This window comes from Arvicanthis niloticus, unplaced genomic scaffold (assembly GCF_011762505.2).
Source record: "Arvicanthis niloticus isolate mArvNil1 unplaced genomic scaffold, mArvNil1.pat.X pat_scaffold_556_arrow_ctg1, whole genome shotgun sequence".
In the NCBI taxonomy this organism is placed as follows: domain Eukaryota; kingdom Metazoa; phylum Chordata; class Mammalia; order Rodentia; family Muridae; genus Arvicanthis; species Arvicanthis niloticus.
The window spans coordinates 1-68,519 of NW_023046183.1; the positions used below are offsets into that span (position 1 = coordinate 1).

At 41.4% G+C, this 68,519-nt stretch overlaps 2 pseudogenes; one reads left to right on the forward strand and one right to left on the reverse strand.

Moving 5' to 3' along the window:
• Positions 1–17,203: 17,203 nt before the first annotated feature.
• Positions 17,204–22,751, reverse strand: LOC143433806 (disks large homolog 5-like; annotated as a pseudogene).
• A 12,966-nt stretch (positions 22,752–35,717) lies between these two features.
• On the forward strand, positions 35,718–44,481 carry LOC117702192 (uncharacterized; annotated as a pseudogene).
• The last annotated feature ends 24,038 nt before the right edge of the window (positions 44,482–68,519 follow it).

Sequence of the window (68,519 nt, forward strand, 5' to 3'; positions counted from 1 at the left end):
TCTTTATAATAAAGTTGATACACCAGAATTTTAAAATAACTTAGCTCCTACAACTAGTCTGTAACCTAAACTTGCTCTCAAATCCTTTTATCACATTTATTTACTTAGTGTAGGCATGTGGATGAATGACACTGTACTCATGTGGAGGTCTGATGATCACTCTGTGTGTTCGTCACAAGAAGCAAGGGTTGAGAGGACCTCCAAAAACCTGTAAGCTCCACTCCAGGACTTCTCCTCACCAGAAATTCTGCAGATTCCACTCAGACTCCAAAACTATAAGCCCAGTATGGGCAGTGGCTTGGTGCGCTTTTTGCCTCTGGCCCCTGCCCAGTTTAGTTGTTTACCCTTGTGGGAGCACCAGATGCCTGCGCCATCTTGTAATGGCGAATGTTGTCACCGCTCGCCGCGACTCCTAACAGAAATATGTTAGTATGGCTAAAGAATTAAAATTAAGGAGCTAGTTGTGGGTACTGCTTAGCTCCAACAAGGTCTCCAACCCTGACACAATCTGATTTTGTTTTTAATCACAGAGAGTAGTTAAATGCTTTACCATAACTGAAAAACCACCCTAGCTGTAATAACATATCTCTTCCTCCCCAATCTCCCCTTCTTTCATCTCTCCCCCTCCTTCTTTCCCCTTTTTTCCTTTCTTTCTGTTCTTTTTTCTGGGGATGTGTGCCCAAGACTTCATGCAGAACTACTGATCCAGAACATGCAGGCACTAAGGAGTCTGATCAGAATCTGCTTTCTCTCATTGTGATGACGTCCTGGCAATAGTCATGTTTGTCCTTCATCTACTTTGGGTAGCATCTGTTCATTTCCATGTATTTCTGCTTGCTCAGGGCCTTCACATTCCTAAGAGAAGATCGATCGCTTACACACAGCAACACAGACCTCTTCTCAGCAGCTTTTCTGAGTTCTCATAGCACCTTAGCTCCCTATTTCGTGTTTTATTTTAAACACAAAACTACCTAAGTGCTAATATGCATATTTTTTAAGGGTTTGCTCAGGTGCAATTGAAATGCTAAGTTCTGAACCCCAAGACCTGGTTGCTCCAAATAAAAGGATCTTCATGTACACCAGCCTTTGTTGTGTAAACCTTGCTCCCCAATTTAAAACTATTGGTTAAATGAAACTGGCAAAAGCCCAATTACGGGGGGAAAAAGAGTGAGGTAAAGTGTGAGTTTCCAGGCTGTGGGGGTGGGGTGTGGGTCACAGGTAGGGACCACAAGGAGAAGAGAGGATTGAGATAGGAGGAGATAGTATAAAGATACAGATAGAAAAAAGGCAGGGAGGAAGAGGAGGAGAAGGCGAAGGAGACAAAGAAACAGGAGGTCTCCTTTATCCTGATGGACCAGCAGCAGGTGTCAGACTGTGATGCCTCTCCAGGATGCCAGACTGCTGCAGCATCAAGAACCAAAAATTTCAACATCAAGTATTTGGGGAATACAGTGGGGTAGTAGCCAGATCTTGAGGGTCAGTATTTACCATTTGAATACATAGCAGTACCGGATCAACCCCCTATATATTCCTTCAGTATATTAATAAGTACTTACTAAGAACACTGTGTTACAAGAAAACCTACAGAATCAACTAATGTGGGTTCATAGAAGTTCACAGAGACTGAACTGACAACCAGGGAGCCAGCATGGATCTGACCTAGGCAATTCTGCATGTTATGGGTTGTGTTTACTTTGGTCTTCTTGTGGTAATCCTAAAAGCAGGAGAGGAGGATGTCTCTATCTCTTTCTTTTGCCTCTTAAAGAACATTTTGACTCCTACTGTGTTGCGTAGTTCCAGCCTTGATATGAGGGGAGTTGCCTAATCTTGGTGCAACTTGATGTATGATGTTTGTTTGATATGCTGAGAGGCTTCCCTTTTTCTAAAGGGAAATGAAGGAGGAGTAGGTGCGCCAGAAGCAGAGATAAAGGGAGGATCAGGAAGGAGAGGAAACAAGGGCAGCTCTGGACAGGATGTAATAATATATGAGAGAACAAATAGTAAAAGAACACTGTGTTACATGCAGTGTTGTGGTAAAACCCGTATATTCAACCTCGTTACTTAGTGTCCTGCAAAGACATTGTACTTGGAAGACAAATATCTGTAATCAAAGTGCAAGAAAACAGAAAACAGGAAATGGGGAGCTATGTTTAATTTCACTCCAAGTTTGAACTTTCTATCAGCTTCATTTTGCTGCTTTGAAAGCGTTTGAAATGTGGGTATATATTCAGCATACTGATGTAAATCCTTCTATATCCCTTAGAGATAGTAGCCAATGACTGTTTGTATGAAAGTGTCTATAAACATATGGAGAAATGACTGCATGACTCAGAGCTATGGTTAAACACATGACAGACTTTTGTTAAAGAGAAGAGGAAATGGAGACAAATCTGCTTCTCCATCTTCTCTTCCCTTACCTTGATGCAAAGCCCAACTGAGGCTGTGCACTGAGGAAGAACTGGGCAAAGGGCAGAGGGAGTTGTCACCATGGTCTTCCAGTAATCAAGAATGGTTTGAGAAAGAGAAAGGAGGTAGTTGGGGCAACAGTGGACTAACAGACTCAAGGATGAGAACACAATGAGAGAGGCATTCAAGATGGAAGGAAAAGTGAACAAGCAAGGCAGGTAGTGAAGAAAGGTAAGGTAAAGCCTTGTACGGCACAAGGATGTGTAAGAATGTAATTTCAGATCTCAGCTTGAACTTAAAATTAAAAAATTCTTAAGTTTGAGTCAAATATTAGCTGCCCCAGAGGCACATCCCAGGAAGAGCACATTCCAAAGACTCAAACAAACATTCCAGGAAAAAAAGACCCAAGATAGAGTTTATGGGCCCATAACACAGTAAACTGGATAAACAGAAGCTACTTAAACTGACCTTTTTTGTTGTAAAAAGATAAGGTGAAATTTTGAGTTACTTAGAAACCAGGCCTGGGAACAGAAACCATGCCTGGGAATGACTGTTGGAGTTTTGCCTTTATGATTATTGTTTAAGAATAATTGTATATACAGAGCAGTAGTGATAAAAACTGCTTGGTATTGGTACAGAGACAGAAAGGACGATCAATGAAACAGAATTGAGGACCCAGAAATGAACCCGCATACCTATGGTCACTTGATATTTGACAAGGGAGCTAAATTCATCCAGTGGAAAAAGGACAGCATTTTCAACAAGTGGTGCTGGCTCAACTGGAGGTCAACATGTAGAAGAATGCAAATTAATCCATTCTTATCTCCTTGCACAAAGCTCAACTCCAAGTGGATAAAGGACCTTCACATAAAGCCAGGTACACTGAAAATATTAGAAGAGAAGTTGGGGAAGACCCTCGAATACCTAGGCACAGGGGAAAAGTTCCTGAACAGAACACCATTGGCTTATGCTCTAAGATCAAGAATCGACAAATGGGACCTCATCAAATTGCAAAGCTTCTGTAAGGCAAAGGACACTGTCAACAAGACAAAATGGCAACCAACAGATTGGGAAAAGATCATTACCAATCCTACATCTGATAGGGGGCTAATATCTAATATTTACAAAGAACTCAAGAAATTAGATGCCAAACAACAAAATAACCCCATTAAAAAATGGGGTTACAGAGCTAAACAAAGAATTCTCAACTGAGGAAACTCGAATGGCCGAGAAGCACCTTAAGAAATGCTCAACATCCTTAGTCATCAGGGAAATGCAAATCAAAACAACACTGAGATACCACCTCACACCAGTCAGAATGGCTAAGATCAAAAACTCAGGTGATAGTAGATGCTGGCGAGGATGTGAAGAAAGAGGAACACTCCTGCATTGTTGGTGGGGTTGCAAGCTGGTACAACCACTTTGGAAGTCAGTCTGGGGGTTCCTCAGAAATTGGACATAGCACTACCTGAGGACCCAGCTATACCACTTCTGGGTATATACCCAGAAATGCCTCAACAAATAACAAAGACATATGCTCCACTATGTTCATAGCAGCCCTATTTATAATAGCCAGAAGCTGGAAAGAACCCAGATGCCCTTCAACAGAGGAATGGATACAAAAAAATGTGGTACATTTACACAATGGAATATTACTCAGCTATTAAAAATAATGAATTCGAGAAATTCTTAGGTAAATGGATGGATCTAGAAAATATCATCCTGAGTGAGGTAACCCAATCACAAAAGAACACACATGGTATTTACTCACTGATAAGCGGAGATTAGCCCAAAAGTTTGAAACAAAAAAGATTCAACTACCAGATGACACAAAGCTCATGAAGAAGAAAGAACAAGTGAGGATGCCTAGGTCTTTCTTAGAAGGAGTAACTAAATAACCAAGGGAGCAAATATGGAGACAAAGTGTGGGTCAGAATCTGAAGGGGGGGGTTGTAGGGAGACCATTGTGTCTGGGTATTCATTCCATAGGCAGTCACCAAAAATAGATGCTGATAGGGATGTCAGGATGAGAAAGCTGACAGCAGCCTGATAAGGCTGTCTCCTTAGAGGTCTCTCAGAGTCGGACATACCCAGAGACAGATACCCACAGCTATCCATTAATCTGATCAAAGTTCCCAATGGAGGAGTTAGAGAGTAATTGAAGGAACTGTGAACCGTAAGGGCTGGTGGCCCTGTGAGGAGAGCAACAATACCAACCAGCCAGAGTTCCCCACGTCTAAACCACCAGCCCAGGAGCACATAGGGAGAGACACATGACTCCAGCTGTATATGTAGGGGAGGATGGCCCTGTTGGGCATAGGTGGGAGACAAGATCATTGGTACCCTGAAGGCTGAGCACTGAGGGGGGGGATCTGAGGGTGGGGAGGGAGGCTGGGGGTAGGTGGGTAAACACCTTCATAGAGGCAGGAGGAGGGGGGATGGGATAAGGGGTTCCTGGGTGGTGGGGGAAATATGGTAAGGGGATGAAATTTGAAATGTAAATATGATATCCAATAAAAGAGGGGAAAAATAGAAAAGCGGTTAGAACCAACATTCTTAATAAAATGTCAGCCCTCTTTAAAAAAAAAAAACTATCTTGATACTAAAATTTGTTTTGAGAACTGTATATTGCAGAATGATCAGCCTTGGTGTATCTACTCAACAAGCAAGCTGGGCAGACCGGCTCAAACCTCTGAGGTCCGTGAATTCCATCTGGAGGCAGCGAAGACACAGCATCAGAGGATTGTCAACTTGCTCTCCCCCACCACTCCTCTTCTAATATCTCAACGCCCATAATCAGCTTGAAGAAGCTAATGATGAGTCAGAGCCCCTATTCTCTGGGCATGGGGACTAAGTTGGTAAATGTTGGGCTGTCTCCCTAGGGAAAATTAGTGGTTTTGTCGGAATAGAGAGGATTAGCTAGGGTTTATTGCATAGCCATAATTATTAGTAGAAATCTGTATAATTAATATCAAGATGAAGATATAAATTCTTAAATGGCACCAATTTACTTTGTTTACAAATTTTAAGGTTTTCATTGGCATGAGCTTCTTAGTGATATAAGAGTGAGATGAATATTGTTACTCTCATAGGCATTGTACCAGTATAACACACTTAGGAATACAAAGCTTAGACCAAGTCCTTCTTTAACTTTTTCAACTGATTTGAGATGGTCAGCCTGTGAGTTAAGGGACTATAGCAAATTCATGACTTGGAGTTTATTATAAGGGTGTTCTCTATGTTTTATTTAGAAATAGCTGAGTGGAGTTAACAGGCAACAGTCCAGATTACCTTACATGGATAGCTGGTTTTCAAAACATCAGAAATCCTTAGAATTGACATGACAAACATTTCAGTATTAATGTTCATTTTCATTAGAGACCTGTCTGCTCCGGACAGCTTCCTATGTTAAATTCTAAGAAGAAATTGAGCATCCTTGGAGTTACTCCAGTTGTGGTGAGACAGCCACTAGGCAAGAATTGCCACTTTCCTTCTACAGTCAAATTACTGTCCAGAAAAGGACACACTTGCAGAATAGTCGACTGATTATATCTGCCTAGACAGAGTAATCAGCCCTTAATAATTCTGCAGCACTAAGGTCTGTCAGATGATCCTGGGCCAGAAGGCAGAAGAACAGATGCTCCAACGTTTTGAAGTAGAGCGAGTGTCCAGGTGTTCAAAGGTCTCTATAAATTGGCTAAGTTTTAGAAGCTATGCTTTGTGCTTCCCACAATTATAGTCAACTCAGTCATTCTGGATTTCTGACGGGGTTGAAAACTTATAGCTATTTACTTTGAGAGAAAAGATCTGAGTGTATGGTCATCAGCTGACATTCATCCTAAAGCCAAGGAAAAAGCCAGGTTCAGAACTAAGTGTTTTAGTTAGGATAGATGACAGAGGTGCTGGTTATTCAACAAAAGGATGGACTGGGTATTAGGACTATCTTGTACCTCACTGGTACAAATAGGCATAATTATGCTCTAATTGTATTTTGAGAGAAAAGTTTCCTTTTAACAGGAAGGGTGATGTGTAGGAGGAGCTAAGGTGGGAGGAGTACTGAGAGGAAGAAAAGGAGTAAGAAGAGGAGAAGAAGAAGGAGAGGAGAAGCTAGGTGATGAAGAGAGATAGAGGGGGGAGACAGGGAAGCAGATGTTCATGTATCTCCACCAGTCAAAGATAGTTGATATATCTAGGTTGGGTAGTGGGTTACACCTCTGATTGAACAATACCAAACTTATAAAGCCTATGATTAACATTTCTTAAAAAAATGTATAAATGCAAAAAGGAAAAGGGGGCATGGGATAGGGTTTTCTAAGGGGGGGGACTGGGGAAAGGGGATGGTATCTGAAGTGAAAATGAAAGATCTAATAAATAAAAATAAAATAAAATAAAAAGTGAAACAAATTCCAGAAAAAAAAAGAATAATTGTATAACTACCCTCATAAATTTTGCAAAATAGTATGTAAGCTGCCCTTAGCTTTAATTTGGGGTTCTTCTTGCCTGCATGCAAAAGAACCCTAGTATCCTGGTTGTCATATGGTCATCTTATCATTAATAAATAAACCTCATATTATTGCAATGATTCCTGTCCTTGAGTGTCTCTCGGGGAGCGTGTTCCCTGGTTTTGCATCTTTAGAGTCCAACAGATGGTTGTTGAGCAGAAGCTCAAAAGTCTATGATTTTGTTGAATATGTTTTCTGTGCCATTAAACTGGTATTCTTCACCCACTTCTATTTCTGTTATTCTAATATTTTTGATCTTTTCATTGTGTTCTGAATTTTCTGAATCTTTTGGGTTACAGGTATTTTACACTTTGTATTTTTTTGACTGACTTGTCAATATCATCTGTGGTATCTCCTATGCCTGAGATTCTTGTTTCTATCTCTTGTATTCTGTTGATGTTGTTTGCATCTTTAGCTCCTGATCTCTGTTGTAGGTTGTCCATCCACAGGGTTGCCTACATCTGTGATTTCTCTAAGGTTCTTTTGCTCTTGTGTTTTCTTGTATTTTTTATTTCTTTATATTTCAAATGTTATCCCCTTCCACAGTTTCTCCTCCATAACACACTTTTATTCCACCTCCCCATGACTTTATGCAGGTGCTGCCTCACCCACCAACCCATTCCTGCCTCAGCCCCTAGCATTTCCCTACCCTGCACATGGAGCTTCCACTGGACCAACCTCAGCTGCTCCTTTCCCAGAAAGGGTCTCTCAGAGCCTGGAAATCCTGTGGGTTACAACCAAGGGTATAGATCACAACACCCAAAGAATGATCCCATTATATAATTGCCATGAAAGGCAAGCACTTAATGAAACTACACATATGGTCACAATTTATCTTTGATGACACTTATTCTACTTCATCTTACCTTAGCTTCTGTAAGTACTTTTTATTAACTCATTAAACAGAGAAATTATCCTCTCATTAGTCATGATACATTTGTCCTACTCTGACATTTGATACTGGGTCTGAAGAACACAGTGAATTACTTTTACTACTTTTGAAAAACACAAGATTTCTGAAAGCTTTTTAAAAAATTATTATTTAGATTGCACCTCAAGGGAAAAGAACTCCAATGCCTGAAGCAATCATGCTAATTCCCCACACTACACAGCAATCTATTCTTCCCAGATAAATCCAGTTCTTCCTCTTCCTCTTCATCCCAAGGTCAAACCTATCAAAGTACCCTTAGAAAACACTATGGCCCTCTAATAGATTGATTTGATTGATTTGTGAATTGAAGCCTCAATCTCCTAAATCTGTAACCTTGTTTAGTAATAGACTGTATAGTCCTTTAAATAAGAATGGACACCATAGGCTCATATGCTTGAATGATTAGTCACTGGAGAGTGGCACTATTTGAAAAGAATTAGGAGGTGCGGCCTTCTAGAAGATGGACTTTGAGGTTTCAAAAGCTCATGCTAGGCCCAGTTCTATACCTGCCTCTATGCCTACAGCTCAAAATGTAGCTCTCTACCAGTGCTCCAATGTCTGGCAACATATTGACATACTATCAACCAAGAGGATAATGTCCTAAACTCCTGAAACTGTAAGTGAGCCCTCCATGAAATGCTTACTTTCACAAGAGTTACCTTGGATATGCATAGCACTCTAATATTATCAAGGACAGACAAATTAGAGACATAACAATGTAAGATGGGGTCTTACAAGGGTCAGATAGATCTGTGCTTAGTCACTATTTTCGTTTTTGAAACCAAATTCCTGACAAAAAGCAAGTTAGGACAAGTCTTATTTTGGTTCACTATTGGGTCATCATGGTGGGGAAGATGTGATGACAGGCATGTAAAGCTGCTTGCTCATTTCTTAGCCAATTAGGAGAAGGGGTAAATGGAATTCCAGCACACAGCTAACTTTCTAGCTTTCTCCCTGTCTCCTTCTGAATTGTGTTTTTGATTAAAATATATCTATAACATTCCCTCCTCTTCACTTCAACTACACCTGTGTGTCCTACTCACTATCAACTACACAGTCTCTTTTAAAAATTACACTTGTTGTACACACTAGAATAAATATATAAGTGTAGCCTGATAAGTCCATGTATTGTTGTCTACTTGTTGATGTTTTGTTATTCTATTAAAGATGTCTACTGTGTAATAGATAACCAGTAAGAGGACTCGTCCTGGGGCACTAATTCTATCTCTACCTGCTGTTAATCCTGCTTAATTGCACAGCTCTTTATTTAGATCTGGAACCCTGTGAGACTACTCTATCCATGTTGGCATGTCAGCAGATGTTATCATTGTCCAGGTCTCATTTCAGCAGCCATATTGTTGAGATATTATGGATGTGGCTTCCCTGTGATATCAAGAAGACAAAGTCTCACAGCAGACTTGCTAGTCCTCAGACTCTTACAACCTTTCTGCCCCCACTTCTGAGATGGCCACACAGCCTAATGTATAGGGATTGTGTTGTACATGTATCAAATGGTGCTGGGCAGCCTACAGTCAGCGGTTACCTGCATTTTGATGAGTATGGTCTTTGTCTCCTGCAATAAGAAGCTTCTTTAATAAAGGGTGAGAGCCTTACTTATCCATGGATAGAAGGATAAGTACTCAGAATACAGTTGGGATTTGTGCTGGTTTAGGAAAGCGGCAGTAGCATGTTCCCCAAGACCCATGTCCTGACTACTCACAAACAGTTGGCTAGGTTGACAGTTGTCATTTCCCTCCTGTTGAGCACTCCTTGAGTCCAATTAGACAGTTGTTGGTTACCCCCAAGATATAAGTACCACTTTTACATCTTTGGAGAGAACTTGCCATGTTGTGGTTCACTGGCTTTGTAGGTAGAAGTATTGACTGCTTCCCTGTCTTTACAGCTTGGATTTCACCCTCTGGTAGTGTGAAAACTACTCAGAGTGGAAGCTCTGGGTCAGAACTTGCTTGAATTCTTTAAGTCATATGTTAAAATCTGTAGTATGTTCAGCAATGGGGACTTACCTTCAGATCCTGGGAGGCAACCAAAGACAACATCTGCTATTCAGTTTCTGACTACCTACCCATAGTGTCCTAATCAGCCTACAACTGATCGTAATTAGTGGATCTAGAGATGAGAAGCAAGGTGGATGGAAAGAACAAAAGAGATGTCAGGCTGCATTGAGAGTGTTAAAACAGACTCTAGGGGGGGCAGCTTCAGTGAGACAGTGCACTTAAGGGGAGATCAAAGGCTATTTAAACCTTTGGAGGGTGAGTAAAAGCTTTCAGATTGAGTGTATATCATTGGCTGGGGCCAGTGTGCTGAAGATGCCTCATTAGCACAAGGAGGAATTCCAGGTGGTGCTGGACATGACCTTATAAGGTAAAGGGAAGTTTACCCTGTCTATTTAGCTATATGATCTCCTATGGTGGGCAAATGTGAGGGCATGGATCTACATGCACTGCGACAATTAGGCTTGGTCATTTTCACAATATTAATCTTACCAGTCTGTGGTTCTGTGAGATCTTTCTACCCTCTAGTGTCATCTTCAATTTCTTCAGGGTTTTAGACTTTAGATGTCTTTTATGTACTTGGTTAGGTTTACTCCAAAATATCATTTGCTTTTGTAGGCTGTTGTGAATCCAATTGTTTCCTTGATTTCTTTCTCAGGGTATATTTATCATTGTTAATTATGCTGGCTACTTTATTATCAACTTGACATTAGCTAGAAACAATTGGAAAAAGAGAGACCCTCAACTGAGAAAATGCCTCCGTAAAGGTGGCCTATATGCAACTTTATTGGACAATTTCCTGATTAATTATTGTTAGGAGTGGGTCCAGCCCACTGTGGGTGTTGCCAACTGAAGGCCTGGTTCTGAATATTATAAGAAAGTAGGTTCCATAAGGAGTAAGCCAGTGAGCAATGTTTCTCCACGGGTTCTATTTCAGTTTCTGCCTCCATGTTTCTGCCTATGTTTAGACCATAGTCTTCCTAGTGACTTCCAGGCAAATGAGTGTTGTTATAGAAGCAGAACCTAAACATAACAAGTGGATCATGAAAACCACCTGAGACAAAACATGGTTGCAAGGTGAGCATCATGACAAAGTGGTCATAACAGGTGGTCATCAACAGAGGTGTTGGTGATTTTCTTTAGAATAATCAAAGGCATTTTTGCCATTCTGAAACAGCTAGTACAGAACCATTTGAGTTAAGGTTATTGGTTGAGCATAGCCCAATCCTTGAGATATATTTAATCCTATACAGCAATGAAAATAATTTTCCTTCACTATAAAATGGTTTTCAAGACTAAGATGGAGGCAGGCTGGGTGATCAATATTATCTCTAAACGGCTATTTGTTGTCTAGGAGAGATTCGAAAATGTGTGAATTCCAATAGGAGTGGGAGAGAGGATCTTAAAAGAGTTGCAGGAGAGGAAACCATAATCTGAATGTATTGTATTAAAAACATTTTCAATAAAAAACGTAGAAAAAGAAAGAAAACTATGTCTGCATTCTACTTTCAATTTTAAGTTATAAATAAAGCTAAATTCAAAACTAAAAGATGGCAGATGAAATTTCCAGACCACATGAAAAATATCCTGGCAACATCTACCATCACTCTCCCTTGCTAGTCTTGAACTGAAATACTCACCACCACAGTCCTGTGTCCTCTGCTGCAGGCTCCATCCCCTGGGTTTGTATGGAGCTTACTCTAAACACTGTTTTGATGGTACTTCAACATGATTTATTTACCACCTTTAGGAGAGTTCTCAATTCTGCAGTTCATCTGATAAACCCAATCTGCATTGTCATGCAGGAAGTGGGACATGAGAGATCAACTCCAACCCTAACAATAAGATATCCAGAGGCATGATCAGGAAGCCACTCTAATGCCCTACATGGAGGCCTCAAAGTTTAAACACTGAGCATGCCTACCCCAGGAATGTGACCCTACAGGTCTCAAGAATCTTCTCTCTTTGGTTGGGTGTGACCCAGTGCAGATAATACACCACTCAAGGAAGGACAAAAGTCCAGGCAGTGGTTTGACAGATGGCTTATCCACTTGAGAATTTGTTTCTCAGAGAACCTAAAGAGCAATGATTAACAATCCTCTGTCACTTCAGTTCCAGGTGGAATCCACTGACCTCTTCTGGCCTGGCCTCTGGGGACTTGCAAGGATGTAGTGCAAAAACCTACAGCAGGAAAAACACCCATACATATAAAAGAAATAACTCAAAAACAGCAACAATGCCTCCAAATTTTCTTTATAAAAAACTAATTTTTATAAAAAGCATCAAATACATTGTCCAGACCAAGAGCAAAAAAGAAAAAGAAACCATCATTATCATTAGAACAACAATAAAAAAAAACAAAGGACAAAAAAAAATCCAACCTGGAAAAAAAATAACCAACATCTCCAAAAGGGTCTTGAAATTCATTATCTCTGTTGGGAATTCATAAGTGATGCTATATTTCAAGAAAACAAGAGGCATACAGCTCCATGATTACTGATTTCTTTTATACTCCTTTATTGAATATTTTTATTTCTTGGGATGTATTAGAGAAATACACTTGTGTTTCTAATTTATTCAACTTAATCATCCACATGGTAGTACATTTTTAAATAGCTAAATTTATAACAACAAAGATACAGCATGGATACATTTTTCATCATGAAGTTGAGATCCACAGACTTTGACACACTATCCATATCAAAAGCACAATTTTCTGTGTAGCTGTGACTGGCTGGGAACTAATAATGAAGCCTAAGCCACATGCTACTTGAACATGTCCATTCCTACCTGATACTTCCAGTGTTATAGGACAGTGAAACACATGTGAATACAGAAGGTCTCATGAGGAAAAAATTGGTGATTACGTTTTTATCCACGAAAATACATTAAATTTATTGAATACCAACTTTAAGTGGGGGAGTCAATATATATAGTATATAAAATTAGTAAAACAACAAATTAATAACATAACAAAAAATAAAAAACAACAAAATTTCAAAAAAAACCCAAAGAAACCATATACTCAAAGCAATCAAAATTCTAACCAAATCCAAAACATTATAATTAAACTAAGAAGCACTCTTTAGCAGCAGATTTTACAGCACAGACCTACAGCCTGTTACTGGCCTTGGACATATTGTCCAAAGTCTGCCAACGATGGTAATAATCTCTTCAACATGTGCACTCCTTGTGAAGAGTGTGTCTGAGGGAAATCTTGACCTGGTCTGCCTGTTTGAGCTTCAGGAGGATTATTTCAGACCTAGGGGAAGAAGAGACAAAGGCCTGTTGAGGACCTGCCATGTCAGCTATCCAGCAAACACCAGCTTTATTGAGCAGGACAATCCAGTATGACCTTTCAGCCTAAGATGATTCCCTGTATCCCCAAAGGAGAAGAGCCACAGAGCACCTGGGCCTGGGATTTTTCTCAGATTTAAAAAATGGCTTGAAAGTGAACAGTGAACTACACACTGTGCTGGAGTTAAAATAAAACACCACATTTCTCCAATGGTCCATATATATTATACTGAAAAATAACTGTGTAGCAATGTCTGAATCAAACACAATAAAGAGGCCTTCTGGGAACCTATCCACCACTGAAGTGAAGGGTCTTATTATATCTGGAGTACAGGAACCTGCCTGGTTCAGGTTCCTGAACCCCTGCATCTGTGACTCCCCAGAGAAACCATCTCACAGGAAATCCATGCTCACTGAAGAGATACTATAATCAGCAAGAGTGTGCTGCATGCAAATCTTCCCAAGGGAAAACCTTGAACTTTAAAACAAATATTTATGAAGGACAAAGGATACACCTGCTATATTTATAGTTGCTGTGGTATTATTTGTGGGGTGACTTAAGGGACAATAGGCTTAGGTCCAGAGAGCTCAGAAGGGAAGAAAGAGTACACAATCGACACAAACTCTGTGGATCACAAGAATGATCATGGACAGGATTTCTTTTAAACTAGATCAGAACAATATTCTGAGCTGCTCCTAGGTGACTGAGGCAGAGAATCATGTGGAAGGCCTGAGACCCAAAAATACAGTTATACAGGTATAGGAAATCTTCTTGGCTCCTGCTATCCCATCCTAGTACCTCATATCTCAGAGACAGCAAAATGATCCTGCATTGTTTGAGCCCAGCAATGGACACACACACACACACATACACACACACGCACACACTCACACTAACACATACATAAACACACACACAATCACACCCAAAGACAGACACACACATTCCTGAACACACACAAGCACATGTTCATACATACAGTTGCAGAAACATTTTGACTTTCCCTGTTCATGTTAATATAAGAGGTCATCCAGGACACTATAAAGCCATAAGAAATAAACCCTTGAATTGAAAAATCCTGTAGAGAGATCTCAGCAATTAGGAGCACTGATTTGTCTTTTGGAAGTCCTCAGTTCAATTCCCCAAAACCGCAAGGTAGCCTACAAACCATCTTAGTAAAATCAGATGCCCTCTTCTGGTGTGTCTGATGAGAGAGACAGTGTACTCACAAACATAATCTGAGTAAAGTAAAAAAAGAAAAAAAAAAAAACCTTGAATGGGACGAGAACATAGTAGGCATAGCCTATAGACAGCTCAATAAAATAAATGCTTTTCCCTAATAAACAAAGGATGGAAATATAGAGTTTTGGCCTGGTATGCAAGCCTGCTTAGGAAGTTCCTAAGGCTGTGCACAGTCGGCTTGGTTCCCAGCAAAGACACATGGGATCAGGGTGGACAAGCCAGTTCCTGCATCTTGATCACTGTTTCCCAGGGACTCTAAAGTTAGCAGCATCTTCCAATAGGCCCTCCATTTTCCACAGCCTGTGTGGCTTTGTAACCATAGCTATGAGCCTGGACAACTAGGAAATCTCTGTAACTAGGATGCAAAGTGAGACTTTTCTTCACATAAGGAGATTCTGTCTGGGATATTTTGTGGAAAATAAGTCTGACTAGTTCAAGACCAAATGGTGGTTTGTATGATCACCCTAGGCAATAGTCCATAGAAGGGCTGGACTACAGTATACTTGTTCACTCCTTGACTGAAGAACATCTGGATAGTTTCTACTTCAGGGCAGCTCTGTGAAGTACCACTACAGCCATGATTTGCAATAATTTCCTCTGTGGACACCTACTTCTTGTTCTCGAGTGGCTGGGCCAATTGGGACTACAGAAACTATACAGTTTCTGAAGAGTTGGACATGGCTTCTCACAGGGCTGCCCCATTTTATATCATCAGCCATGTCTGAAGTTCCTCTTTTCTTCCAGCCCTCCTTGAGGATGATTTTAACTCAAACCAAATCACTTTTGATTTCCCACTACCAATGACTGACAATCTGACTTTACACCACTATTTGTCTCCTTTTGTTCTATTGAGATAGGTGTAGCAGCAGGTCATCCTGCTGCTCTGTTTCATGTTTCCTTGATGCAAAGTGAACTGACACTGACACTGTGGTGAGCCCCACACTCCCATCTTAGAACAAGAGGCTGGTGTTCAGGTCCATAAGTTTCCTTTGAATAGGACATCCTTGGGGCCACCTTTGTCTCATTCTGCAGCCAGCTGTTGCTGAGCACCCCTTTGTGCCCCATATCCTGCTGTGGTTACAAGAGTTACATGTCTGCTTTGTGGTTGTTCCTCACATGGGTGGGCCTCCAAACCCCGGGCTAGGAAATTGTAATGAATGAAAGAAGGACAGGGAAGTAGAAACTGAAGTCACATGGTAAGATTTCAGAAGGGTGGGCTAGGCTAAATGTGAAATTATTGACTTTTAAGTGTTGGCAACATGGGTTCTGTTTGTTTGATAAAGGGTTGATTAACTCAACTGTGGGTTATGTGGAGCCTTTGTGTCTTGGGTAAGACCCATCCTGGCAAACAAACGCCCTCCTCCTTTCCCTGCTGATTTGAGCTGAATGACAAGAAAGCTCATAAGATGGCATAGTTGGCCAAGTTGTGTATCTGACACACGGAGCAGACAGCATTAGCTTCTTCTAAGTTAAGAAATTGTTTTCTTACAACAGCAACAAGAAAACTCAAAACAATGAAACATATAACCATGTTCTTCCTCTCTGTGAGTTATGAAAGCTTGTAGCAGTTACTTGAGACAAAGCAATTCGAGGAGCTCTGCCTGGGAGGTGACAGAAGATTCAAAGATGCTGGTCAGACAGCTTAACCAAAACAGAAAGACTGATCAAAACCACATGTAATTAACTGGCCTCTCAACAGGCACATCTATATACATATTGTCACAGACATGCATATGACTCCCCCCACCCCACACACACATACCAGAAATCATAAGTGAGCAGGAAACAGTAAGGAGACCAAAATGCAGGAGGAACCACGAGATGTAGACTGTGAATATCTGATGTTTCATGTGAGACCCAGGACTCTGTAATCCATCCCGTGGGGACTAAATAAAACTTAGTAACTTCTGCAGACTAGGTTGAGAGAGTTTGAGAAATCTTTTTCTTGAAGCCTCACATCTCTCACCCCAACCCTCAGCCTGAGAGATGTCTTTCAAACATCCCTGTTCATCCAGTCAGCTCGTGAATACAAACTACAGGAAAGAACTCTAGCAACAATGACAGAAACCAGGACTGATGGATGAGCTATCTGTCAGGCTCTGTCAGTATGAACCAAGGTCTAGGCTCAGTTAGGAGACATGTTGCAATGCAGGGTTGAGGAAGAGAAAAGACACAAGACCTCTCCCCCCACCTTTTTTTCTTAAATAATTTTTGTTAGATATTTTATTACATTTCAGACGTTATCCCCATTCCTCATCTTCCCCACCCAGAAACTCCCTATCCCATCCCCCTCCTCCTCCTTCAATGAGGATGTACCACCACTGACCCCCCCATACACCTACATGCCCTTGAATTCCCTCCTACACTGGGGCATCTAGCCTTCATGGGACCAAGGACCTCCTCTCCCACCTACGTCTGAATAGGCCATCCTCCCCTACATATGCAGCTGGAGCCATGGGTCCAAAGCAAACGAGCTACAGGCCCTGACTTCATCACTCAATGTTCTGTGCTACTGCAAAGGAGGCAGCCACATAGAACCCCTCTAGTACAATGGCATGTAGGTGTGTAATGTGTGTTCACCCCATCTGTCTTAATGAACTTCTGCTTGTAGTTGATCAGGAGGGTGTGCTTGCCAATCATCCAGTTTTTGAGAGAGCCTAACTCCACAGAAAGTCTTGTAAATGATCACAGAACAACTGGATAAGAATTAGGAGAGTGCCTGGACAAGGTGGAGGATGGTTATCTGGGCTTGACATTGTTTATGGTTAGACATGAGGGCAACCTGCTCCTAAGCATCCTCCATGCATCTTACCTGTTGGATATGCTTGGAAAATTTGTCATAGATCTTCATGCTGGCCTCCACACATAGCCTCCTTCTTTCCTTAGAACACACTTCCAGTGTAATCTGTTCCTTAAGCAGCTGCCTGTTTTCATTCCAGAGCATTTTTACTTCACTCTTCATATGAAGAGATTCTGTCAGGAGGTGACAGTTCCTGATGCTGAACCACAAAGAAGAAATGGTGATTATTCCCAGGCACCATCCATCTTCCTCCCACTTCTCCAAGTACCATCCCTTCTCATCATGGGCCCTGATCCCCAGACAGCCCCAGACTACAGACCAGAGTAGCCATGGGACCTCACATATAGGAAGGTCAAATCCAGAAGAAAGCAACATTCCAGAAGACTCAAGGTACTTCTGAAATCCCTGACACCAACAGGGACTCATGTATCTCCCAGAAGAGGACATGGGACCCATGATTGCATATATGTCTTTGGTATTAGAGAACCACCTCTAGGTAGAGACAAGGCAAAGCTTCTCTAGAAGAGAGAAGACCCAACAGATACACATCATTCTATGTGTCTCATGCAAACCAGATCTGTAAATGTGTTTTCAGTGCCCCAGAGACTCAAGGTTGATTGATGTCTCCATCAAGGTGCACACCTTTTCTATTTAGAGGATAGTGACTTGGGAAGGACAATGATTGGAGGGGCTCACAGACTCATCACACTTGATCAAAATGATTTCAAGAGATCACAATCCTAGAGCCTTTCTTTGAGGGAGGAAGCTTCCTGTTGAGAGGCAAAAGTATAGAACCAGAGTCCTCACTTTGTTTTAAAGAAAATGATGGGCAGACACATTCTGTGCCTAGTGCTGGGGAAACAACAGTGTTAGTCACTCACCTGTAAAGTTGATTTTTTTAGTCAACTCCTGGCACTTATACAAGGCCTCACTGATCTGCTGCAGAATGTTTTTGAGATCGCGAGTCACCTGGTCATGTTGCATCTCCAGCATGATCGTCTTAAAGTTGAATCTGTGGAAGGGTGTGGCCCAAGGAGCAAATAATCAGTGAACTAAGGATTCAAGGATTACATCAATTCAAGTTGAATCATGAACTACCCCAGCCCATATATGCCACAACCTAATGCCTTTGTACTGGGTCCTCTTGGTGCTTATTAAACTTGTTACACTTGATCTGGGCACAGTAGAGCTAGGGAACTAAAAAATGGGAGCTGACCTGCTTTGGCTCCATGAGTGGTCTTGAAGGAATAGATTAGGTCTCCAAGAACTTTCCAGGAGCCTATGCCACAGTCCTGAGTCCAAATTAATCCTGTGATGACACTTTTTCACCTTGTAGACAAAATTTTCTCAATCCTTGGTTCTATCACTACATAAATTCCACACTTCAGTATTTACAGGGAAAAGGTTTTACTGCCTATATCCGGATTTTCTAATGCCCATCAGAGGTGTGCACAGAGATCATGTGCTGTGATGCTACAAGTGACCCTCCATGGCCTCATCACTATCATTACCTAAAAAGTCAGTCAGGTAAAGTCTCCAGCCCCATCATATACACAGAATCCCTGGATCATAAGTGGAATACACACACACAGACATACATAAACACACATACAGACACACACACACACACACACACACACACACACACACATACACACACACAGACACACATACACTATCCCAATGTCAACTACATACAGTGATGTGACATTATCTCAGTGTAAACTGAAAAGAATTTGAAAAAAGCAGTGATGACTTGTGAGAAATCCACTCACCCTGAGGGCAGCATATAGAACCAGGTCCTCCCAGTTGTTAACAGGACTAAATGGACCCAAAGCAGCTCCAGAAAATTACAAAAATGATTCACCATAGACACACAGCAGCTAGCATCTCCCACAAAGCAATACCAGTCCAGGCATCTTAAAATGCATGATAAGAGCTCACACACTAATACTGCTATTTCCTGAATGAGTCATGCCACAGGCTATAGTTTTCTTTTGAAGGAATCAAAAGAGCTTGTGATCCCATCTCCCTCCTGTCTGAACTTCAAGTTCTGTGTTGAATATCCAATAGCAAAATACATTTTGACATGAGGACAGCCTGGAGTTGTAGCCTCCTGTGATATGTTGAAAACTAGGGTCAACAGAGAGGGCCCAAGATAGTCAACTGAGAACTGGGCATAATGATTACCTGTTGTTCCAATCTTTGACATTATAATGTGCCAGGATTCCCCGGAGTTCATCTCTCTCATTACTCATTCTTTCGAGGTCCCTTTTGAGCTTCTCCAACCTCTTCATTCTCTGCTCCTGCTCACTGATGGTGTAGGCTTGGGAGGACTCTTTCCCAACAGACCCTTCAGGTAGAGAAACACAAGGAAACTTGTAGGGAAAATATGACAGGGAAAGGAGAAACCATACCTACTCCCACAGAGAAGCCTGAGGAAGAGGGAATTCTAGAGACACAGTGAATTCCTGAAAGAGCAGGAAAGCTATCTTCAAGCTAGACTCCTCACCTATGTCCCTGCTCCCAACCACCATCACTAAACATATGGCTCAGTCCCTACTGCAGTCCCACTAACCCTGAAGTGCTTAAGCTTTCCCAGTCAAGAAGAAATTGAGGGTATTGTCAGTTTATATCTGAAGATGTAGTCTGTATTGCTTAGCACAAAAAAGATTGACCATAAACACCAGAACGAAACATCTTCCACAAGCCAACACCTATCCTTGCTTCTTAAATGCATGATGAGATACCACACACTACTACACTTATTCCAGACTGTAATTCAGCCCACATCATGTGTGTTCCAGACCAAAGTCTCTGAGACCTTGATACTTGACAAGGGGATTATCCCTCTCTGTTCTTGGCATCACATATTCATGTAACCTACAGGAATCTATTGAGGATGAAATGCTTCAGCACTCTATCCTGAGAGCAAGGCTTTGTTATTCTCACAGAACTTTCTTCTGGCATCCTTTGCCACTCAGCAGGAAATTCAGATCTCTCAGCAAAGCAACTGAAGGCTTGTCAATTCCTGGATCCCTGCCAAAGTAATCATCAGAAATTCTGAACTCTGGGTCTGCCATTGAGAAATGTTGAGGCTCCAGATGCTAAGCCCTTTTCCTGTAAGGACCTGCTCAAGGTCCCCTCCTCCAGGAAGCTTCCCCATGCACTGCCCAGGACTCACTGTGTCTTCCCCAGGGCCATCTCCTTCTTCCTGCTTTACAGAATGCCTTCTGCCTAGGTCTGGTCTCTTGTTGTATTGTACTGTCCCTATGAAACAGCCTGAACAGCATGGACAACATGACTGCTTGTGAACCCAAAGGCTCTGAAGGAATACCCCACAGGCAGTTGTTGTCTCCACAACACTGGTGACATCACAGAAGATTCTACGGTTCTCCTGGATACAAGAGATTGTCCAGGGAAGTGACTACTGATGATGTCACTGGAAACTGCCATGGCCTACCTGCTGACCAGCTTGCCCCACATTGACCAGTTTCTGAGGTGCCCTTTCCTGGAGTCTCTCTTTCGACTCAGGGGATACACCTTGACAACTTTTCCTTCAAAGCTAGAGATTTCTCTCTGCTTCATTACAAGGCAAGCACTTTGGACGGGAGAGTTGGTTCCGGCCTTGGCATGGGCAGCTCATCTTTGTTAGTACCTTAAGGTCTAGGGTTTTTGCTTGAGGGAGATTCTTCTCCATGATAAATCTACCCTTAGGTTCCATTCATGTCCACTTCCACAGGGTGTCCTGTTTCCTGTTTCACGTGAAAACTCACAGTGTTGAAATGCTCCAAAGTGCAAAACTGGAGTCTCTTCATGGAAACACAAGTGGACCTCACATGAGGGTTTGCACAGAAATGTCAGGCATAGTAAATATATTCTAATTGTACATTTCTATAGTAGCTTCTCAGTATATAGTCCTTGCTGACTTGGAACTTGCTATGGATAGCAGACCTCCAACTCAGAGATCCACTTGTCTCTGCCTCGCAAGTGCTGGAATTAAAAGCGTGTACCACCATATCTGACAGTAAGTCATAATATGTATATTAAATTATCTTCAGGCTAAGCATATTTATATAAAGTGTAAGCAAAGCCTGTATGAGCTTCCTGTTTAAACTTTTATCTTATCTGCAAGGTCTCTTATTTTGATTATATAAATTATTACATTTGTATGTTACATATTAAAATCCACAGATTTTAAAAAGCCCTACCACACAAAATATTTGTGGTTCTAAGTGCTGATTTGGAATGTTAGATACACAAATCTGTTTTGATTGTCCCATGTAACAGCCATCCTCTGGTTATAGAAACAAGCAACTGACACAAGCCTGGACATCAAGAGTTAACTCATGTGATCACATTGAGTTGCTTAGGGATGGCAGCCAAATCTAGTTGATAAGTTACAGTCCTCTTCTGATATCATCTCCAGTGGAAGAGAATAAAGTGATACCATTAACATGTTTGCTAAGTTAAAACAACTGAGAAACCAAAGTACCAGTTAAATGAAACATGCCTTCTTTCACCAGACATTAGCTAAACCTATAATTGAACTTCTACAGGAGAGAAGGTTTCATCAGTCTGCACAACAAACCCAGCAGGAAACATCATAGTGCAGAGATGTCAAGAATTCCCAGAGTTGAACCAACACGCACCAGCCTCCTTCCAAGTTAAACAGTGAATTCTGCTTTGCTGGAATAGGATGGCTGGCTTGCTGTTGCTACTAAATGTTGACACAGCCCCACAGACTCGTGTGTATGGCCAGGAGTTTAGATTCTAAGAAACCCAATGACTGGAAAACATAGTGGCTTTCACCACATGCCTCATGAGTGTTTCAAATGTATTTTTGCTTTGTCACAATTAAGTATTGGAAGATGGGAAGCTGTTCACAGAAGTGCTGTTTCTTAAAGCGTTACTTCCCCATGTGCTTAATGTTAATATTAAATACATTGCCTTGATTTAATATCGAGATGTGGATGCATGCCCCACCCCAAGGGAACAGCATAACCAAATTTGAAGTGGACTTAAATTCCACCACTACAAATGCCTGTTAGTTGCTTTCACCAGAGTGCCTTCTTTAAAAGTATTGACTATTTTGGAGAAACCCTGAATCCTACCCAGATCCTGAAAGAGTAGGACCTGTGTTTCAAGTACATAAATGAAAGAAAATCCACAATTTAGGAGACCAGCCCAAATGGCACAATGAGGTACCAGTCATTCATCCATCTAGGCAAACTTTTGGAAACTGCCAAGTTGGCAAACTTTAGTGGTGGAACCCAGTTTGACTGCAAAGTTGACCAACACCCTATGCTCTAGCACCAGGACCAAGAGACCTGCTCCCTGAGGGGCTTGCCTAGAGCCGGGAGGGGTTGAAGGGGCGATCAGACCTGGGCTGCCTGGAGTACCACTGCCCGATTGCCCACTCCTGAGACCTGCCTCACCCCTCCTCAGCCCGGAGCAGATTCCCAAGGCCTGCGGATGAGAGGACCAAGTTGCCTGCAAAGGAGACCCGGGACTCACCTCCTTGACCATGGGATCTGATGGCGAGGTGCTCGCTGACCATACTACCAGTGATGTCAGCTTCCACTGACAGAGGATCTGTTTTTTTTTCCTCTAAAATACACCAGACTTGTGTCTTTGCTCTTTGTATAAGGGCTTTTAAATTTTTGAAAAGATCAACACCCCTGAAGAGGGCCAGATGCAAAATTGCTAATCCTGCCCTTTCCTCCATAGACCAACTGTCTCAAAGTCCTGATGACCTCTTATTAATTTGCACCAAATCTGTATTTCTTGGTATTAGAGAATACTGCTCTAATGAGGGAGAAGGTAATATTGTGGCTTACAGCAATGCCTGAGCATTAGAATGACCATTAGAGTTTTGTTGAAGACACCTATGCCTCAGTCACATTCTTGGAGTTTTGAGTCAATGAATGTAGAATATAGGGGTGAGCCTTTAGTATAAAGACTCCTGCAGAGGTCAGCATGCATAACCAGGGTTGGCAATAAGTGAAGATCAAGGGCAAGACACTTTGTCTTTTGCTAGCTGGCATAAAAGAGATCTAACTGGAGATGACCCCATTGCAGGTTTTATTCTAGACTACCTTCCTTTGATTATTGACACAAAATAAGAGGAAACCTTCAACAAATCTCAGTAGGACTTCCGACTTTAAGGAGATGACAGGACAATTGCTGTGCAGCATTGGAGAAAATCATGATGACACTGAGCAGCAGATGTGGCTGCTGGGAAAGAAAATAGCATGGCAAGCAGATCAGGAATGCTTTGTACAGCCTTGGGGTTCAGCCAGGACCAAAGCCTGTCACTAATCACTGAATGCCTTATACATTTCTAACTTCTGGTTGTACTTACAGATCAATATACTCTCAAGAACAGAAGGTCATGGTGGGTTTGTGGTGCCCTAATCTTTTTGAGATAAAGTATTTTTGTAAAATTGTGTGGGTGTGTGTTTGTGTTTGTGTTAGCCTCAGATTTGAGGGAAGCAAGGAGGGGCCTGGTAGCACAGTCACTACCCAGAGTAAAGGCAGTAGGTAGAGCAAAGATACAGGCAACATCTACCATCCCTCTCCCTGCTAGCCTTGAACTGAAATATTTACCATCAAAGACTTGTATCCTCTGCTGCAGGTTCCATCCTCCTGGGCTTGTCTGAAGCTTAATCTAAACACTCTTTTGATTGTACTTCAACATGATTTATTTACCACCTCCACCTTTAGGAGAGTTTTCAATTCTGCAATTCATCTAATAAAGCCTAATCTGCATTGTCATGCAGAATGAGACAGGAGAGATCTGCTCCAACCCTGACAAAAAGAGATCCTGAGGCATGATCAGGAACCCACTCTAATGCCCTACATGCAGGCCTCAGAGTTTAAACACTGAGCATGCCTACCCCAAGTATGTGACCCTAGAGGTCTCAAGAATCTTCTGTCTTTGGTTGGGTGTGATCAAGTGCAGCTGATACACCACACAAGGAAGGACAAAAGTCCAGGCATGTGCTGGATAGATGGCTTATCCATTTGAGACTTTGTTTCTTAGAAGATCTAAAGAGTGGCATTTAGAATCCTCCATCTCCCATGCTGGAGAGATAGCTCAGCAGGTAAGAGCACTGACTGTTCTTCCAGAGGACCCAGGTTCAATTCCCAGCATCCACATGCCAACTTACAACCATCTATAACTACATGATCTGGCACTTTCACAGACATACATGCCGGCAAAACACCAATGCACATAAGATAAAAATTAAAAAAAATCCTCCATCACTTCTGCTCCATGTGTAATCCATTGACCTCTTCTGGCCTCGAGAGAATTGTATGCATGTAGTGTACAGACATACAGCAATAAAAACACCCATACACATAAATGAAATAATGCAAAAACAGAAACAACGCCCTAACCAAATTAAAAAAATATCATCAAATACATGGATGTTGAACATTTCTTTATTCATCATCTGGTATTCCTCAGTTGAGAATTCTTTCTTTAACTCTGTATCCCAATTACTAATGTGCTTATTTGATTCTCAATTCCATCTTCTTGAGTTCATTGTATATATTGTATTATTAGCCCTCTTTCAAATGCAGAGTTAGTAAAGATGTTTTCCCAATCTGTTGGTTGCAATTTTTTTCCTATTAACAGTCTCCTTTGGCTTACAGAAGTTTTGCAATTTTATGAGGTCTCATTTTTCAATTCTTGATCTTAGTGCATTACCAGTGGTGTTCATGTGGGTATATGAGTATAGATGGGAGCCTCTCTCCATGTGTTTTTGTGAATGTGTGTATCTGTGTGTGCACATATGGCCATGTGTGAAGGTCTTTGTACAATATTGTATGTGTGTATGAGCACACATGCATTCACATATATGTTCTTTCCCAGGTATGGGTGAGCATCTGTGTCCTCATGTTGAGTATATGTGTAGGTGTGGATGCCTGTATGAGCTTTTGTGGTTGTGGTTGCTTCTGTATGTTTGAATGTGTGTGTATGTGTCTGTCTGTCTGTCTGTCTGTCTGTCTGTCTGTCTGTCTGTGTTTCTATGTATTTTCTCATACACATGTTTGTGGTTTTCTGCACATGTTTATGTTCACTTGCTCATGGAAGGAACATCTTTAACAATGATTGTACCCACCTTAGGTGAGAAAGTACTATGGCCACTCAGGTTTTTACCACTCTGTATCAAACATTGCATGAAGCCACCCAACTTTTTACATGTCCACCCTGGAACAAACAAAACCTGTAATTGTAAATATAAAAGTTCTCAGGAGTTTGTAGAGGCAAAAAAAATGTTCATTTACAATACAATCATTTGGAGGAAACCAAAGGAATGGGGTACACAAAGGTTAGGAGGAGGCTGCTGTGGCAAATCAAGGTCCTGGGGAGGCAGAAAGGGTAGCTGGGAAGTTGTGTCCCTTCTCTGTCCTGGGTAAATGGTAACAGCTCACTGGATGGTCAGAGGTTCACTGTTTCTCCCCTACAGCCTGTTTTCTTCTAATCCTCAATGCCAGCTAGCATTTTCTTTCCACCTTTGCCTAACACTGAATCAGTTATCCTTGTCTTTAGAACTTGGCCTGGATTTTGTTCTTTGAGAGATTAGAGTAGCAGTGTGTTCTCAGGTGCTTCCAACACAAGCGGAATTCACATAGCCATGGTGAGGTGTGAGAACAGGTCTGTCTCAGTGCAGTGCAGCCCACTTAGGCTCCTGATACACTAAAGCTCTCTGTCAGCAGCACTCAGTACCTTCTTTTATCCCAAACTTGTTCACACTGTGTTAAAATTGACTTCTTGGAAATTTGGGGGAGATGAGGACCCTTCAGATATTGCTGTTGGCAGTGCATGGTAGAGCCCTGCCAGAAGTCATGTACCATTCTTCAGAAAGTTGAACTGCAGTTTCCAGGTGACCCAGTGATTCCAGAATGAGAAGTGGGTGTCCACAGAGAAACTAGGGGATATTTGGATTTTAGCAGCATTCCTTAGAGCAGCCCCAAATTGAGATTATCTCAATGTTCTTCAATCAAAGAATTAAAATGTACAATGTGGTCCAGCCCTTCCATGAAATATATTTTGGTATGAAATCATACATCATTTGGCCATGAGATCATCAGCCTTCTGTTAGCCAATCAAATCCCTGGTAAAATCACCTTACAGGGATTAAAATTTTACTTTGCCTCCTGTTTGTGAAGATTTTCTAGTTTCCTGACCTCATTGCTCTGTGGTTAGGAGAGCTCCTTTTGGAGAAAACTGTTTCTCTTAAAGCAAGAGGGAAGCAGTGTGTGAGAGCAAGGGGCTGGTCCTTGCTGGGGAACTAAGCCTTTCCTATACAGCCTGGAGAACTTGCTAAGTGTGCCTTGTTGCAAGGAAAGGACTCCCATGAGTCCACTTGACTGTGCACTTTGTCAGAGTTCTCTATCTCTTCCTCCCATTGTGATCTTTCTCCATCTGACAAAAGTTAACTTTCTTTTCTACAGTAGTGCAGGTTATAGCCACTTGCATTAGCATTAATGGGAAACTGAACATATGATTGTAATGCACTGTGCTTTTCTGTGTTCATACATGTAGTTGTGTATGTTCACAAGTGTACATGTATCTGTGCAATCACACTGTAACACACACACATGTGCTTATAATCCTCCATCAAGTCACAATTATCTACTGAACAAGAGCATGACAGACTGGAGGAAAGAGTGCAGTACCTGCTGAAGCAGAAGGAGTTGGTCACCTATTGGCAGTAAAACTGCAGCATTACTTGAGTGTCCTCCAAAAGAACTTAAGAGCTCAGGCTGGGAGGAAGGGTAAAACCAAGTGGGTCCCCTATATCTTTGTCCTTTTAGAGTTTCTTAACATTTGCCTGGTTCTCAGCTCTCCATATGTTGTGGATAATCCAGCATGGTATACTGTGATGCTATCATGATGCTACCCTGACAGAGTAAACACCAATAGCATCATACTACCTCTTCCAATCTGTGTTGAAGTAGACCCCATATTATTCACAAGTGTTGCTGAAGATAATGTAGTTTAGAGATGAGGACAGTTCCTCTCTCTGTTGTATTAGTGGTTTGCTCTTCCAAAGGCAAACAACTGGAGATTCCCCAGTTTCACAGCTTGAGTGAAGTGACTGGCCAAGAGCCATGCAGGAGGAATGACAAATAACTTAAAACTTATAGAATGCAGCCCATGGGTTACCACAGCCACAGGGGTAGGCCTTGTTGTGGCATGACCATTAAGATGACATTGGACATTGTGCTGTTATGAAGTACTGCTCTGCTTCTTGCCCTCACAACCCTCTGAATCTATGAGTTATTTGAAAACATTATGGGTGCTTCCTGTCCCCCACCTGACAGTGTCTCTGGCATTCACCATATTAATGCTTGATTTCTTTCAGGCATTGCTGGTGGAGCACATCATGATTCAGTCACCACCCTGAAAAATATGTAGATTGTTGACAATGACCACCACCCTTAGAAAACCTTTGGGAGAATAAAGATTTTAGTGAAGGTCTGTAGCCATGTTTGGTACTACTGACTCTGATATGAAAACTTTAGAGAACACCATGAAGATCAAAGTCATACTTAAAGATATGGACCTTTTTTGTTCAGAGAACAAAACCATGGTAGCACTGGCTTACAGGACTCTCACTGAGGGTGGAAGGGGGCTAATTGATTTTGTATACCCTTATTTTGCCCTTAGCTTCCTGATAGGACTTATAAAGAATTGCTAAGGAGTAGATACACATTTTGAGGATTTAAGGTAGATATGACTGATTTTTATATAAATGTTTACATTTGTGATACTTTTAAGAATTTTACAAGATTACTTTAAAATAAATAATAAAATAATTACTTCTTTTTTTATTACAACAAATTGCTGCCTTTCAGTAAGAGAAACTAGCTGAGAAATTTGCCTTCTTTGCTTACACTTTGTTAATCTATAATAAGTTGCTTGGTTATGAATGTAAGTAGGTTTTTAAAAATAATTTGTTTTTTTACCTTAATACGTAATGTTATTTCCTTTAATGCTAATGATGTATTAACACATTGTTTTTATCATAATCATTTACTGGTAGGAAACTAAAACACAATCACATTGTAATTGTATACAGCTTGAAAGAATTTGCTGGGACATATAAACAATGGAGGAAAGAATAAAGCATGGTGTGGTGTGGCTGGAGAATTGTCTCTTCCATCCATCGACCATGTGTGTACATGTGAAGGTTGTGTTACAGCGGGTTGGAACATTGTTTCTACTCTTTACCAGTTGTGTTACTTATGTATGTATATATGTGTGGAATACTTAGAGCTTGCATGTTGGAGCTTTGCTGTAACCATTTACTGTGTGAATATGGATATGTCTATCTGTAGGTCTGAATACGTGTGTGTGTGTGTGTGTGTGTGTGTGTGTGTGTATCTATGTACTTTTGAGTACATTTGACCTCTTTGGACAGAAGATAATCCCCATGGATTTGTTGAATCTTGAATTAGCACACAGGCATGAAAGAGTTGGCTGAAAGAATCACACAGTAGTCAACATATTACAGGAATAGCCTGCTCTAGACTTAATTCTTCTTCACAGAGCAAATATCAAATGCTTTATATATTATGCCAGAAGAGAGCAATGAATTATCAAAAAGCATCCCTTAGGTCAATGAAGTGTATTCTATGAATTACCACACAATGTTAAACCCCGTGGGAAGTAACAATTACATGGTTGGAAATTTTCAGGTAACTACCTGACACTCAAGAACCATGTTGAGTATTGTTAGAAAATGTGAAGCCAGCTTAAAGGCATGTGCACAGAAGGCGCCATTTCAAAATTATCCAGAGGCAGCATGATGAACTACATTCAGGGCAAAGATGTTGTCTCCCAGACCCAGAAATTCTGATGAGATCCAGCTAAGAATAAAGGAATCATATATGGGATTCACTTATGAATCAGGTGACAGTACAACTGGACAACAACAACAAACATGACCTTCAGGGAGAATGACCTGAGCTTTCAACCAGTGTTGTACCTGCAGCTGATGAGATTCATACATGAGCCTCAGATGGCCAAAATATCAATGTGAAAGACAAAGTCAGCTTCTCAGATTAATCAACATTTGCTGAATCTTGGTGGAAAAAAAGAACCTAAGGACACTGCAAACTATTTACCATGCAGTCATGAATCCCACTGGAGAGAATAATGATAGATAGTATGTGGTTAATCTGAACCACAAGGATGTCTACAAATGGTCTAAGTTGGGGGTTATGTGGTGTGCTAACAGTGTATAACAGAAGAGGTAATGCTCTCTTTCAAGATGGGTGGTCCTAAACTTATGGAGCACGAGGTACTGTGGACTCTTCTAGATACATGCTGTCCATTGTGTGTGTCATGAAGGATGTGTCCAGGATATGAAGTGCATCATCCACAATTAAGTTAAACCCAGTGTCACAGACAGAACTTAGGATTCCTGCTCCACTCTTAAAATGCTCTTGGTAAATGATGACATATTAGAGTTTCAGAGGGATCATCTCAAAAGTGTAATTGTAAAACTTACTGTGAAATAGCATTTCAGAGAATTCTGCTGCTACTGGCTAACTGCCACTATTCATTTCTCAATGTTATAGGTCTGGACCAGGTCATTATTAGACATACCTGTGTGGGAACAGTAAGAACTTGTATCATAGTTCAAGCTAAGAACCTAAGAAACCTATTTGCAACTAGTGTAAAAAGTGCCTACTTGGGAATGAACAAAGCTTTAAGAGAATTAGGCTCAACAGCCATTCCACAGCCAAGGAAGCAATAGCATATCCAGGTCAGTGCTGATGTGTGCTGGATGTGTCAGAAAAAACAGGAGGATAGCTATGAGTATCCACAACAAAGCATCAAGAACCCTTAGGATGGTAGAAATTATAGTCTATATTATATTGTGTACATTATATTATATATTACATTACAAAATTATTGGTGTACATCAAGAAGTTCATCTTCTTAGGAGTAGAATTACTTGAGCAGAGGTAACATGAGGGTCCAGATAGGCAAGACAATTCTGTTTGTACACAGAGGTGTGTGGGATACCCCTCTTGCTGAGCTTGCACCAGGCAGGACTTCAGAGAAGGCAGAAGCACATCCATAGTGGCTCAGAATTCAGGAGAAAAAGTTCAAGAGTTAAAATTAATACTTGTTTTGATCTGGCATCTGATAATCTTTAGAGGAGATGAGTTAACTAAAGTTAAAAGTCTTTGCTCAAAAGCCTATAATACCTTTAATCCTTAGCTTTGGGAAGGCTGCACCTAAAAAGCCTCAAAAAAAAAAAAAAAGCCTAAGAACCATTGTCCTGATAGGCTATTACCTCTAAAACTGCCTTTACACCCTGTCTTCAGGGCTGTCCACATGGTTTAGTTCAGTGCTGCGCAACTGCAGCAAGAGAACTCTGCTCATCTTGATTGTTTGTTTGTTTGATTGATTGATTGATTTTGGTTTGGGTTTGTTTGGTTTGGTTTGGGGTTTAGGCTTTTTGTTCCATTGGTTTGTGGTTTTGATATTTATTTTTCTTTCTTTTGTTCTGGTCATTATTTTGGTATTTTGCTGTGGCAATATACACTGACTATACTGATCTAGCTGATTAGAGATTCCTTTAAGCCCCTATTAAGTGAAATGGCTGCATTTTTGTGAATTAAAAAATCAGTTTCCAAGTCTTCACTTTTTGACCGCTGTGTGTTGGCACACTCCTGTAGGCCCAGAATTCACAGACAGAGATGGATATCTATGAGCTCCAGGCACCATGGGCTACATGGTGAATTCCCAGCCAGCCAGTTCTACACAGTACTTTTTAGGGGGCATGGATGTCATGACCTACTCTGTGGATACCCACTTAATAATGAAAAATGTATCCATACTCTATCCTTTAGGTCATATACTTAGAAACCCCTAAAATATGGTGCAGGAATTCACATGTTTCTGAACTAGTCATGCAGACCAAATTAATGAGAGTCACAACTGTATTATTCTAAAGCCTCTTAGGAAAGGAGTATTCATTCTGGGTGTATACAAGAAACCAGGAGATACAGAACTATCTGCCTCTCATTTCCTTGAAATACAGCCTCTGTAATAACTGTAAAATTGAAATGATTTCCCAGATTGAGACATCCCAAATATTCATGTTGAGAAAACCCAGACATGTGGAGACGTGGCTTTATTCTTATCTAATATTAGTGTGGCTACACATTCAGAGCTTTTAGGGTTTTGCTTGGTTTTGGAGGGTTGTTGTTTATTTTCTTTTATTTATATGTAGCTTTCTCTGCTGGATGTCTGTGCACCACACACATGCAATTCCTCCCAAGGCCAGACGAGGGCATTTCCTTCCACCTAGAGCCAGAGTAATAGGATTGTTAACTGCCCTCTGGGTACTATTGTGGATGGACAAATGCTCTTAATGAAGAGACTTCTCTCCAGTCCCTACATTCGATCTTTGTCCTTCCAGACTTGGGTGGTTTCTCATTGAAAGAGATTACCCCAAACCAGAGACAGAAGTTACTGGAGACCTTCATTTAGGTACAGGTGCCTGAAGATGGCATGCTAGTTTTCTTAGGTCACCAGGCACCCATGCAGTACTCTTGTGGGTTCAAGATTATGCCCTAGAATCACAGATTGTCAGGTTTGGAGGAGATCTGTCACCTCTCATGCCAGATAACCATGCAGATTAGGCATGGAATGCCTAATAATGAAATGCCCAATTAAGTAGGTCCTCTTAGGGGCAGAGGTGGAGGAAGGAAACACCATTTAAAAGTCAGCTGAACAGTGTTGGGATGAAGCTTCAAACTATTGTGCCAGGATGGAGCCTGAAGCAGAGGTCACATGCCTCTAGTGGAGGGCATGCCTGTGCAAAGCTCGGAAGGGGGATCGAGCGATGGTTGATGTTGATCTTTAACCACAGTAGACTTCAGAGTGTATTGAGGAAGTATTTCTTCCAGTGGATGCTTCAGTCTTGAGAAGTTCCGCTGGAACAGATCTGATTTCTGAGACTAACAGTGAGTCAGAAACTTCATGTGTAAAGAAAACAATCCCCTGCCTCTCCAAACTGATGCTGTCAAACCATGGCTTTTAATCAGCAACGTGAGAAGTATTGAGGGAAGGGGTTCAATTACTCACTGTTGGTCAACTCTTTCTAAGCTCATGCTGACACAGAGGGGACACCTGTAAACACAGAGAAAAACAGTCACCATCACATGATATAAGTCTTTTGTCCATCTGTCCATTCTGTGCAAGGAGCCTGGGGCTTACTTACTTGTAGGTCCTCAGCACAGTGCTTGACTCTTGATGAATGCTACCAGCCAGGCAGATTAACCTGGCTCTCACTACTGCCATTTGTGTAGGCGAAAAACAGCTGGACATCTTCTTTCATCTACTAAACTTTCCTGAGTATGCAGTGTGGACTAAGGCCTTTTTTCTTTCTCTTTCAGATAGACATCCCTAGTCTTGAAAGCATTCTGTAAGCCATTCTCAAGGACCAACCTTGTAGCAGCCAAACTGACTACTGAGTCTCATTTGCCCTTTGTCTTGTAGCTGTTGTCGCAGATGAATGAAGTTACAGGCCTGGAATGTAACTCAGGGGGGTGTTCAGTGTCCAGTGTAGGGGTATACCATGGCTGGGGGGAAGACGGGAGGAGTGGATGGTTCATGGAGCACCCTCATAGAGGCAGGGAGAGTGGGATGGGATAGGGGGGTTTCTAAGGGGAGGCCTAGAAATAGAAAACATTTGAAATGCAAACAAAATATCCAATTTTTAGAAAGAATTAAAAAAATAAACCAGATTCACTTCATACTGACCTTCCAAGTTGGAAATTCCTGCAATAGAGGTCCAGCATCCCATTACCTTTGTCATTGTCAGGATACTAGTGGGAGTAGGTTTGATGGAAATATCCTCTCAAGAATATTCACAGAGTCAATGCTTCTTGTGGAGCATCTGAATGAAGTACCAAGTTCAAGATTAGTTCTGCATGAACTTCCCAAAGACAGTGGAGTGGAGCAAGAAGAAAGTCAAGTAGAAGGCATCCATTTCCATCTCCTTCAGCACCTTTCCTCAGGACAGGGTAACTTGGTTAGGTAGAAGAAGGGAGGTCCTGAGAGATCTGGCCCTCATCTGCTCAGAGAAGGTGCCAGGCGTATTGGGAAAATGTGGGTGACAGGGGTGTATTGAGCAGCATGTAAAGTGAATAAGTAAAAAATATATTCATACAAAAATTATATTACATTCTTTAACAGAATGGGAAAATGTATTTCTCTACTAACTCTAGTGTGGATACACTGGCAAACACTTTAACATCTAGAGTGACTAGATGTTGTACAGCAGGATACCTTTGTCATTTACATATACTGTGTACACAGCAAAGATAAATAAAATGGAGGACTTGCAGCCCAATGGACTCTGCTCACCTTTTCCAGAACTCTTGAGGCCTCTGTTCACCCAGGTCTCAGGGCTCATCCAAAATGCAGTCCAGAACAAACCCTGGCCAAGTTTTCCTGGGTTCCTGGCAGATGTCTGCCTCAGGCTGCAGAGGCACTAAAGGGCCAGACATGGCCTTCAGAGAGCAGACATTCTTTCAGCCATTCCAGGCCTTCTGCCATCCAAATGCAGACTTATGCAGAGGCCTGTCATCTCAAAAACAATCTCTTAGGTAATCCAAAAATGGGATGTCATCCTATAGTCGTGATGTGTTGGGTAGACCATACAAGTTTACTAACATCTCTATGACTGTTTTCCTGACTTGAAATTGAATTTTGGGATGAATCATCTGTGGAGTGGTTGCTAAGAATAAAATCATTGACTAACATAAATAATACAGCTTTACATACATGGGTTTAACATTCTAGGTGCCGTGCAATTAGCTGCGGGAATTAAAAACAAAAACCAAACCAAACAACAGGAATACTAACCAAAACAATTTTAAATACAAACTGTTGAGTGCTGGGATGAAAGGCATGTATTAACAATGAACAGCTTTGTAGGTATTCATAATATAAAACAAAAAGACATACACTCCTATTGCAGTTGTAGCAGTTGCAGCAGAGATTGCTGTGTGATATTGTGTGCTGCTTCCTTTCCCCAGATAGCTCAGGCCTCCAGTCCTGTACCAGGTGTGCTGGACATAAGAGTAGCCTAGTTGACCTGCCTGCTGCCATGGCATAATTCTGCAGCAACCCTTCTTTTGGTAAACAGGAGTCTGAATCCAGTTGGCCCATTGTTGGGGCATCCAGGAACCTTCAGGGCAGGAAACTACCAAGACACCATCAGTGAAATTTCAAAAGAGAAATCACATTGGAAAAACATGTGCCCTAATGGGAAGAAAAGGCCCTCAAACTTCTAATGCATCAACAATCTTCCCCTCTTCTGTTGAGCTTTGCATGGTGATATTATGTGGCTCAAGGTAGTAGTCAAAGGCACATGTCACCCCGCAAAAGCCATACATGACTACACTGTTACATCTGTGAAGTTATGTGGCATTATAGCACAGATTCAGCACATCCAGGATAAGAATGCAGAAGCCACAATGCCAAAGGGATGCCCTCCTGAACTTATGGGCCCATTACATTTGAGGTTTAACCTGACCTCAGGCCATCCCACTCCCTGCCTAGCATCCTGATTCTTATGTGTGATATGAGTACAGTGTCATGGTACAACCCCCAACATCCTCATGCCTGGACTTGGGAATTGAGGAAGATAGTTATTGGAGAAGTGACAGCTATGAGGCTACAATGTAGTAGTGCACCATCAAGGTTGACCTTTGCTCACTGACGGCCACTTATACAATTGTCTGTTTGTATTTGAGAAAGGAAGGATGTGCACCTTAATACTTTGAAGAAGAAAAAGTTTACAATTTTACATTTGACCTTTAGTTGAGCCCCTATGTTCCAAAGAAATGGGAGCTTTCCTTGCAAAAGATAGGATTGTAAACCAGAGATTTTGTGAAACACATGAATGTGTATATGGAAACAATGCCCACTATGAAGGAATGGACATTAAGAAAATACTATCCATGTTTTATACAGTTAAAGGTATAGGAGAAAGATATTGGCCTCTGGGAAACAGGGAAAACCTGGGGAAGTGGCCTGTATTTCACATGAATTGGCTCAGGTGGTATATTTATTATTGAGAACAATTTCCCACATTCATGGTCTCTAGAGATTTGGGTGCTAAAGAATTTTTTTGTACCCATGTCAGGGTCCTAACCAACTCTTTCCATCTGAAGCACTTCACTTGTCATGAAGCAGAGAGAAAACTCTAACTTTGGATGGAGAAGTTGCCAAAGGGTATTCCCTGGGTCATATGGGAGGCTCCAGGAAAGAGCACCCCAGAAACTGCACAATTTGGGGACAGCTATTTAGCAGGTAGGTCATGGCAGTATCCAGTGACATCATCAGGAATGCCTTCCTTGGACATTCTCTTGTATCTAGGAAAGAAGTAGAATATTCTGTGATGTCAACTGTGTTGTGGTAACAACAACTGCCTGTGGGATATTTTTTCAGTGCCTTTTGGGTTCACAAACAGGCATGTTTTCCAGGCTGCTTAGGCTTTTTCGGAAAGAGAATGGTGATCAAGGAGAGACCACTCCCAGTAAGAAAGAAGCTGGCCTCCTGTCTTGTAAGAAAGGAAGACTGAAATCATTCTGGGGAAGGCACAGTGAGTCCTGGGTAGAGTTGGGGAACTTTCTGGAAGAAATAGGCTTGACCTGGGCCTTCCAGGAGTATGCCTTACAAGCTGGAGCCTTGGGATTTCTCAATGGTAGAACAAGAGTCAAGAATTTCTGATTATTAGTTTGACAGAGAGCCAGGTACTGACAAGCCTGCAGCTACTTTTCTGGGAGCTATTTAATTTCGTTTTGAGTGGCAACGAATGCCATCAGTAGGAACTATGAGATTAACAGTGTGTCTGTTCATGGTAGGAGTTGAAGCCCTTCATCGTCTAGATTACTACAGGTTAAAGGAGTCTCTGAGGACAAGAACAGAGAAGGATGCTACACTGGTCATGTGTGGGGTCTCAGACACTTTGGGTTTCAACACACATGATTAGACCTTGATGGTGCTAAGCAATGTGAACTCCAGGATTTACCTGCATCACATCTGATATGAGCTGACAATGATCCCTAAGTCTGTATGTCTGAGGCATATTATGGATTTCAGTGCATAATACTCTCTGTAATAGAGAGTGTGGCATATGTATGATGATGGTGGTTGGGAAGAGTGATATAGCTGAGCAGAACAGCTCAAAGATAGCTTTTCTGCTCCTTCTGGGATTCATCGTGTCTCTAGCTTTTCCTCTCCCTCACCATTCTTTTTGAAACTCAGAATTGTCTCTGCTGCCCCTGGGCCATCCACTCTGCAAATTCATTTGTGTTTATTCATCTCCAGACTCTGCTAGGCAAACATCATCCCAGAATTCCACCATCAGTAACTGGAATAAGATGACGAGATTGGAAGAACTGAAATTGAAGATCAAGAAGATGAGCTTTGAGGAGGAAGAAATTAGTCAAATGCTGAACCTGTACAATTATAATGATTTGAACTACAGGTAGTAATTATGCTCAGTCCCCTGTTGACTGTATTGTACCCTCTCTATTAACCCAAGATTTCCTCTCATCAAAGGAGTGTGTCACCTCTAATCATGCATGTTAGAAAGCCCTGACAGGTGTTGTGAAGTAGGATACTTGACCTTGAGGTACTTAAAGTTTGATTGGTTCTGTCCACAGCTGGAAGGACTTGGTCAGATTTGCTGCCTCTCAGTGTGTAAATGAAATGCCTGCAGGTCATCACTGCTTTCCTCTGAGTTTGGTCCTTATACTCTGAGACTATGGCACCTCCCTGGATTTAGCTGGCATTCTAATTGTGTTTGTGGGTGGGTTGGTGTGTATGTGTGTGAATGTAGTTGTGTTTGTGCTGTTCAGGATCTGAGGCTCTGCGACCTTTGATGGGGTTTGAGGATTTGTCAGATGCACAGTTTGCAGGTCAGGATAGTGTTGAGTCAGTAGACAACCAAATTGTTCAACTGGGTACTTTGCTCTTTGTGTTTGCACTGGTGACACATAGGAATCTCCTGGGGAGGAAGTGTTATTAAGCCTCTCCCTGGAAATATTCTTCTTGTCCTCTGAGAATTCATGTAACAATAGAAACCAAGGATTGAGAGGCCTGCCTTAAAAATAAAAGAAAAGTCATCAGAAAAATCTATTGGGCCCAAGATTGTGGAGGAGACTAGGAGAAACTTCTCACAGAACTAGTGTATTCCTTCAGGCTCACACGAGATGCTCTTGGAGGTCTGCTCCCTCCTTTTGCTCCCCTGGCTCTGCTGTCCTGAGCCAAGGATTATAAGTTTAATCAGCAGCAATAGGCCCCATGTCCAAAGAGCAAGGATGTGGCATATATTATTGGCTGGGGTAGTCCAGGATACAGCTCTTCTGCACATGACCCTTACAGAAATATTTGCTCTGTGTGCCATGCCCTAACACAGGATGAACATTGAGTTCAACATCATTAAAAGAAACCACGAAAAGACCATTATGAATATCCAGAAAATGACAGAGTCAGTAATTGATGCCATGGAGAAATACAAGGACCTCATTGAAGAAAACTATTCCTACAGGTGAGTGACTGACAAAGCTGAGACCCCAGCACTAGACAGGGAATGCTTCTGTCCTTCTAGGACTTTGAACAAAAGTAAGGGCTCTGGTTCTATACTAACTGTTTCTTAAAAGGAACCCTGCCTTGAGGCAAGGGTCATGGATTTGTACCTCTTGCACTCAGGTGTCCGAAGTCTGAAGAGTGTAGAAGTGGATAAGTTTGTAAGACCTTTCAGTCTTTATTCTTCCAAATTCAGGATCCTCTACATAGAAAATATTTTCACCTCGATGGGAATATCAAGCAACACTGAACTTCTATGGCTCTGACAATAGATTTAAAGATCTGGGATCCATGACAAAAATGGAAAGAGTGTATTCCTGTTGGGTCTTCTCTCCTCTGTCAGAGGGGAATTGCCCTCTACCTGCTGATGGTTTTCTAGTACCAGGGACAGATAAGCACCCATGAGGAACATTTCATCTTCCTTGATGGACATAAACCCACTTGCTGTCAGGCCTTACAGAAGTAATTTCAGTCTGGGGGAATGTGGCTGGTCTCTGGATGAGACCTGCCTCTACTTGGTGCTGATATGTATACTGGGGACTCTAGTCTGAGGCTGTCTAGGGACTAGGACACTTGCAGGGATGATGGTACTGGGAGGAGTGACAGGCAAATGGAAGCTGGCTGGGAATCACCATTTTGTTTGTTTGTGGTTCAGCACCAGGCACTGCCAACTCCTTAGAGAATGTTCTCAACTGAAAGACAATGTCAGGATAATGCTGCAGAGCGGGAACAGAAATCTGCTGGTGGAGCAGAGTGAACCACAAGTGTCCTATGGAGAAGATAAGAGTTTCTGTGAGGAGTCCAACAAGAACATCTATGTCCCGGGTGCCAAGCATCAGCAGGTAGGATGAGTCATCAGAGGCAGAGTGTCCTCATGTCTAACCAGAAACATGCATAAACCAGTGTCACTGTCCACCAACTTATCTAGGCCCTCACCTATGTCTCATCCAAGTGATCATTTATGTGATCATTTACAAGGCTTTGTGTGGACATAGCCTTTTTCAAAAACGCCATGTTTAGAAACTAAATGCTCTATAGGTCTTCAACCCTGTCAGAAGTCCAGAATGACTGAGTTAACTGAAATTATGGGAAGATTAAGCATAGCTTCTAAAACTTAGCCAATTTATAGAGACCACTGAACACCTGAAAAGCCCCTATACTACCGAACTTTAGAGCATCAAATCTTCAGCCTTCTGGCCCAGAGTTATCTGACAAACCTTAGTGATGCAGAATTATTAAGGGATGATTACTCTGTCTAGGCAGATATAATCAGTCAACTATTCTGCAAGTGTGTCCTTTTCTGGACAGTAATTTGTCTGTAGATGTAAAGAGGCAATTCTTGCCTAGTGGCTGTCACTGCACAACTAGATTAACTCCAAGGATGCTCAATTTCTTCTTAGAATCCACAACAGGAAGCTGTCAGGAGCAGACATGTCTCTAATCAAAATGAACATTAATATAGAAATATTTGTAACATCAATTCTATGGACTTCTGATGTTTTGAAAACAAACTATCCATGTAAGGTAACCTGGACTGTTGTCTGTTAACTCCTCTCAGCTATTTCTAACTAAAATATGGAAAACACCCTAACATTAAACTCAAACCATGAATTTTCTATAGTCCCTTAACTCATAGGCTAACCGTCCCAAATCAGTTTAAAAAGTTAAAGAAGGACTGGTTCTAAGCCTTGTATTCCTAAATGTGTTATACAGGCACAATGCCCATGACAGTATCAATATTCATCTCACTTTTATATCACTATGAAGCTCATGCCAATGAAATCCTTAAATTTGAAATCAAAGTTAATTTTGTACCACTTAAGAAATTATAACTTCATCTTGATATTAATTATACAGATTGCTACCAATAGGTTATGGCTATGCAGTCAGTCGTAGCTAATCCTCCCTGTTCCAACCAAACCACTACTTTTCCCTAGAGAGGCAGAGCAATATCAACCACCTTATTCCCCAAGCCCAGGGAATAGGGACACTGGCTCTTCTTTAACTTCTTACTTTGAGAGAAAAGATCTGAGTGGATGGTTTTCAGCTGACATTCATTCTGAAGCCAAGAAAAAAGCCAGATTCAAAACTAAGTGTTTTAGTTAGGAGAGATGACAGAGGTTCTGGTTATTCAACAAAATGATGGACTGGGTATTAGGACTATCTTGTACCTCACTGTACAATTAGGAATAATTATGCACTAATTGTATTTTGAGAGAAAAGTTTTATTTTAGCAGGAAGGGTAATATGTAGGAGGAGAAGGGGAAGGAGTACCGAGAGGAAGAGATGGAGTAAGGAGAGGAGAAGATGAAGGAGAGGAGAAGCTAGGTGATGAGAGAGAGAAAGAGAGAGAAGGGGGGCATGGAGTCAGATGTTCACGTGTCTCCACCAGTCAAAGATAGTTCATATATCTAGGTTGGGTATTGGGTTACACTTCTGATTGAACATTACCAAACTCATTAAGCCTTTGATTAACATTTAAAAAATCCTATAAAAGCCAAAAGGAAAAGGGGGCATGGGATAAGGGTTTTCTAGGGAAAGGAAATGGGGAAAGGGGATGGCATCTGAAATGTAAATAAAATATAAAATAAAAAATTTTAAAAATTAAAAAAAGGAAAGCAAATGCTCTTGCTCTGCTTGAGTCTGCATTTTTTAAGGGCGATGGGTTGGCTACACACCACACCACTGCATGCCACTAAGTTTGAAGGGTGCTAGGTGGAGCCCTTCTTTAGCATATCACAGGGCTTAGAAAGATGAAGAAAAGACCTGTATCTCATTTGCTTTACAAGGATCATGTGAGATTCCAGGTAGGAGGTAGTTTTCAGGGATGAGAGCATAGTGGAAATGACAAGTAAGTGGATCTCACTGTTGCCTTTGGCAGATGTTGTTCTTCTTCTCCCTCTGCCCTTTTCCCTCTATCTCAGGTTGGTCTCTTCAGGCTTCATAGATCTTGATCCACAGTGACAGAGCCTCAGTAGCAGCTTGTCAGTCTTGTTATCTCTGAGTGCTGCTATAGATGTCATTGTTCCTGGGCCTCACAGTTTGGCCTCACAGTCTAAAGCTGGCTGGATGAGCAGGGATGTGGGAACAGATTCTCACAAGCTGAGGTTTCTTTTGAGAGATTTGAGTCTTCAAAGAAAATTTCTGCATATATACCCACCCCCATTCTGACCATGAAAACTTTTCTCTAGGGCTTTTTATTTCTCTAGGAAGAATAGCAGTGATGTAGGTCTCACTTGAAACATCTGCTTTGCCTAGACAAATGACCTTTTCTTCAAACATGACAGATTCCTCATTGTTTTCTGCTCACTTATGATTTTTGGTGTTTGTGTGTTTGTGTGTGTGTGTGTGTGTGTGGTGTTAGTGTGGTGTTAGTGTGTTTCTTCAGACATGCAGCTGTGTGTGTCTTGAGATGCCAAGTTTAATGAGAAAAACACTCTGAGATTTCAGTTTGTTTCCATGAAACATCAAATACAGCAGTCAAATTATTCTGCATCTCCACCTAGCTCTCAAGAGAAACAGGACACAAAATATTCTTGTGAAGTCAGATTTTCAAATGATTAGGGGCAAAACTATTGATTCTCATTGAAGTCCTTTTGACCAAATCAAAGGAATATGGTACATGGAGGTAAGGGAAAGATTGTTGTATAAAATCCATGGGTTTATGTCTCTTTTCTGCTCTTGGTGAATTGTCAAGGCTCACTGGATTGTTAGGTTGCTCACTGTGTCTTCTTAGCATTCCAGGTTGTTTTCCTCATCGCTTGCTACCATTTCCTTTCCAGCTCAGTAAAAGTTTGCCTTCAAGTCTGTCTTGGATTTTATTCCTTGAGAGATTGAGTTGCTTGGTGCTGTATCTGCATCTAGCAGAAATCCCAGGGATGTGGTGCAAGAACAGGGGTGTTTCAGGAGCCCCTTGAAGCTCAAGATCTCTAAAGCACTCACTGTGTGTTATCTGTGTAGCATTCTGCAACTACTGGTATTCAAAATAATTTCCTCTCAGTTATAATCAGCCTCAATGGTGGTTGAGAATAATGAGGACCTTCAGACAGGTCTGGTAGTATAAAATCGGGTAGGTCTGTGAGAAGCCTTTTTCAGAAAGTGGAAAAGAAATCCCCTTTTACCCAGCAAATTAGAACAAGTAGTAGATGTACACAGAGCAAATAGGGCACATCAGAGTTGTAGTGGTCTGCAGAGCAGCCCTGAAGGAGAAACTATCCAGATATCCATTAGCTAAAGAGTGAAAATGCACCATTTGGTGCAGCCCTTCCATGGACTATTGCTCAGTGTGAGATAATCCAAACAAGCATTTGGCATTTCAACTAGTCAGCCTTATCTTACTCAAAATATCCTTGACACAGTCAAATGATGGGGAAAAGTTTTACATTTTTTCCTAGTTATGGGGAATTCTTATTATTCTGGGCTCATAGCTTTGAACACCAAGTCAGTCAGGCTATGGTAAAGGGAGCTCCTATTGGAAGAAGTTGTTTACTTGGGGACAAGTCTGAAACAGTGAAGAAGAACAAGAAGCTAATATACCACCAACATGTGATCCTTAGCTGGGAAACAAGCCTACTCTACACAGCCTTGGAAACTTGCTAAGGCAGATTAGATAATAAGCCAAGAAGCCTGATTCCAAGTTAGGTTTAAGAGAGGAAAGCATATCACTGACTGCATTGTCCATATGCTATGCCACTATGTACCTATCCCATTCAAGATTTGATATTTTTATACCTGGAAATATATACTGGGCAATTTTTATATTAGCCGTAACTGGGAAACTAAACTGATCACTGCAATATACCATGCTCGTATTGTGTGAACACATATATTTTGTGTGTTTGAGAGTGTGCCCTACAAAACCCATAGACATACAGGTGTATGTTCTGTTTCATCATGACCATCACCTTATAGTTCAGTGGAGTAATTTTCTTTAACACACTCTCGCTGATTATAGGACCAGAGCAGTGCCCATGGATTTCATGGGAGATGGTTTCTCTGGGTATTTTCAGATAAAGGGACTGACAAGTGGAACACAGGCAGGTTCCTGCACTGGAGAAATAATCATAGTCTTCAATTCTTGGCAGGTTTTTTATAAGACATCTACATGGTTTTCTAGGTAACTCTCATGTTTCTTGAACTCAAATTCAGACATTGCTACAATGTTACTACTCAATATAATATACATGGACTACTGGAAAAATATACTTTTTTTACACCAGTAGAGTGTGTAGTTCACAGTTCAGTTTCTAGCAGTTTTTAAAAGCTGAGAAAACGATAAAGCCTGGGTACTCTATGACACTTGGGCATCAAGGAATGGCCTCAGCTGATGGGTCATGCTGGACTGTCCAGCTGAATAGAACTGGTGTTGGAGGGAGAGCTGAACTGACAAATCCTTACCAGGTCTTTGGCCCTTCCTTCCATAGGTCTAAAATGTTCCTGCAGAAACTCAAACATCGTTCAGACCAGGACAAGATCTCCCACCAAGAGAACTGCTGTATGAGGTGCACTGAGTGTGTGCAGCAAATGCACCACTATGGCATCTCATCCCTAATCACCATGACAATCGTGGGCTGCAGTTTCTTCTTTATATTGCTTTCTTTGGCATGAATAGGCCTTAATTTCATCTAGCCACTAGCCCAGCAAGAATACACATTTGGAGAAATTCAGGGGAGTGCTGAGGCACATCAAGAACTGCTGGGCATCAGGGAAGAGTAAGAGTGTACATTTTTCTTGCCCTGATGAAGAATAACTTCATGGATATCTGTCAACAAACTTGCAGACTTTAAGCCAAAAACTGTAACATGTCTTATGCTCAGTCTTGGGATGACATATCCTTCAAACACAGACTCCAAAAAGAGAAGACCTGCTTACATTTCTCTTGAAAAGATTATTTCCATCAATAACTGCTTTCCTACTATGTTGCCAAGGCCAGCCACAGGCTGTAAGTCTGTGCTGCAAAATGAGCAGCCAAAGAATGCTGCTTCCCACAGTTCTAGAGTTTAGATTTTGGTTTGAGTTTTTCTAACTTTGGTTATTTGTTTTATCCTGTTTTCATTTGAAGTTTGTTATTGATTTATTGTTGTTTTGTTCTTGTAATTGATTTGATATTTTGATAAGCCTATACACTGTACATATTGACTGCTTGGTTTCAGTCACTTTTGAGTAAATTGAATGTAGTCTTATGAATGAAAGAGTGATCTTTTAACTCTTCACTTATAAGAACTTTCTTTATTCAGGTGTGGTGTCACCATGTTGAAATTCCACACCTATTAGACAGAGATGGATGTCTAAATTCTCCCAGTCCTTGGGCTTCTTAATTACTTCCTGATCTGGTCTGTCCAGGTCAGTGAACAGGGTCTATCTAGCAAGAAAGAGAGTGTGTTGGGATGGAGGGGCAAGAGGCACAGAGAATGGAGACAAGACTGAGACTCTGATGAAGTCCCATTTATTGCAAGGAAATTCTGGGTACTTATATCCTTTACCAGGTGGCTTACAGCCATGGACAAGCAGAGGAACACAGCTGAAGGTGGTTTTCATGTGAGCCTTGCAGCTGGGGACAATAAACAGCAAAACAAGATATGTAAGCAAAACAAGATGTTTATCAGAGTGTGCTCAGCTGTTGTAGGCTGTTTGCAAAACAAGTCTCTTGTGTTGGTATATTACTCAGATGGCTGCAAAGAGGGTAGCCACTTTCTGCTAGTGGTTGGCTCCCAACAACTTTCCAGCCAGACTGAGATACAAAGGTGTTGGGAGCCCACCCCTAGCAGAAAGCAGCTATTCTCTTTGCAGCCATCTTGGGCCATATATATGTAGGTTGATCCTTGTCCACTCTAAGTAAAGACTTGTTTTTCTAGGCTGATATTTTTGCAAGCAGCCCACAACCACTGAGCACACTCTGAGAATCATGTTGTTTTCCTCAGACATACCCTGGACTTGTTGTTTAGTGTCCCCAGCTTCTAGGTACTTGTGGTTAAGTGTCTCCAGCTGCACTCCCCTGCTTGTGCTTATATACCCATAATTGTGTTTCAATAAAAGAGACTTGATCAGAAAACTGTCTTGTCTTCATTCTTTGCATCTCTTGCCCCTGAATCCCCACTTTCTTCCTTGTAGAACCCATTGATTGATCCTCATGGCAGGTCACCTGGCAGGCAATATGGGGCAGTGAGAACAAGAGGCTCCTTGAGGGACATTATGGAAAGAAGGGTCTTTGACAGGAAATTCAAAAGTGTAACAAAGGTGGTCTCTGCTGGAACCTGCTGCACTGACACTGGTAAGTCATAGTATGAGAATGGGGCAAGAAATAAGTCAGCATGACCTATATGTGGAATAGATGAGAAATGCTTTAAAGGCGAAAGGAGTAAGGGTGAAATTCAGCATTTGTTGTCATTTTTTATTTCATTAAAGACATGTCTGTGGATTCCTCAAGAAAGAACTATTGATGAGAAAAGATGGCATAGAGTTGGAGATGCACTTAAAGAATTTTACAGGCCATTTGGGCCTGAGAAGGTCCCAGTTACTGCCTTTACATAATGGAACTTGATAAATGAAATGATCTCACAAAGTGTCTGTCGATAGTGGTGGTTGTTGAAGAGGGTGAAAAAAAATTAAAAGACAGTGAAAAGAAAGAAAAAAGAAAGGAAAGAAAAAAGGTTGATTCTTCCAAGGAAGATATAGATTTAATTTCTCTAGATAGTGATGATGGTCAGGGAGGGATCTCTCCAAGGTCATCCAGTAGGCCCCAAAATTTGGATCAGACTTTAGAGACAGAGAATCCAAGGGGGAAGGAAGCCAAACCAAATAGAGTCCCTCAACCTAAAGAGAGAAATGACTTAGCAGTTCAAAGAAAAAAGATAAAATGCATATACCCAAAATTAAAATCCAAAATAAGACCAAAGGATGATAACTATTTGTCTGAGTTAGACTCGGATAAGTTGAACTCAGGTACTGAGTCACCTTCAATGGTGTTCTTATTCTTCCCCACTGCTTCGACCAGCCATGTCTTTTGTGCTTCCACATGAACTTTAAAATTGTTTTCTAATTCTGTGAAGAATCAAAATTGGCACCTTATTCACATTGCATTTTGTTTATAGATTACTTTTCATAGAATGATCATTTTCACAATATTAATCTTACCAATTTCCAGTTGTGGGAGATCATTCTATGTTCTAGTGTGGTCTTCAATTTCTTCAGTGTTTTAGTGTTCATTTCAGATGGGTTTTATGTCCTTGGTTAGGTTTACTTCAAAATAGTCTCTTTCTTATGCTGCTGTGAATGGTTTTGTTTCCTTGATTTTTTTCCTCAGTATATTTACCATTGTTACATATGCTGGCTAGTTTATGGTCAACATGTCATAAGCTAGAATCAGTTGGGAAGAAAGACCCTCAATTGAGAAAATGCCTCCACAAAAGTGGCCGACAGCAACTCAGACTGTTTCCTGAATAATTATTGATATGGATGGGTCTGGCCCACTGTGTGTGTTGCCAACCCTAGGCATTGTTCTGAGCTGTAAAACAAAGTAGGCTTGATGAGGAGTGAGCCAATAAGCATTGTCTCTCCATAACATCTGCTTCTGTTTCTGCTTCCATGCTTCTGCCTATGTTTAGAACATAGTCTTCATGCTGACTTCCAGGCAAATGAATGTTGTTGAAGAAGCAGAACCTAAACATAACAAGTGGATCATGACAACCACATAATACAGTATCATGGTTTCAAAGTGAGCATCACAGCAAAGTGGTCACCACAGGAGGTCACAACAACATGTGGTCGTAATTATCTTTAGAAGAAACAAAGGCATTTTGCCATTTTGGAACAGGCATAGTACACAGCCCTTTGAGTTACGGTTATTTATTAGGTATAGGAAATTCGAGAAATGTATTTAATCATAAACAGCAACGAACATAATATTTCTTTAGTATAAAATTGTTTTCAAGCCTAAGATGGAGGCAGGCTGGTTTATCAATATTATCTAAATGGCTATTTGTTTTCTAGGAGAGATTTGAAAGGGTGTGATTTCAGATACAAGGAGAGGGAGAGAGGGTCTTAGAAGAGTTGGTGGAGCTGAAAACAATAAGTATTGTATGAAAAAAAAACATTTTCAATGAATGAAAACTAGAAAAAGGAAGAAAGACTGGCTGCATTCTTTCAATTTGAAATTTGAGTGAAGCTAACTTCAAAAGTAAAAGATGAATTAATATGGCAAAAGAAATTCTAAGACTGCATGAAATGATCTGTAGTGCCCACATTTAATGAGGTTTACAGTGAGAATTAGAAGTAAAATATAGAGCAAATAGATGTAGAAAAGTGTGTGAGAAAATCTAAGGATTAAGACTAAGTGGTAATTATTAAAGAAACAAGTGCAGTTAAGAAACCTAACAGCAAAACCCTGAAAGTTTGGAGTGGTGGGTAACTCACTGCACCCCCAACATTAAAATCAGAGGACAATTGGTAGGTGGTTTGCTCTTTCCTTCAACCATGTAGGTATAAGGGAAAAAACTCTAGAGAGTTGGCAAAAACAACTTTACTTGTTGAGCCAACAAACCACCTGATCACCTCAGTCACAGAACTAAAGAAGCTCTGTACCTATACTGAAGTTCATGTGTATATCTGTCCATTACTCATAAAGAGGTGATTCTTTTTACTCTCGGTTTTGACAATACCAGTCTTGAGATGCACAGGATTACTTCCTCCTCAGTCTTAGAAGTCACACTATTTAGGGGAGATTCACCAGAATCAGTTACTCATCTGAATAAACATTTTCTAATATACTGTGGGATCTACTATGGTAAAAGTGCAACATCTATTTGTAGGGGGCAGTTCTGATGTTAAGGTCCTGTTCTCAATTGTTTGTTGACCTGTCAGTAAAAAATGCCATGGGCTAATTGCAGAGCAGATGGTACAGGTCATTGGAAGAAATGCGGACCAAAGGAAGGGGCATGAGAATTGGAGAAAGAAGAACAACGCAACAGTGTGAGGTATCAAAAAATGGCCACAGAGTCTGCTCCTACAGGCAGGTGGTCAGGGGCATTTAGCAGGGAACAGATGTGACTGAAAGGCTAAAATGTAAGGGAGGTGGAAGAGGTAGAAATAAATTGACAAAGACACCCTTTTCCAGTCTGAAGATAGTAAAACCCCTGGAGACAAGTAGAAAATGAACAACAGTGTGTGTGTGTGTGTGTGTGTGTGTCTGTCTGTCTGTCTGTCTGTCTGTCTGTCTGTCTGTGTTTTAGCCTCAGATTTAAGGGAAGCTGGGAGGGTCCTGGTATCAGAGTCACTTCCCAGAGTAAAAGCAGAAGGTAGAGCAAAGATACAGGCAACATCTACCATCCCTCTCACTTGCTAGCCTTTAATGGAAATATTCACCCCACAGTCCTGTGTCCTCTGCTGCAGGCTCCATCCCTCTGGGCTTGTCGGAAGCTTAATCTAAACATTGTTTTGATGACACTTCAACATGATTTATTTACCACTTCTACCACTCAGAGTGTTCTCAATTCTGCATTTCATCTGATAAAGCCTAATCTGCACTGTCATGCAGGATGAGACATGAGAGATCTGCTCCAACCCTGACAATAAGAGATCCTGAGGCATGATAAAAAAAAAAAAACCCACTCTAATACCCTACCTGGAAGCCTCAGAGTTTAAACATTGAACATGCCTGCCCCAAGTATGTGAACCTATAGGTCTCAAGAATCTTCTCTCTTTGGTTGGGTGTGATCCAGTGCAGCTGATACAGCACACAAATAAGGAGTAAAGTCCAGGCAGGGGCTAGATAGATGGCTGATTCATTTGATAATTTTTTTTTCAGAGGACCTTAAGAGTGATGATTAACAATCCTCTGTCACTTCAGTTCCAGGTGGAATCCAGTGACCTCTTCTGGCCTTGAGAGAATTGCATGCATGTAGTGTACAGACACACAGCAGGTAAAACACCCATACATATAAAAGTAATAATGCAAAAACAGAAACAACACCCTAACCAAATTAAAAAAAAAAAAAAAACATCAAATACATTGTCCAGGCCAAGAGAAAAAAATTCGTCATCAGTAGAACAACACCACCACCAAAACAAAAACAAACAAACAAACAAAAATCCTAACATCTGCCAGATGATCTTGGAATTCATGATCTCTACTGTGCAGTTATAAGTGATGCTACCTTTCAAGGAAACAAGAGGCATACAGCTCTGTGGTTACTAATTTTTTGATACTCCCTTAGTAATTAATTTTATTTCTTGGGATATATTAGAGAAACACTCCTATGATTCTCCTCTGTTTTTTCATCATGAGCATCCAAGGAGTAGTACATTTTAACATAGCTGAATTTATGACCACAAATATACAGCATGGATGTGTTTTTCAGCATGAATTTGGGATCCACAAAGTGTGTCACACTATCCACATCATAAAAACAATTCTTTGTGTAGCTCTGACTGGTTGGGAACCAGTAACGAAGCGTAAGCCACATTACACTTGAAGAGGTCCATAATGTATCTGAATAGATTTTGCTATCAAATTATCTACCTGTTGTTTCACAAAGTTAGTCAGCCTATGTAAGGCCCAGAAACCAAAAGGAACAAGTAAAAATATCCCAACTAATGGTCTTAAAATGAAAAGAAGTAGGGTTAACAATCATGAAGGGGTTGAAAACCAATTCTTGTACAAGCTCTCATCTTTGTCCCTCATGTTCTCTTTAACCATCCCTGTCTTAATCTATGTAAAAGCAACATTCGTCTTTAAGGGCTGTACACAGTCTAGACCTGTACACAGTCTTTTCTATTGTAAAAGAGTAAATCAAGTCCAATAATGTCCTTTGCATTTTTGGAGGATCACTTCAGACAGCAAAACGAGGGATTTCTACAGATTAATGATGTCAATCTCTAGTCTTTATTCTGAAAGACTCTAATTACAAAACAGTAAAATGGAAGCCTTGCTTTCTGTCCTGTGAGAGGGCTGGACCGGAGCCTCTCTGAGTGAGGCACCATAGAGCAGGCAGTAGGACCTGGGTCCTACATAATTCCAAAAGTGACATCCTTAGACACCTCTCCATACCATAGAGCTGGAAGGGATGGTGGTCACAGGACCAGGAGCTCCTCTGCCTAGAGTGATAGGGTAGCATTGATGGCCGGGGAGTTAGAGCAGAGGGAGAGGCACTTGAAGAAGCAGCCAGGAAGGTCACTTCCAGCCTGGGCTCCTGTCCCCATGACCTGAGTGTTTGAGATGCAGCTGCTCCTCTTGCTGCCACTATATGGTAGGCATTGAGAGGAAGAGTGCTGTGTGAAAGTCCCTGAGCCATGGAGGGACCCTGACCTGGAGATTCTGGAAGAAGCTTGGTCTCTGTAGCCACTGGATTCTGAAGACCAGTAGATGGCCAGTTATAAGAACCCAGGTGAGTTGTCCTTAGTGGTCAGTAAACCAAACCCACTGCTTTCCCACCAGACTACGGAACCATCCTATGTGACACTGGGGTGCCTGGACTGTTGCCCCTTGCCCTCTAAGAGCCTCATACTCCCTGTTGAGAATGAGAGGCTGGTGTTCAGTTTCCTAAGGGTCGTTTAAATAGGACGCCAAATCCTTGGAGACAACGTTGGTCTCACTTGTGCAGCTAGCTGTTGTTGAGCACCCCTTTGTGCCCCATATCTCACTCTGGTTCCAAGAGTACCATGTCTGCTTCATGGTTGTTCTGCACATGGGTGGGCCTCTAAACCCAGGGTTAGGAAGTTGTAATGAATGAGGGAAGGACTAGGAAAGGGAATCTGAGGTCATATGGCAAGATTTGGGAAGGGTTGGCTGGGCTAAATATGAAATTATTTACTTTTAAGTATTGGCAACATGGGTTCTGTTTGTTTAATAAAGGTTTATTGGGTTGGAAAAACTCACCTGTGGGTTATGTGGAGCCTAGGTTTGTAGGATAAGACCCATCCTGGGTCACCAACACCCTCCTCCCTGTCCCTAGGGATTTCAGGCTAATGACAAGAAAGCTCATGAGAAAACACAGTGGGCCAAGTTGTGTGTCTGACACCTGGAACAGACAGCATTGCCTTCGTCCATGTTAATAAACTGATTTTTACAACAACAAAACCCAAAACAATAAAATCTGTAAAAATGTGGAGAGAGCTCCCATGTTCTTCCTCTCTATGAGTATTTTACCCTTGTAGCAGTGACTTGAGACCAGACAATACCAGGAGCTCTGCTGGGAGGTGACAGAAGATTCAAAGATGTGGTCAGACAGCTTAACCAAAACAGGAAGTTTCAGATTCAGCGAGAGACCTGGGCTAAAGGGACTGTGTTGCAGAAAGACTACAAAACCACATGTAATTAACTGGCCTCTCAGCAACCCACCAATATACATATTGGCACAGACATGCATATCCCCCTCCCCCAGACTCACCAGAAATCATAAGTGAGCAGGAAACAATAAGGAGACCTCAAGACTGGAGAAACCATTGAATGTAGAAAAGCTGATGTTTCAAGTGAGACCCAGGAGTCTGCTATCCATCCCTTAGGGACTAAAAATGCTTAGTGAGCAGCTTCTTCTGCAGACTAGGTTGAGAGAGTTGGAGAAAGCTTTCTCTTGAAGCCTCACATCTCTCCCACTAACCCTGAGCCAGAGAGAAGCCTTTCTTCACACATCCCTGTTCATCCACTCAGCTCCTGAATAGAAGCTCCAGGAGAGAACCCTAGCAACATTGACATGAAAAAGGATTGAAAAGCTGCTACTCAGGCTCTGTCACTGTGAACCAAGGTCTAGGCTGGGTTAAGAGACCATTTTGCAATGCAGGGGGAAAGGGAGAGAAAATATACAAAATGAACCCCCCCGAAAATAGACAATGAGAACCACACATTTTGAAATTTCACTGGACTCCAAGACTTACAAATGCTTCCACCTGTGACCTCACATGACCCCTACCAACAAATGAGCTGCAGTCCCTGACTACATCACTCAAAGCTCTGTGCTCCAGTCAAGGAGGCACACAAAAGGAACCCCTGTAGCATAATGGCATGTGGGTATGTAATGTGTGTTCACCCTATCTATCTTAATGAACTGCAGTTTGTAATTGAGTAGGAGGGGTTGCTTGCCAATCATGCAGTTTCTTGAAAGAGGCGAACTCCACAGAAAGTTTTGTAAATGATCACAGAACAACTTGATGAGACATAAGAGAGTGCCTGGATAAGGTGGAGGATGGATCTATGGGCTTGACTCTGTTTATTAGTAATGAGGGCAACCTGCCCCTGATGCTTCATGCATCGTACCTATTGCTGCTTGGTACATAGGTCATAGATCTTCATGCTGGCCTCCTCACAGAGCCCTGTTGGTTCCACACAGCACACTTCCATGTTATCTCTGGCCCTGAAGGAGTCATTAAGTCTATGTCCTCAGCATTGAAAGCAAGAAACTCATAAAGGAAGGCAAATAGTTTGGAGGAGAGCCAAGAATCCCTCTTTGTTTCTAATGTCCTTCCTGCCAGCCATGATAAGCACTTTTCCCTATAGATCATAGCATCTACATATGCAGTAACTAAAGCATAGTGGTGTCCTGATATTTGATAACAGGTCTTTGTTTTCCACCATATATTTGGGCTATAATTCTTGGGTCCAAATTGTTTCAGTTACAATAACTGCTGAAGCCCCTGTATACCTGGGTCCATGTTTAATGAAGATTTCCCACCCATCTAGAGCATTGCATCAGAATCTTACATGAAATGTGGGGTTTCTATTAGGTCTAGACTGATCTCTTTCACTATGCTTGTTTTCAAATGCAGTTACAGATGAGCATCTGTGGGTCATCAGCTGGCAAGATGTTAGCAAGATTGATGCCAGGAGCGTTTTCAAACCAGACTCAAGGATGGTTCACATGTGCATTAAACAGCCAGGGTTCTCATGTTCCTTTGAGAAGAGCCTCAACTGCATGGGGTGAATGTAAGTATAAGATGCTAACCCAGAGTTAACTTCTCTGCTTCTTTCACTAGAATACTGGTAGCCACCACAGCTCTTAGAAAAGTGGACAAGCCAGACAGTACATGGTCCAATAGCTTGGACAGGTGTAGTACACTGTGATTCCATGGCCTAAAATGTGTGGTTCCACACCCTTTGCAGTAGCTTTTGTTTCATGGGCCTGTAGATGAAAAGGTTTGGAGGTATCTGGAAGTGCTAGTGTTGGAGCCAATATCACCTGTCTTTAAAGCCTAAAAGATGATTTGTGCAAACTCATTCCAGATTAGAGAAACAACAGCCTCATTTGTGCTGGAAGTTTTTGTTAGGAGGGTTGTTAATGATTCCTTCTATTTCTATAGGGGTTATTGGACTGTTTAGTTAGTTTGCCTTATCTTGATTTAATTGGGTATGTGGTATCTGTCTATAAAACCATCCATTTCATCTAGATTTTCCAGATGTGTTGAGTATAAGCTTTTCTAGTAAGACATGATGAATTTTTAATTTCCTGTTTTTGTTATGTCTCTCTTTTCATTTCAGATTTTGTTAATTTGGGTACTGTCTCGGTGCCCTTTATTTAGTTTGGCTAAGGGTTTATCTTTCTTGTTGATTTTATCCAAGAACCAGCTCTTGATCTTGTTGACACTTTGTATCTAGCTCTTTGTTTCTATGTGGTTGATTTCAGTGCTAAGTTTGAGTATTTCCTGCTATCTACTCCTCTTAGATAGATTTGCTTCTTTTTGTCCTAGAGACCTCAGGTGTTCTGTTAAGTTGCTGGGAGTAGATGACCCCAGATTGAGTATGAAAGCACTCAGTGCTGTGAATTTCCCCCTTAACATTGCTTTTCTTGTGTCTCAAAATTTTGGGTATACTGTGTCTTTGTTTTCATTGAATTATAGAAAGATTTTCTTTATTTCTTCGCAGTGATACTGATTATAACAATCCTTCTGTTTCCCTGGATAGGTAGACATAATGGAAGACAGGCAGGCTTTGTGTTACAAGGGGAGGATCTTACTCAGTTGCAGAGGAATGTGAAAACTGGAAGAACCATTGGGATCAAGCAGAGCAGGATAGATGCCATTGATGTTGGATTCTGCAGGGTTCTCAGCTGGCATAGGTATTGCGATGGGTTTCTTATCTATGTCCCTGGTTAGAGCAGATCTCCTGGGAGACAAGCAAGCTTGGAGATCCAGTATCAGGATCTACCCCAGTTGCAGATGGAGGTTTAGACCTGAAGGATTATGGAGTTCAGAGAGTGGGGATACATCCTGAATCAGCTGGGCTCTGTGATTATCCAGGCTTGGGTGCATATTCTGGCAGGTGTCAGACATGTGTCTCTGATTACCACAGAGCTCTGATATACAGGAGGTCTGTGAGGTGTGGGGGTGGAGCAGGCATGCTGATAGAACTGGGTGGATGTGCAAACTAGAATGCTAGACTATACTTTTTGAGAGTCCTCTTTTGAGTATCTGGAAGGCTGTGGCTCATTATCAGAGAAGATGATAGTAACTTTCAGTATATGGAAAAATTCTCATGCCTACAGTGGGTAGGGATAATCTGACACACCCGTGACATGTGATTCTCTTCCCTATTCAGTGGAATATTTGCTGGTCCAGTGGTAGACAGGTAGCATTCCTGTTTCCGCTTGGACTGAAATCTTTTGATTTCAACATCAGTTGGCCTATGGGATTCTTCAGGACTTAAAAGTTACCATGGGTCTATTCAGAAGTCAGTTGCTCTTTCCCCAACTTTAAGTGTTACCCTAGGATCCTCAGAGCTTAGAGCATGCAATCTAGGGCAAAGCTATTTTTTTTATCCATAGGAGTTGAGTGTGTTTTCTTCCAATTAAGGATCTTATTTTTACAATGTCCTTTCCCTTGTGGTAGGCACATTGTTCTTTTTCTAATGCTGCATTGCTTGTTTCCAGGCCCCATTTTTTCTGTTTCACTGGACTAGTTTATTATTCATATTTTCTCATCAGGCTACTACTTTGGTCTAGAAAAGTCTCTTGTATTTCTGACTCTCAATCAGTTTACACTTGTCACACATATTTTTGAGCTACCTCCACCCAATGTGTCCCATTGATATCCTCAAATGCCTCTACATTTTGGAACTTCTAATATTTGGTGCAAACTGAGTGACAAAAGCAATGTATGTTGAACAGTTGACTCTTCTCCAGTGCATATGTGTCTGTGGGTGTATGGGTGTGATAAGACCCTAGGAAGTACTCTACAAAAGGAGCAGGATGCTCTTATGACTCCTGTGTGACCTCACTTATCTTTGTCAATTTTATGGTTGTCTGTAGTGCTGCTATGAACCCAGCTGGCAAGCCCTGGAATAGATTTTAATGTCCCATTGTCTTTTTCTCTTTCAGGATACTAGTGAGGTTAGATTTGATGAAAATATAAACTTAATCCAATTAAGAATCTCAGTAATTCTTTTGGGCCATCTGGATGAAGAACCAAGTTCCCGGATAGTTCTGCATGAACTTCCCAAAGCCAGCAAACTGGAGCCAGAAGAAATCCAAGCAGAAGGCATCCATAACCAGCACCACCAGCACTTCCCCAAGCACAGGGTAATGTGGCTTGAGTGGAAGAAGAAATGTCCTCAAGACAACTGGCACTCCAGTACCATAGCCAGCACCTACCATGTCTAGACCAGCACAAAGAAGACCATGGAGGCAGAGGCTTCACATAAATGATTGCCTGGGTCAGGCAGCAGTTCCTGTAGACTCTGGATTTGCTGATAGGCATAGGGAATGATTGGAATGTCTGAAAATTGCCCAGCATCTTGTTTACTGCCATGTCACACAGTGGCACTTAGAACACAAACATGGGCTGATGCAGGGGTGAAGGACCATAGGACCAAGGCCCTGAGTGCACCCGCAGCACCAGCACGATCACATTGACCATCAGCCATGCAGAGAAGAGCACACTGCCCATAATCAGCAAGGACCTAAGTTCCACTTAAGTGATGGTCAGAAACAATAGGACTCATTCAAGGTCCCTGCTCCACTAAACTGGAGAGGAAGCTACAGTCCAGACAGATGTGGTGGGGGCCCAAGTCTACATTTTGAAGCTAGGCATGGAGTTTGTTCAGCAGAGAAAGGTCTGTAGGAGGCAGGGTGTTCTTCTCAGTCATATCTCCTATCTAAGCTCTAGAGAGCCACCCATCTATGAGGGCTAGAAGCTCCTGAAAGTATCTAGTGCTGGAGAGGTGGAAACAGCTCTACTAAGAACTTAGCTTGATACACAGAGTCCTAAATAGAGACAGAGCCCATACCCAGAGTCTCAAGCCAAGGCAAATTACCCAAAATCTGAGTATTCAAAGCTGATACTTCAGATCAGGCAAGAAAATAGAAAAAATGGAGAGGGAACCCAGTAGGAGCCAAAGGGGGAAAGGGAGGCCACATGTTCCTGGTGGTTATGAAGTCTGACCAGTGTTCATGCCAAATTTCAATGTGGATTATGAAACTAGAATATGCTCAGCTTGTTTAATTACATCCATAGTGTTGGGACTGAGAAGCCAAGCAAGGAGGCTGAAAGAGGGCTAAGATTTCTACCACTCTTGAAGCCACTACTCGTTTTAAGGTCCCCACAATGTGGAGATTAACAATAAGTTCAGCAAACAGGGTCCTTGAAATGTTAGGGCATCTGCTTCAGGTCACAGAGTTTGGAAGTGGCAAGGTCAATCAGTAATCACATGAATCTTTAGTACACCTGTCACGTCCATGACTCATATCCCTAAAAGGCAGAGCCAGTTTCAGGGCCAGTTCTGTCTACAAATAAATATCCAAGAAGTGATATTGATTTTGGAGTCAGAAACCACAGTGAATTTGTAGCCATGGTGACAGGTTTATGGTGAAGTGAACTGAGGGTGAAAACATCACCCTGGGATCAAGTCCTGGACCTTTTGTTACTGTATGTGATTTGCTTAGTTTCATAAACAGTAGCATCTGTTTTGGTTGTTTGGTTGTTTGAAATATGGAGGCCAGGGATAGTCAATGCCTGGGAATACCTGGGTGCATGCAATTGTCTCAATCTTATTTGGGAGAAAGAGTTCCAGCCTTTCAAGATGCTTTGACTACAAAGACCCCACATCTGGTTAGCTCTGTGTCAGGTGCCTTCCCTATCAACCCTATCTCCTAGCAATTAATGACAAATTTAGGTGAGTTCCATGTGAGTATGACCCTGTGGAAAGGGAAGGAAGACCTATGGTCAAGGACAGGCCAGCCCAAAAGATACATTGTGAATCAATTTTCTCCTTTCTTGTGACTTCTGGAGACAAAAACTGATTACCAGCTAGGTTGCAAGCAACTTCCCCTGCTGACACATCCCACCAGTGCATTTTGACTGTTTTGAGGCAAAGGTTATATAGCCCAGGCTGGCTTGGAAGACAGGGATACATCTACCTGAGCCTAGAATTAAAGACACCCATTACCACGTGAAATTCTGCCATGGCCTTAAAGTATAGAGCCTAGAATTTTCCAATAAGCACCTCAGTTTCAGCAATATAAAAGCATGCCATCAAGCAGACTGTCTACCTCACAATTGCTGTAGGACATAAACCCTAGGCCAGCCTTGATGACTCTCAGGCAGAGGTGCATGACACTGCAGCCTTTAACTCACCCCCATTAACTATTTTTTGTTAATTTACTCCAAAGTACTTCAAGGTGGATCAAAAGATTTTCAGTCACTTGAAAATCTCACTTTATAGTAGGTTATGTGTCCTTTTGTTCTAGGGACCTTAGTGGAGATGTAAAATGATGAGTTGCTATATTGCATGTTTCTAGAATGCAAACTGAACAGCAATTATACGCTTCTCATAAAACGTGGTTTATAGAAGCACACAAAATTGCATAGATGCATAAATCCAGACATAAACACACACACATGCACATACACACATGCTCACACACACACACACATGCACATACATACGCACATGCACACACACACCTCAGAAAACAAAATTGATCAGAAAGCAATGAGTAATTCATCATGTAGGAAGAGCAATGGAATTTAGGCTATCCAATGCAAACGTCCCAAGTGAGACCCTCCACCCTCTCAGTCATCCTTCCTGCTGACAAAGGATTAGGAAGCACATTTCTTGTTCATATTTGGTTGATATGATTGGAGTAATTTTTCTCTTGTAGGTTCAAATCTCTCACAACAACCCTCAGCTTGTGAAAACCCTTTCCCATATCCTGGTGTGATGGCGTTTGTATGCTATTCCTAGGGAGTTGCACTATTACAAGGTGTGGCCCTGATGGAGTAGCTGTGTCACTGTGGTTGTGGGCTTTAAGACCCTCCTCTTATCTACCTGAAAGTCAATATTCGAGTTGCAGCCTTCAGATGCAGATGTAGAACTCTCAGCTACTCCCACATCATGCCTCCCTTGATGCTTCCATGTCCCAGCCTTGATGATAAAATACTAAGACTCTAACCTTTAAGCTAGCCCCAATTAAATGTCCTTGAAAGAATTACCTTGGTCATGGTTTCAGCTCACAGCAGTAAACTCCAATTCATGCAGCCAGCTTCAGAATTCAAGAGCCAGGAATGAACTCTCCAGCAGCACTCACGAAAACATGGCTGACAAGCTGCTATTCAGGCTCTGTCATTGTGTCCCTAGACCTACATAGTGTAGAAGTGACTGACCATCTTGGGATACAAGGAAAAGGAAAAAGATCCAAAGACCCCCAAAGACAATAATTAGAACTATTCATTTGGCATTTTCCCTTGTCTCTCAACCTTGAAAATTGCTTCCTGCCTGAGATTCCCATAAAGCAAGTGAGCAATGGCCCTTTATTTCCTCCTTGTAAGATCCATGCTACTGTAAAGAGAATATACCGCATGGCATTCCTGTAACTTAGTGGCATGTAGGTGCTTGAAGTGTGATCAGTCTATCTCCCTCATGAGCGTCAGATTCATGCAGAGCAGGAACATTTGCTTACCAAACCTTATGAAAGAGGCTACTTGCATAGAATGTAAATGACTAAATAAGTGAAGAATTAAATGAGACATAGGTGAGTAGCAGGATAAGTCTGACAGATACATGGTTTGTCCATGTTTATGGTTAGACATGAGGGCAATCAGACCCTGATACCACATCCTACCTGCTGCAACCTGCTTGGCCTCCGCACAGAGCTACACTGCTTCCTCACAGCACACTTGCAGTTCAATCTGCTCCCCCAGTAGCTTTCTGTTCTTATTCCACTACATCTTTACTTAGTGCTTCAGCTGAGTACACTCACTCAGGAGACGGCAGTGCCTGCTGCTAAACAAACAACCCAAAACCATGATTTCCTGCCAACTTCAATTTTCCCAACACTCCTCCAAGTACCATCCTCCCTGCAAGGACCCTGATCCACAGACAGACAGCTGCCTAGGGGCCACAGTTTACTTCTCAGCACCAATAGAAGCGTGTCAAATCCAGAGACAAGCCACATTCCACAAGGCTCAAAGTACTTCTGAAAACCCTGAAACCAAGAGGGTTTCATGTACTTCAGGAAGAGACCATCGTCCAAATGGGTGCTTATATGTCTGTGGTATTAGAAAACCATCAGCAGTTAGAGGACAAATCCCCTCTGAGAGTGGATAGGAGTTTCAAATATATGCAAACTTTCCATGTGTCTCATGGATCCCAGAACTATACATTTCCTGTCTGAGCTCTAGGGGCTGAGGTTTGATTAATATTCCCATCATGGTGCAAATCTTTTCTATCTACAGAATCCTGAGTTGGGAAGAATAATGACTGGATTGTCTGAGACACTGTTCAAACCTAGGACAACTGAGTTCAAAGGGTACAAATCCAAGACCCTTGCCTAGAGGCAGGCCTCCTGTTAAAGGCAGACAGTATAGAATCAGAGCCTGACATTTGTTTAAAGTCTTAGAAGGGCAGAACATCCCCTGCCTAGTGGTGTGGTCTCAACTGTGTCAGTGACTCACCTGTAGGAATAGTTCTCTTCAATCAGCTTCTTGCAATTCTCTATGGCATCACACATCCTGCTGGTCATTTTCTGCATGTTCATCGTTGTCTTCTCATGTTGTAAATGAAGCATCCTGAATTTAATATTCAGCCTGTCATAGGGTTTGGACCAAGGTGAAAATATCTCTATGAACTAAGGATTCAAGAATTACATGAGTTCAAGCTGTATCCTGGACTACCAGCCTGGTATATGGCATACCCTTGCTACTTTGAACTGGGTTCTCTTGCTCCATATTAAACTTATAATGCTGGGCAAGGAACAGCAGAGAACAGATGGGGAACAGATGGAGGTAGCTGACATCAAGTGATCTCACAGTGGACCTGACAGAACAGAATAGTTCTTTAAGAAGTTTCCATGAGTCTGTGCCACAAGTTTCTGTAACAGACATCAATGTTGTCTTCTCTTCTGTTTTTTAAAATTTGATAATTTATTTACATTTCACATGCTATCCTTTTTCCTGGATTCCACTCTGAACACCCCCTATACCATTTTCCCATCCCCTGCTTTTAAGTGTGTGTCCCCTTCTCCCACCATTCCACCCATTTCTACTTACCATCCTGTGATTCACCTCCATTGGGGCATTGAGCTTTCACAGGACCTCTGCTCCCATTGGTGTTCCACAAGGCCATCCTCTGCTACATATGCAGCTGGAGTCATGGCTCCCTCCATGTGTACACAGGTTTGTGGTTTAGTGTCTGGGAGCTATGGCTTCTGGTTGGTTCATATTTTTGCCTCTCCAATGGGGCTGCAAACCCCTTCAGCTGCCTGAGTGCTTTCCCTCACACCTCCATTTGTGACCCCATTCTCAGTGCAATGGTTGGCTGCAAGTATCCTCCTCTGTATTTGTCAGGCTCTGGCAGATCCTCTCAGGAGACAGCCATATCAGACTCCTGTCAGAAAGTGTTCTTGGCATCAACAATAGTGTCTGGGTGGGGAACTGTATGTGGGATGAATCCCCAGGTGGGGCAGTTCCTGGATAGCCTTTTCTTCAGTCTCTGCTCCACAATATTTCTCTGTCTCTCCTTCATGAGTATTTTGTTCCCCTTCTAAGAAGGACCAAAATATCCACATTTTGGTTTTCTTTCTTCTTGAGCTTCATCTGGTATTCAAATTATATCTTGGGTGTTCTGAGATTTGGGGATAATACCCATTGATCAGTGTGTGAATACCATGTGTGTTCCTTTGTGACTGGGTCACCTTGCTCAGCATGGTATTTTCTAGTTCCATCCATTTGCCTAAGAATTTCATGAAGTCATTGTTTTTAATAGCTGAGTAGTACTTCATTGTATCAATGTACCACATTTTCATTATCCATTCCTCTTTGAAGGGCATCTGGGTTCTTTCCAGATTCTGGATTTTATAAATAAGGCTGCTATGAACACAGTGGAGCCTGTGTCCTTCTTCTGTGTTGGAGCATCTTTTTGCTATATGCCCTGGAGTGGTAAAGATGGATCCTCAGGGACTACTATGTCCAATTTTCCGAGGAACTGCCACTCTGATTTCCAGTGTTGTTGTAGCTGCTTATAAACTCACCAAAAATGGAGGAGTGTTCCTCTTTCTCTACATCCTTGCCAGCATCTGCTATCACCTAAGTTTTTGATCTTAGCCATTTTGACTGGTTTGAGGTGGAATCTGAGGGTTGTTTCGATTAGCAATTCCCTGAGGACTAAGGACATTTGACATTCTTTTGTGGTTCTCAGTCATCTGGTATTCCTCATTGAGAATTCTTTGTTTAACTCTGTACCCCATTTATTAATATGGTTATTTGGTTCTTGATTCTAGCTTCTTGAGTTCCTTGTATTTATTGGATATTAGCTGACTTTTCAAATGTAGAGTTAGCAAAGCTATTTTCTCCATCAGTTGGTTGCATTTTTTTCCTATTACAGTGTCCTTTGGCTTACAGAAGTTTTGCAATTTTATGAGGTCTCATTTTTCAATCTTGATCTTAGTGCATTACCAGTGGTGTTCTGTTCAGGACTTCTGTACTATATGAATAGGTAGGAGAGAGGGCAGCTTTTCAAGTCTCTGATTTTAGTGGGATTGCTTCAAGTTCTCTTCATGTAGTTTAATGTTGGCTATTGGTTTGCTGTATAGTGCTTTTAGTCGGTTTAGGTATGGACCTTGATCCCTGATTTTTCCAAGCCTTTTAATCATGAAGGAGTTTTGGCTTTGTCACATGCTTTCTCAACATCTAATGAAATGATCCTGTGATTTTTATTCTTTGAGTTGTTTTAAAGAGATTATATTGATGGATTACCATATATTGAACCATCCCTGCATCTCTGGTATGAAGCCTACTTGATCTTGATGGATCAGGTTGTTTGATGTGGTTTTGGATTTGGCTTGCAAGAATTTTATTGAATATGTTTGCATGGATATTCATAAGTGAAATTGGTCTGAAGTTCTCTTTCTTGGTTGGGTCTTTGTGTGGTTCAGGTCCATCACATCCATATTTTTTAGTGTTGTTGATTACAGATTTCTAGTAGAATTTGATCACTGTTTTCAGACTTCCTAGCCACCTACTGACTGACCTGGGTGCTCTTTTCATATTTTTTTACAATGCAATCCATTCAAAGTTGCTGGATAATGACTGTGGGTCACATTTCTTTCCTTCTGTTCAAATCAAACTCATCTGTGGCAGGTTTTTTGAGCAGACTATGATGGATCAACTTGAAATTAGCTAGAGGTTTTGTTAGGAGACGTTCATGAATGATTGCTGTTGCATGGTCCAGCTTTGCTGTGCAGAGATTGTAACTCCATTTAGAATTACATATCTCAGGATCAAAAAGTTTTGAAGGGGAAATAATGTGTAAGCCAGGCAGGAGAGCCTGGCTGAATCTAAGAACCTTGTAGACAGCACGGAAAACCCAATAACTCTTCGTGAGTTGAAAGGTTGCTGAAACAAACCAGTCTTCTCGTTTGCCTCTCTGGGTAATGAAGGGATGTGTGTGGGTGCATTTGTGGTGTGTGTGTGTTTCTGTGTTTATGTGTGTGCGTGCAAGTGGCTTTTGTATGTGTGTGTGTTTGTTTGTGCTTGTACTTATGATGTGATTTTATGTATTCATGTGGGTGTATGAGTATGGATGTGAGCCTCTCAGTATTTGTGTCTGTATGTTTGTAAATGTATATGTATATCTGCATGTGCACATATGGCCATGTGTGTAGATCTTTGTACAATATTGTCTGTGTTTATGAGCACACATACATTCATATATATGTGCTTACCCAGGGATGGTTGAACATCTGTGTACTCATGCTGAGCATATGTGAAGGGTAGTTTCCTGTATGGGCTTTTGTGGGTGTGGTTGCTTGTATGTATGAATGTGTGTGTATGTGTGTCTGGCTGGCTGCCTGGTTGTCTATTTGTCTGTGTTTGTATCTGAGTTCTCATAAACATGTTTGTGTTTTCCTGCATATGTGTGTACGGTCACTTGCTCATGGAAGGAACATCTTTAACAAAGATTGCACCCAACTTAGATGAGAAAGTGCTATGGTCGCTTAGGTTCTTACCACTCTGTATCCATTGAACATTGCTTGAAGCCTCCCAACTTTTTACATGTCCACCTTGAAACAAAGGAGCAAAAGTCTGTAGTTGTAAATATAAAGTTCTCAGGAGTTTATAGAGGCAAAAATCTATTCATCCACAATAAAATCATTTGGTGGAAACAAGGAATGGGGTACATGAAGGTTAATAGGCTGCTGTGGCAAATCAAGGTGCCAGGGAGACAGAAGGGCTGGCTGGGCAGTTGTGTCCCTTATCTGTCCTGGGTGAATAGTAACAGCTCACTGGAAGGTCAGGGTTTACTGTTTCTCCCCTACAGCCTGTTTTCTTCTCATCCTCAATGCTAGCTAGCATTTTATTTCCACCTTTCCTAACACTGGCTCAGTTATCTTGGTTGTGGAACTTGGCCTGGATTTTGTTCTTTGAAACATTCTGAAAAGCAGTGTGCTTGCAGCTGCTTCCAACAGAAGCAGAATTCCCACAGCCATGGTGATGTAGAGAACAGTCAGTCTCAGAGCAGTGCAGCCCATTTATGCTCATGATACACTATAGCTCTGTTTCTGCAGCACTCAGTAGCTCCTTTTATCCAACCTTGTTCACACTGTGTTAAAATTGACTTCCTGGAATTTGGGGGAGATGAGGACCCTTCAGATATTGCTGTTGGCAGTGCATGATAGAGCCTGGCAGAAGTCATGTACAATTCTTCAGAAAGTTGAACTGCAGTCTCTGGTTACCCAGTGATTCCAGAATGAGAATTGGCTGTCCACAGAAAAACTAGGGACATTTGGGTTTTAGCAGTATTCCTTAGAGCAGCCCCAATTGAGACTATCTAATGTTCATCAGTCAAAGAATGAAAATGTACAGTGTGGTCCAGCCCTTCCATGAATATATTGTGGTATGAAATCATACATCATTTGGCCATGAGATCATCAGCCTCCTGTTAGCCAATCAAATCCCTCATACAATCACCTTATAGAATTAAAGATTTTGTATGAAGATTTTCTAGTTTCCTGACATCATTGCTTTGTGCATGAAGTAAGGCATTCCATGATTAAGAGAGCTCCTTTTGAGAAAAATGTTTATCTTGAAGCAACAGGGAAGCAGTGGGTGAGAGCAAGGGGCTGGGTCTTTCTGGGGACCAAGCCTTTACTATACAGCCTGGAGAACTTACTAAGTGGGCTTTGCTACAAGGACAAGGACTTCCAAGTGTCACCTTGTCTGTGCACTTTGCCAGAGTTCTTTATCTCCTCTGCACACTGTGATCTTTCTCCATGCAACAGAAGTTAACTTTTTTTTCTACAGTAGTACGGGTTATTGCCACTTGCATTTTCATTAATAGGGAAACTAAACAGTGACAGTGTGCTTGCATGTTTTCACACATGTACTTGTGTGTGTATGTTCACAAGTGTGTATGTATCTGTGCATATGTGTGTGTGCACAGAAAACACACAAATGCTTATAACCCTCCACCAAATCACAATTATCTATTGAACAAGAGCAGGAAAGACTTGAGGAATGCCTGTAGTTCTTGCTGAAGCTGAAGGAGTTGCTCACCTACTCAAAAGACTTGGAAGTAGAACTGCAGCATCCCTTCAGTGTCCTCCAAATGACATTAAGAGCTCAGGCTGGGAGGAGGGGGTAAAACCAATTAGGTCCCCGGTATTTTTGAACTTTTTTGGGTTTCCTATCATTTGCATCGCTTCTCAGCTGTCCATATGTTGTGGATAATCCAGCATGGTATACTGTGATGCTATCATGATGCTACCCTGACAGAGTAAACGCCAATAGCATCATATTATCTCTTCTGATCTGTGTTGAAGTGGTTCCCATATTATTCACAAGTGTTGCTGAAGATAATGTAGGTTAGAGGTGAAGACAGTTCCTCTCTCGTTGTATTAGTCGTTTGCTCTTCCAAAGGCAAACAACTGGAGATTCTCTAGTTTCACAGCTTGTGTGAAGTGACTTGCCAAGAACCATGCAGGAGGAAGGACAAAAACTTAAAACTTACAGAATGCAGCCCATGGGTTACCACAGCCACAGGGGTAGGATTGGTGTGGCATGGCCATGAAGACTCTGTCCTGAGGACATTATGCTGTTATGAAATACTGCTCTGCTTCCTGCCCTTACATTCCCTCTTAATCTATGAGTTATTTGAAAACATTAGGGTGCTTCCTGTCCCCCACCTGACAGTGTCTCTGGCATTCACAATAGTAATGTTTGATTTCTATCAGACTTTGCTGGTGGAGCACATCATGATTCACTCCCCACCCTAAAGAAAATGTAGATTGTCAACAATGACCACCACACTTAGAAAATCTTTGGAACAATAAAGTCTTTACTGAAGGTCTGTAGCCATGTTTTTTTACTACTGACTCTAATGTAAAAACCTTAGGGAACACTATGAAGATCACAAAGCCGTACTGTTTATTAGTTAAAGCTCTGGACCTTTTTGTGTTCAGAGAACAAAACCATGTAGCACTGGCTTACAGGACCCTCACTGAGGGTTGAAAGGGGTTAATTGATTACTTATACCTTATTTTGACTTCAGCTTCCTGATATGGTTTACTAAGAACTGCTAATGAGTAGATATGCATTTTGAGGATTTAAGGTAGATATGATTGATTATTATATAAATGTTTAGATTTGTGATTCTTTTAAGAATTTTACAAGATTACTTTTAAAGATAAAAATAAAACAACTACTTCTTTCTTTATAAATGCCAATTGCTCCCTTCCTATAAGGAAACTAGCTGAGAAACTTACTGTTCTTGCTTACATTTTGTTAATCTGTAATAAGTTGCTTGGTTATGGATGTACGTGGGATTATAAGATTAACTTCATTTTTTTAACCTTAATACATAATGTTATTTCCTTTAATGCTAATGATGTATTAACACATTGTTTTTTATCATAATCATTTATTGGAAGGAAACTGAAACATATTCACATTTAATTGTATACTGCTTGAAAGAGTTTGCTGGGATATATAATGATGGATGAAAGAATAAAGCATGGTTGGTGTGGCTGGAGAACTGTGTCTTCCATCCATGGACTATGTGTGTCCATGTAAAGGTTGTGTTAAAGGGGATTAGAACATTGTTCCTACTCTCCACCAATTGTGTTTACTGATATATGTATATATGTGTGGAATACTTGGAACCTGCTTTTGGAGCTTTGCTCTAATGTTTCAGTGTGTGAATATAGACATGTCTATCTGTAGGTCTGTATACATGTGTGTATGGTATGTGTGTTGTGTGTGTATGTGTGTGTGGTATGTGTGTGTGTGTATGTGTATCATGCATGTATTTGTATGTATAAACTTATTAGATTCTGCCCTTTGCTTCATTCATTCATTCTTCATTCATTCATTCAGTGTGTGTGTGTGTGTGTGTGTGTGTGTGTGTGTATTTTGCATATATGTGAATTTTCTCTATTTCCTTTTTTCACTTGCCCCAAGGAGTTAAAAAAACATCATAGATTATGCACTGGCCACAGGGTGTTATTACCAGTAAATTAGATTTTCTGACCTCAGGAAAAAAGTCTGTTGAGTAACATGTTTAATCACTGGTTGCCTTTGGCAGTAGACCCCGTTAGTATCTGAAGCTACCCCAGTCAGCCACTCTATCATTTACAGCTAATGGCTGCCTGTTTGTATTTACCCATTACTAGGATGCTAAAGCTAGAGTCATTGGCATTGACTGATCCTGGAAAGTATTTAGAGAGTACTTCAGACTCACATTTGACCTCTTTGGACAGAAGGTAATCCCATGGAAATTTGGATCTTGAATTAGCACACAGGCATGAAGTATTGGCTGAAAAATCACACAATGGTCAACATATTTACAGGAATACCCTGCTGAAGATATAATCCTTCCTCACAGAGCAGCTAGCAAATGCTTTATATATTATGCCAGAAGAATAAATTATCAATAAATTATCAAAAAGCATCCCTTAGGTCAATAAAGAATATTCAATGATAACCCTGTAGAACAAACAATTATTTGGCTGGGAAATTTCAGGTAACTCCCTGACACTCATGGGCTATGTTGAGTATTGTGAGATAATGTGAAATCAGCTTAAAAGCATGTGCACAGCTGGCACCATTCCAAAAGTATCCAGAAGCAGCATGATGAACTACATTCAGGGCAAGATGTTGCCTCCCAGACCCAGAAATTCTGATGAGATCCAGCTAAGAATAAAGGAATCATATATGGGATTCACTTGTGAATCTCGTGACAGTACAACTGGACAACAACAACAAACATGACCTTCAGGGAGAACGACCTGAGCTTTCAACCAGTGTTGTACCTGCAGCTGATGAGATTCATACATGAGCCTCAGATGGCCAAAATATCAATGTGAAGACAAATTCAACTTCTCAGATTAATCAATATTGCTGAATCTTGTTGGAAAACAGAACCTAAGGACACTACAAATTATTTACCATGCAGTCATGAATCCCACTGGAGAGAATAATGATCAGTAGTATGTGGTTAATCTGAACCACAAGGATGTGTGCAAATGGTCTAAGTTGGGGGTGATGTGGTGTGCTAATAAAGTGTATAACAGAGGAGGTTATGCTCTCTTTCAAGATGGTGCTCCTAACTTATGGAGCATGACATACTGTGGACTCTTCTACATACTTGCTGTCCATTGGTGTGGCATGAAGGATGTGTCCAGGATATGAAGTGCATCATCCAAATTAAGTTAAACCAGTGTCACAGACAGAACTTAGGATTCCTGCTCCACTCTTAAAACTCCTTTGATAAATGATGACATATTAGAGTTTCAGAGGGATCATCTGAAAAGTGTAACTGTAAAACTTTCTGTGAAATAGCATTTCAGAGAATTCTACTGCTGCAACTGTTTAACTGCCATTATTCATTTCTCAATGTTATAGGTCAGGACCAAGACATTATTAGACATACCTGTTTGGGGACAGTAAGAGCTGCTATCATACTTCAAGCCGAGAACCTAAGAAAATTCAATATTTCTAACTAATGTAAAAAGTGCCTACTTGGGAATGAACAAAGCTGTAATTCATTAGGTTCAGCAGCCATTTCACAGCCAGGAAGAAATATCATATCCAAGTCAGTGCTGCTGTGCACATATGTGTCAGAAAAACAGGAGGAGCTACGGTAGCAGGACAAAGCATGAAGAATACTTTAGGATGCTAGAAATTATAGTCTGTTATATGGTGTATATATGTGTTACAAATTATTGCTGTACATCAGAATGTTCATCTTCTTAGGATAGAAATATTTGAGCA